The sequence below is a fragment of the Carettochelys insculpta genome, chromosome 11 (assembly GCF_033958435.1).
Source record: "Carettochelys insculpta isolate YL-2023 chromosome 11, ASM3395843v1, whole genome shotgun sequence".
NCBI lineage: Eukaryota > Metazoa > Chordata > Testudines > Carettochelyidae > Carettochelys > Carettochelys insculpta.
The window spans coordinates 4,936,822-5,006,700 of NC_134147.1; the positions used below are offsets into that span (position 1 = coordinate 4,936,822).

At 51.8% G+C, this 69,879-nt stretch overlaps 1 protein-coding gene and 1 long non-coding RNA gene across 3 annotated transcripts; both read left to right on the forward strand.

Annotated features, from left to right (window-relative positions):
* The first annotated feature begins 1,336 nt into the window (after positions 1-1,336).
* On the forward strand, positions 1,337-49,188 carry DUSP7 (dual specificity phosphatase 7). Of its 2 annotated transcripts, XR_012647004.1 has the most exons (6): positions 1,337-2,625; positions 5,596-6,024; positions 8,700-10,561; positions 22,418-22,587; positions 23,400-23,502; positions 49,002-49,188. XR_012647004.1 is itself a non-coding variant. In XM_075005675.1 (3 exons), the coding sequence occupies exons 1-3, from the start codon at positions 2,211-2,213 to the stop codon at positions 9,002-9,004; spliced, it is 1,149 nt and encodes a 382-aa protein (XP_074861776.1). In that variant the 5' UTR covers positions 1,337-2,210; the 3' UTR covers positions 9,005-11,016. The 2 variants fall into 2 exon arrangements, 1 of the variants encoding a protein (XP_074861776.1); XM_075005675.1 differs by lacking the exons at positions 22,418-22,587; positions 23,400-23,502; positions 49,002-49,188 and having other exon boundaries at positions 8,700-11,016.
* Positions 49,189-51,701: 2,513 nt separating this feature from the next.
* On the forward strand, positions 51,702-54,790 carry LOC142019186 (uncharacterized). Its single transcript, XR_012647012.1, has 3 exons — positions 51,702-51,890; positions 52,968-53,184; positions 54,452-54,790. It is a non-coding gene; the product is annotated as an uncharacterized LOC142019186 (long non-coding RNA).
* Positions 54,791-69,879: the final 15,089 nt, after the last annotated feature.

The following is a 69,879-nucleotide window of genomic DNA, read 5'->3' on the forward strand; positions in this document are numbered from 1 at the left end:
CTCATTGGCTCCGCGAACGAACGAACGCGCGGGGGGGGGGAAGAGACTAAGTCACATGGAGCAGCGCTCCCGTCAATCAGGGACGCTCAAAGTGTGGAGCGGTTTAAAGGGCCAGCGCCGGCTCGGCCGTGTCTGCCGAGCTCCACCGAGTCCGAGGTTGCCGCTACGCAGCCCGGGGGGCCCGGCAGTGCTTCCGCGGGAGCGGCCGCAGACGGGGCACTCGTGCAAGGTGTAACACAAGCGCGTGGGTGCTGGTGTCTCGGGGCCGGCCGGGCTCGCGCTTTACCCGGCCTCCCTCGCAGCGGCTGGGCCCGATTTTCTACCTGCTGTACTAAACCCGGTGCAAAGCTAAGGTGCAGCGGTGAATCAGCCCCGCTCGCTGCTGCCACGGCCTGGGGGCGCCTCTCTCCTCTCCCACCATGGCTGTGGGCCGCACGCTACCCCTGCTTGTGGCTCCTGAGCTCAGGGGCGGTTTGGAGCAGCACGCCCTGGGCGTTGGAGGGCCAGGGAGACTGGGCTCCAGCCCTAGCTGCGAGTAGCTTAGGGGCAGCGATAGGCAAGAATCGCGACAGAGGCTGGTTATTGCGATAGAAAGTGTCTGTCACAAGAGCTTGAACAACCGGCGCGGGGCACAAATCCCGGGTCTAACTGTTGCTTACTCCGCCTTGGAGAGATCCAGGCTGCTGTACACCCTGCAGTGCCACTCACCCCTCCTGTCCTTTGCACCAGAGGCCGCCGGGCCGGCCGGCTCACTCCCCCGGTACGCCTGGGGGGCGAACACCTCGTCCAACCCCAGCTGTCCCAGCGCACGCGGCAGACTGGCCGCGTTATCGCTTAGGTCGTGAGCTTTCCCGGGTGTGTGTGTGTCCTGTCCTGTCCTGTGTGTGTGCGTGTGTCCGTCCCGTGTGTGTGTGTCGTGTCCTGTCCTGTCCCGTGTGTGTACGTGTGTCCGTCCCGTGTGTGTACGTGTGTCCGTCCCGTGTGTGTGTGTCCTGTCCTGTCCTGTCCTGTGTGCGTGTGTCCGTCCCGTGTGTGTGTGTCGTGTCCTGTCCTGTGTGTATGCGTGTGTCCGTCCCGTGTGTGTGTGTCCTGTCCTGTCCTGTCCTGTGTGTGTGTGTCCGTCCCGTGTGTGTGTCGTGTCCTGTCCTGTGTGTGTGCGTGTGTCCGTCCCGTGTGTGTGTGTGTCCTGTCCTGTCCTGTCCGTGTGCGTGTGTCCGTCCCGTGTGCGTGTGTGTCCTGTCCTGTGTGTGCGTGTGTCCGTCCCGCGTGTGTGTCGTGTCCTGTCCTGTGTGTGCGTGTGTCCGTCCCGCGTGTGTGTCGTGTCCTGTCCTGTCCTGTGTGTGTGCGTGTGTCCGTCCCGCGTGTGTGTGCGTGTGTCGTGTCCTGTCCTGCCCTCTGTGTGTGTGTCGTCTCCTCTCCGTGTGTGTCCTGCCCTGCCCTTTGTGTGTGTCGTGTCCTGTCCTGCCCTCTGTGTGTGTGTGTGTGTGTCCGTCCCCTGTCCTGCCCTGTGTATGTGTCGTGTCCTGTCTTGCCTTCTGTGTGTGTGTCGTGTCCTCTCCGTGTGTGTGTGTCGTGTCGTGACTTCTCCGTGTCTGTCCTGCCCTGCCCTTTGTGTGTGTGTCCCCTGTCCTGCCGTGTGTGTGTGTGTGTCGTGTCCTCTTCGTGTGTGTCCTGCCCTGTCCCCGTGTGTGTCCCCTGTCCTGTCCTATCCTGAATAGCACCCGGGGAAGAGGGTGCCACGGCGCTGCCGGTGCTCAGAGTTCCCCCCGCCGCCACCTCCTCTTCGGACCCCGCCGCCCTCCTGCTCTGCTCTGCTCTGCTCTGCTCTGCCCGGGGGATCGCGGCCCGGCCCCGGGCTCCCCGGCCGGGGAGGAGCAGGCGGGGGTGTTTCCCGGGCGGGCGAGGCAGCCCCGCGGCCCCTTTAAGGCGAGCCTCTCGGCTGCTCGCTCCGGCCCGCCCCGGCCCCGCCTCCCGCGGCGTGACACGCCGCCCCGCTGGCGAAGCCCCTTTTTAATTGGGGCTGTCAGGCGGCGCCGCCAGCGGCGGCAGCGGAGCGGAGCCGAGCTGAGCCGAGCGGCCGGGGCCAGCAGGCGGGCGATCCCCGTCCGCCGCCGGGGGGCAGGAGAGGGCAGCCGGGGGACGCGGGGCCTTTCCCGTGCAGCCGCCGCCGGGCGCCCCTCCCCGGGCCCGGTGGGCGCACCCCCGTCCCCATGCGAGATCCCCCGTGGGGCGGCTCCCCCCGGGCTCCCATGGCGGCGGCGGTGCCGTGGAAGAGCGTGGAGTGGCTGCAGGAGGAGCTGGAGTCCGGCGGCGGCCGCTCGCTGCTGCTGCTCGACTGCCGCCCCCACGAGCTCTTCGAGTCGTCGCACATCGAGACGGCCATCAACCTGGCCATCCCGGGGCTCATGCTGCGCCGCCTGAAGAAGGGCAACCTGCCGCTGCGCTCCATCATCCCCAACCACGAGGACAAGGAGCGCTTCGCCCGCCGCTGCAAGGCCGACACCGTGCTGCTCTACGACGAGGCCACGGCCGACTGGCAGCAGGACAACGGCGGCCCCAGCTCCGTCCTGGGGCTGCTGCTGCAGAAGCTGCGGGACGACGGCTGCAAGGCCTATTACCTGAAAGGTAAAGGGCAGGGGGCGAGCTGCCTTCCCCCCCCCCCATCCCCGCCTCTCGGGGGGGGGGGCTCTGTGGCGCCCCAGCTCCGTCCGAAGGGGCTTTGCAGGGCCCCCCCGGCAGATTTCATCCCACCCCCCCCAGCTCTTGGTTGTCTCTGAGTCTCCTCGAGACTTGGGGCGGGGGGGACCTGCTCCCCCCACTCCGGGATCTCCCAGGCCATACGCTGCGCCTTTGGCTGGGAGCCCGCATCCTTCCCTCCGCCCGGATTGGCGGCCCCCGTGTTAATCTTCTTACCAAACGGTTCCATGTGCCGGGCTGGCTGGACCTGAGAGCGGCATCTGGCCCCTGGCAGCGGGGAGTCCGCCTCGGCTTCCCCTCCCGCTGCAGAAAAAAAGCTGCCTCCCGCCCCCTTCCGCAGCGGGATTGCTCCCTCCGCAGGGCAGGGTGGGATGGCAGCGTCCTTCCCCGTCACCTCCCTTCAGGATTCCCCCCCTCCTTTGGCACTTTCCAGCCAGCGGCTCCCCATTTGATCCCTGCTGGGAGGCGATAGCTACACCATCGGGCACAGATCTTGAGCAGGTCCTCTGTCCTCAGCTGACCTGGAAGAGTTAGAGCCCCCCGACCCCAGCTTGCCACACTATAGCAGGGCCTTACTGTAAGGCGGTGGAGAGGAGGCAGGGTATTCCTTGGCATGCAAACAGCCCCTTGCGTGGGCACCTTTCCTCTGCCCGCTGGGCCCCAGCGGATGTTTAAAGGCCTGTCTCCGGCTGGTATTCTGGAGTGGCAGAGCAGCTTGCATGATATTTACCCTCAAGCAGATCTGAGTCTCTTCTTCATAGACTAAAGCCTGATTTTGAAGCCTTTTAAAGCAAAGTTCGCCTGAGCAGAGCTTCATTTCCAATCAAAACAGCCCTCGGCTCCCCCTCTCCATCTTGAAATGCCTTGTTCCAGTAAGCGCTGGGGAAGAGGGGCTGTTTCTGGTACTGATACCTTCCCCCTCTGCCTCTGAGACACACGCTCCATTCAGTGCTCCATTATCTACGCTCCATTCATGCACATGCTGGGGGGATACCCGAGAAAATGAAGTTTGCACCCCTGGATTCGCTCTGCAGGCGTGGGAGGCGGGCTTGTGTTCGTTCTCGGAATGAAACGCTCTCGCCTCCTTAGAGTGTCAAGCTGGAGAGCCTGATTTTTATTCCATGTAGCTAATTATCTTCCAACCCTCTCTCAATGTCTCTGAAACCCTCCTTCCCCCTGGCCCTGGCCTGGTCAGCCACCCTCTTTTCCCGCTGTGGTCGCTGGGCGGCAGGGTTGAGGCAGAAATGGGCGAGGGAAGCACAAATGCCATTTTCAACCATTTAAAAACACTTTTTTTTTTTTTTTTTTCCCTGGAGGGAGCCCAGTGAGATGCGGAGGCGGGAGATGATCAGGCTCTTTGGGGTGCATGGCGGGGCGGGGGTGGAGATGCGGATTAGCTGGGGATGGAGCGTTTCCTCCTGTCTCGCATTTTAGGTCGATTAATAACCGAACCGAAGGGCCAGGCCTGCCTGCCAGGCAGGGATCTAGCGCAGCCCTGCCCCTTTCCCTCTTCTGTTTGTCTTAGGGATGAATCAGTCCCTGTTCCCCTCCCCCCATCTCTCTGTAGCGTTATCTGATTAATTCTGTCATTTACTTCCCTCCATAAGCGGGAAGGAACAGCTTTGAAGTTTACTTTTAAGCCATCTTTAATGGCAGGGGAGGAGTTAGGTCTTTCTTCCTCTTTTTTCCTGGGGCCTGGGTGGGAAATGTTTTCAATTAAAATTCCAAGATGGCTTCCCCATGTTGCCTTTCTGGGGGTGGGGTGGGGGGGAGGAGAAGGAGGGGAAGAAAGAGCCCTTTTTCATGAATGGATGTAGCAGGAGCTCTCTTTTTTACTCAATGACCCACCCACAAACCCCACTCACAAAGTTTCCGGGAGGCTTTTGCGGCTGACACCCTTTGTCGGCTTTGGATAATGATGGCTAAACCTCTGCTGATATATATTAAACAGAAAGTAGATTTCCTCTTCTGTTCCTCTCTCTGACAGCCTAAGCCTGGTCCCTGGCGAGGAACTGCTGCAAAACAAGCTGCTTCTCTTTGGTATTTTGTTTATAAAACTAGTCTCTTGTTTCAAACAATTCTGCAGCCAATCGTCCAAAGCAAAGTGTCTGTCTCACCCAGCTTTAGAGGTTGGAATCAGTTGACCCTGCAAAACACACATCATCTTAACTGCTTAAAGTGTCCAGAATCTGATGAAGTGGATCCTACCCATAAAAGCTCATGACCTAATATATAAACAAAATTGTTAGTCTTTAAGGTGCTACGGGGCTGCTTAGGGTTTTGTTTTTTTTTTTTCTAAATGAAGCTGCAGACTGACGTGGCTCCCCCTGAGTCTGATTTTTAAAGCGAAATCACTTATAGGTGGGGATCGAATGGTTTGGCAGCATTTCACTCTCTTTTTGTGGCTTCCTTACATATTAAATAGCACACTAGCTCTTGTCTGAGCCATCTTAAATGGGAAAAGACTTTATGTATACACATCCGAGAACCGAAAGAGATAAAATTATTAGGAAACCAAAATTTACTAGCTCTAATTCTGGTGCAAGCCAGCTCTCGTTCAATGAGTCTCTTACCGTGGATAGTTAAATAGGAAGTGGATTGGTTCCTTTTTCAGTAATTCTGCTACCTGCTCTTATGTTGGGCAGGACTGTACTATACCAGTAGTTCAATTTACTTCTGTGGGACTGTTTGCTGAGTGAATGAGAGTGAAGCTAGAAGCTGCCTCTCAGCATCTGCATGTTCACTGCCCTTTTGCTAGGGAAAAAGTGAGAGCAACCAAAGGAAATTGTATTTTCCCTGGTGTCATCCATTAACTGAAACAAGAATCTCTCCTTTATAAATAGTGAAATGTGTTTTTTTTTCTCTCTCTCCCCCACCCCCTACTCCCACCCTCCCCAGGTGGCTTCAACAAATTTCAGACTGAATACTCAGAGCATTGTGAGACCAACCTTGACAGCTCCTCGCCCAGCAACTCTCCTCCTGCATCTGTCCTGGGCCTTGGCGGACTAAGGATCAGCTCCGATTGCTCTGATGGGGAATCTGACCGGGAGCCGAGCAGCGCCACAGAGTCCGATGGGAGCCCGATCCCGAACAACCAGCCCGCCTTCCCTGTCCAGATCCTACCCTACTTGTATCTGGGTTGTGCCAAAGATTCTACCAACCTAGACGTCTTGGGCAAATACGGTATCAAGTACATCCTGAATGTGACTCCCAACCTGCCAAACATGTTCGAGCACAACGGGGAGTTTAAATACAAGCAGATTCCCATCTCGGATCACTGGAGCCAGAACCTGTCGCAGTTCTTTCCCGAGGCCATTGCTTTTATCGGTAAGTGTTGGACTTCTGCGCTTGGCAGAGCCTCCCGTTAGCAATCGCCACTCGAGAAGGCAGCGAGCCGCTTGTCTGTGCGGGGCTGTAGAAGGGGTGGGTGCGCTTCTCGGATCAGATGTTATACATGTGCCAAGATTGAGGAACCCAAATTGGTTGCTTTGCAGTGTCCAGTCTGAGGTGTACCTTTCGAAGGTACCTCATCTGCGCGGGAGCGATGCTGAGCAAACCAGTCTCTTCTAAGGCATCTGAAGTTGGGTTTCCCACAATGGATTACTTCTAACAATCTCCCCTTCACGGCCTGGTCCTCCATTGCCCCCTACCTTACACGGGTATTTACACCTGTGTAAAACGACTGCACGAGGTGGTGGAGAATCAGAAGCCGGGTATCTTCTGAGTTTGAGAAATGTGGGCTGGCAAGCGATGCTGTGGTTTGACTGGCGGTACCTTTATTGAGGGGAAAAATCAAAGGACCCATCGACGTGGGGAAATTTATGGGTGTAATTGCATGGCTGTAGTTCTGTTGGGGGTGGCAGCCCTTGGGGATGCTTGTGCGCCAGTATAACACAGGGTCTTATATGAGTACAATAATAGCCGTAGAATCATAGGATTGGAAGAGGCTTCAGGAGAGCTCGTACTGATCCTGTTGTTCTGGTAAATCTCCCAGTGTAGGAAAACCCAGAGGCGCTTTTACTAAAGGGTAGCTTTAAGATCCAGGGTAGTGGTTAGTTCTGCGGTAGGCATCTGTTGGGCAGAATGAAAACACACGCTCCTGTGCACATCAGCTATTCAGCGCTGGTCATCGTTGGCCTCGTGACTTCGGATTGACCAGCACACGAAGCTGTCATCCTTCCCACCATTAAAAGGGCAATCGCCTTCTAGCTGTTTGAAGTCACTTGGATATCTGTGGGAGGTGAAATGATCCCCTTGCCTTCATACCATAGCCTTCTTAAGGGACATGGGTGCTTCTGTGTTGACTGAGGCCTTAAATGGAACATACAGTGTTAGGACCAGAGCTGGTTTGTGGCTGTGCTGGAGGAATTAGTTGCCTTTGCAATTTTTTTCCCCTCCCACTTGCTAACTGTGAAAAGCCCTGTGGTTTTGCAAGGGGGTGGGGGGGGCATGCTGTTTCACCTTTCCAGTGGGTGTGTTGGGCTCCTGAAGAGCTGCGGCATTTCAGGTCGGTCTACTACGGTCAGCCTGGGGTTCTGTGAACACCATGCCTGGGTTTGGCCTGTAATGACAGGAAACAGAGGATTACCTCACTTCCTTTTTATAAAACCAGAACTTTAGAACCAGAGCTGCCCTTGGAAAGACACAGGCTGCTGCTCCAGAGACCTTCTGAAATTGCAGCAACACCCTTTTGAAGAGTTAATGCTCCTTCTCTTGGCGTTTTCGCACGCTGATGTGGGGCTCGGAAGTCAAACCTGGCGTTTGTTTTTCATCAGAAGTGTTAGCGTACTTTTTTTGGCTCAGGCTTTGAATAGAGCAGGGTGGGAGGTTTCCTTTCCTCTAGCACCTTATCTCTAACTGCCAAGCTCTAGAGGAAACGACCGGTTTGAAACACTGTTCTGCCCGGAAGTAAACTTTGCCATATATTTTTACGTAAGCAATGTTCTCAGTATTCGTCTCTCTCAATGCTATGATGTCCTGCTCTTCGGGTTCAGAGAGAGACCGTACGCATGTGTTGTTCAAGCAGTTGCAGTAGCTGTGAAGACAAATTACAAATTTTATTAGAAAGTTGCCTTTTCCTTCTGCCACCATGGGCCTTGCTGGATTCTCAGTAACAAAAGTCTTCCTGTAGGCCAGTGTTTCTTCAACTGTGTTCCGGGGAAAACAGGTGTTCCATGAACAACTTGCAGGTGACTTCTTCGTTTTGTTTTTGTTGTATATGTTGGGTTTTTTTGGCTTTTTTTGGCGTCGGACAACAATTTTTTTTGAAGAAATTTTTCAAAAGGTGTTCCAACTAAAAACTTGTATTATTTGGTGTTCCAGGATCTCAGTGTTTAAGAACCGCTGCCCTAGGGAAGTCTGTACCCCAGACTCCACACCTGAAGAATGTCGCTATTAGTAAAGTTCCTCTTTTTCAGAGTTCACTTCAATTAGCACGTGCGGAAAATGCATGTGCTTTTAAAAAAACTAAACAGCTTAGTTTTGCTGTGTGTTGCAGTCCTACAGATCACCATTTTTGCAGAAATGTTGCAGGTCGCATGACTGGTTAGACTTTACAACTCAGATTTAGCACTGGGTGATGAGTGTGAACTGTGAGATGGATGTGGAGTGGGTCGGGGAGCCAGGAATTCTAGCACTGGATGTCTGATTTTGCCACTGCCTCTCCCTGGCCTTGGGCAAGTGACTTAACCATTCAAGTGTCTCCCTTCATTTAGCAGGAAGTTGTAAAACTAATCTCACCGAGGTGGTATAAGCTTTAATTTTTGTTGAGCACGGGGAAGCTGACGTGCGAAGGATGACTGGGAGAGAGGGTTGGGGCGCCTGACTTGTTTTTTTGAGGAGGGAAAACATGGAGTTAAGTCACGTAGCTTCGCTCTGAACTCTTGGAGCATTGCTGATGATGATTTGGTTCTGCAAGTCGGCAGCTGCCATCTGGCCCTGTGCAGGGCGGTGTATTTTTGATACAGAAGTCTAACTGTATTTCTCCGCCTCCCTTGTTTCAGATGAAGCCCGTACCAAGAAATGTGGTATCCTGGTTCACTGCCTCGCCGGCATCAGCAGGTCTGTAACGGTCACTGTTGCCTACTTGATGCAGAAAATGAACTTGTCCCTGAACGACGCCTACGACTTTGTGAAAAGGAAAAAGTCAAATATCTCCCCGAACTTTAACTTCATGGGCCAGCTGCTGGACTTTGAGAGGACTCTGGGCCTCAACAGTCCATGTGACAACCGCTCCCCCAGTGAGCAGCTGTATTTCACCACCCCCACCAATCACCTGTTCCAGCTGAACACCTTGGAGTCCACATGAAGGGGATGGGAACTCAAGCCTTGAATAGCTTCTCTTGAGCATTTCAAATATTAAAAATATATGTATCTTGCCAGGCAGCCTTGAAAGAACTGGTTTCTCCAGAGAGAGAGGTGCCTGATTGCTGCTTTAAAAAGGCTAAGGCCATTTCTTAGTGTCCCGATGCTAATCAAAGCGGATCTAAGAGTAGAGTCTCTTTATGGGCGTTATTTAATAAGGGGGATCTCGTGGTGTTCCAAGTGCAGCTGTTACCAGCAATAACTGCTTTCTTGGCTGTGTTGAGACTGGTGAACCACAGGCACTTCCAGAAACGCGCGCGCAGCTACCTGTGTGGTAGGTTGTCGTGGAAAGTAGAGGAGACATACGCACTTGGCAACCTTGAACAAAAGGCATTGGCCCAAGACACTTTTTAAAACTCACCTTTACTTTTTTTGTTTTTTTTTTTTAAAGGTAATCTTACTCTGAGTCTTGGGCTGCAGCTGGTTTTAAATATGTAAGTTCTTGACTGTTTGTACAGATGAGGTTGCACAGCCAGTATTTTATTCTGTCCTTGTTTGTTCTTTTAAAAAAAAAATCAAATGTTTATATTGACCAAATGCATTTTGCACACTTTGTGAAGCCTTGAGACATCCTGGCATAGTACTGGGAACACCAGAGAGAGAGGGCCATGCTACCGCTGTTGCTAGCATCTGGTAGGAAGCTTTGTTGTTTGAGAAGGCCGGTTGGTCTTCACCTCTCTGCCACTTCCATGCTCACAATCACACACTCTCTGCACTGAATCAGCCAAGGTGACTAAACCGCAAGCTTTTTTTTTTTTTAAAATCCTTCCCCCTCCCTGAACCATCGCCAAAAAACACTGCTGTTGCCTCCAGCATTGGAAGAAGCATATTTGAGGCTTGCGCCATCGGTTGACCCATGATCAGCGCCACCCCTCTGCCTAAAATCATTCCAGCTTCCGAGGTAAAGAAAATTACTTGTGACGTTGGCACTTATCTCTCCCGCTGAATTCTCTGGTGTGTGGGAGGAGGAATCCAGTGCTTACTGCTATTCCAAAAGACTGGAGCAAAGCTTTTACAGCAGGCTGCTGTTGTGGGGTCCTGCACAGACCATGGAAGGAGAGTGGAAATGGGTGAAATAAGGATGGGAGCGTTGTAAAAACCGGCAAATTTTGAGCCTCTCGGCACATTCGACGAAAGTTCCGATGGGTTTCCTTCTTTTTCAAGTAACTTTTTTGCCGTGCCTTCTAGACCGAGAAGAGTTATGAACGTTTCTGGCTAAAGGTCTCGTACGCTGGAGAAGTGTGGTACTAACGTCTGGGAGGCGGGCAGAACGGATTTGGAGGTTTCTTTTATTGGCTACAATGTAGTCCTCCCTTTCTCCTCACCGCCTCGTCCACTAGAACTCTCGTGTAACTGAAACAAACAAGAAGAGAAAGCCACGGAATTTTTTCTAAACATCCAGGGTTTTGTACTTTTTTCCAAAAAAAAAAAAAAAAAAAAAAAGAGAGAGAGAGAAGAAAAAATCCTCCAGATGAGGAATGTTTGACGCTGTCCCACCATGGTGTGTGTTTGTTTCTTTTTTTGGTTAAAGATGTTACTGAAATGTTGGCATGACTTTTTTTTTTTTTTTTTTTCCTTTTGGTCAGTTGGTTGTGTGTTTTTTTTCATTTTTTAACAATGTTGGGCTCGTGGGTCATCCGGGAAGAGCGAATGGGGATGTGTAAGTGTGGCTGAAAGTGAGTGAGCAAACAGACTATCCTAATTGCATTTTACCTCATGGAGGAACTTTTTTTTTCTTCAGGGATTTTAGACAGGTGTATCTGAATTGCAGTACAGCTAAGCTGGCTTATAAAGGCTTCTTGTGCTGTAAGTGGTCTGTCTTCTTTAAAGGAAAAAAAGATGCATCCTCTCAGACAAACGGGAGCTTGTTAACGAGGGATGGTTTTTTGCTTTGAGTTATGAAGGTAAATTACTGACCCTATATATACTGAACCAATATTGGGACTTCTGTTTATATTGCAAATAAATATTATTTTTTCTTTAAAAATCATGCTTTTTCTGTCCAGTGCTTGGCCAGTCAGTGACACATGTCTTGTGTAAGGCTGGGCTGCTCTCTTATCCCTTTATCTGGCCTGTTTTTAGCCTCCTTTGCCTGAATAGTGCTTTTTCAGCTACGTACAAGTGTGGGATTCGGTTTCGTGCATAGTGTAATGTTTGAGATCTTGCAAGAATGGGGCGGTGGGGAGGCATGATTATATCAAGGAACAAGGACCATCAGGAGTTGGATACTGGTTTTGACACCCAGGCACGGCCACAGCAAACATCGCTATGTTCGCAAGGCGCATGAGGCTTGGAGAGACACCCGGCCTTCGCTGGGGACGTCCGCAGTGGATGTAAAGGGGCTGCTTTCAGTGAAAAGTAGAGGTAACTTAGGGGCTGAGGCTGAGCAACAGGTCAATTGGAACTGCAGGTGGGCTGCGTTTCAGAGGATGTGGTCCATAGTTTCTTGGCTACTTGGGATGTTGAGTGTGAGATGAAATCAGGAGCTGGGGGAGGGCAGCTTGAAACCACTGCGTGTATATGTCTAGTAACAGCCCTTTTGTAAGGGCAGAACCCTGCTTTGGCTCATAACCCCTTGTTACAAGTTCTATGACATGGAACGATTTCCAGGGTCTATGCTTTGATGCATGCTTCAGATTCGTGCCTTGGGCTGTGCCTTCGTTCTGTCCTGGACAGGTTGAACCTCTGTCATCCAGCAACATCCGTAATCCGGCATGATTTTAGTGAGTTGGATGACCGCTCCTGGGTGCGGCCAAGTTTCCTATGGTCCCATAAAGTTTTACAGCCAGCAGTCCTGGCTCTCAGTGTGCTGTGCTGTTATTAAGCTGTAAGTGAGCCCTAGATGTCTTCTAAGAGCCCGGTAGGCAGTGGAATTGTTGGTAATGCTGTTAGGCAGTATTGACCTCCTATAGTGCGGCAATTTCTCTTGTTCGGCACCAGTCAGGTCCCCAGGGTGTCAGATGACAGAGGTTCAACCTGTATTCCATAAAGAAAGTGGTAGATGGGGTCTTCACTCTGGCCTGATGTCTTTCTGTTCCTCTTGGCTACGGATGCTAACGCAGTCTTGGTTTGATCCGTAGCCCAAAGGAAGTCAAAATGCACAGCAAGGAGCCTATTTCGCTTCTCATTCTAGATACCTCTCCATTGAAGAGGTGCTTCTTTATTAGCAGAGATGTTTGGATTTTATTACAGGCCAGTCCCTCTTTTGAGCCCATCCAAAAAGTTTGGCTAGAAGGTACATAAGAACGGACATACTGGGTCAGACCAAAGGTCCATCTAGCCCAGTATCCTGTCTGCCGACAGTAGCCAATGCCAGGTGCCCCAGAGGAGGTGAACCGAAGACAATGATCAAGCGATTTGTCTCCAGCCATCCATCTCCCGCCTTTGACAAAAGGCTAGTCACCATACCTTACCCCTTGCTAATAGCCATCTATGGACCTAACCTCCAAATATTTATGGAGCTGTTTTTTAAACTCTGTTAGTGTCCTGGCCTTCACAGCGTCCTCTGGCAAGGAGTTCCACAGGTTGACTGTGCGCTGTGTGAAGAAAAGCTTTCTTTTATTAGTTTTGAACCTGCTACCCATTAATTTCCTTTGGTGTCCTCTAGTTCTTATATTATGGGAACAAGTAAATAACTTTTCTGTATTCACTTTATCCACACCATTCATGATTTTATATACCTCTATCATATCGCCCCTCAGTCTCCTCTTTTCTAGACTGAAAAGTCCCAGTCTCTCTAGCCTCTCTTCATATGGGACTCGTTCCAAACCCTTAATCATTTTAGTTGCCCTTTTCTGAACCTTTTCTAATGCCAATATGTCTTTTTTGAGGTGAGGAGACCACATCTGCACGCAGTACTCAAGATGTGGGCGTACCATAGTTTTATATGGGGGAAGTAAGATATTCTTTGTCTTATTTTCTATCCCTTTTTTAATTATTCCTAACGTCCTATTTGCTTTACTGACTGCCGCTGCACACTGCGTGGATGTTTTCGGAGAACTATGCACTATAACTCCAAGATCCCTTTCCTGATCTGTTGTAGCTAAATTTGCCCCCATCATATTGTATGTATAATTGGGGTTATTTTTTCCCAATGTGCATTTCCTTACGCTTACCCACATGAAATTTCATTTTCCATTTTGCTGCCCAATCACTCGGTTTGCTGAGATCTTTTTGAAGTTCTTCACAGTCCGCTTTGGTTTTGACTGTCCTGAACAGTTTGGTGTCAGCTGCAAACTTTGCCACCTTACTGCTTGCACCTTTCTCTAGATCACTGAGGAATAAGTTGAACCAGATTGGTCTCAGGACTGACCCTTGGGGAACGCCACTAGTTACCCCTTCCATTGTGAAAATTTACCATTTAATTCCAAAGGTAGCTTTGGTTGGAGGAGAAAAAGGAATCAAACTCTCTCAACATTGTGCAGTAAAAGGAATGTCTTTGTCTTAATACCAAACTCCAGTTCCCAAAGATGTGGCAAGAAATCTTAAGTGGCATTGCAAGGAGTAAGAGAAATAACTGAGAAGTAAGCACTGTCTAGTAGCATCTGGGAATGGTTAAATTTGGAAACTTTCAGACTACCGCTCCTTTTAGGCAAGCTGTAGATTGTTTTGTTGAATTGGGTTATCGCCGACAAAGTTTTCATGTGGTTCTTATTTGGGTGAAAAGTTGAACCTTTCTGCACAGAAGTACCCATCCAAGCAACACTAGTGTGAAAGGGGAAGTGAAACTCGCAGTTGAGTTCTTTTGTCCCAGCTGAGAAAAATGCAAAAAAGCAGCCAGTTTTTATTTCTTTAATATTCCTTCTGTTTCAGTTCCACTGGGTAGTAACTAATTTACTGGGTTTTAATCCTTTCTGTGGATAAGATTCCCAAGGACAGATTGTTTTGTTTGCTTTTTTTTTTTTTTTCCGCTCCCCTCCTCGTAACTGGGGAGCTCCCCTCCCGACCCGCCACCAATCTCTGATGCTGCGGTGTAGCGTGAGGTTACTACGCAGAAGAGCAACCCGGTCAGGATCGATCTTCCAGAATTTGATTTCATGCATCTGGTAAAGATGCATAAAATAGATGCGTCTGGGGCTGGCGATCAACCCCTGTACACCTCGCTGTCTCAAGGAGTAGGGGTATCAAGGGAAGTAATGTTCCCATTGACCTTCCTTGGTAAAGACAGGTGAGTCCGATTTCTGATATGTCGATTCTAACCACGCAATTGCCAGAGTTAGATTTGCCTATTCTAGAATCCCAGGGCTGGAAGGGACCTCAGGAGGCCATCGAATCCAGCCCCTAGCCTAAAGCAGGATCAACCCCAACTAAATCGTCCCAGCCAGGGCTTTGTCAAGCCAGGACTTAAAAACCTCTAGGGGTGGAGAATCCACCACCTCTCTAGGTAACGCCTTACAGTGCTTCACCACCCTCCTAGTGGGAGAGTTTTTCCTAAGAGCCAGCCTACACCTCCTGCTGTGTGACTTTCAGTCAGTCACTGTAGAGAACAGCCTCTCTCCATCCCCTTTTGATCCCCCGCTTCAGGAAGTTGAAGGCTGCTATCAAATCACCCCTCATTCTTCATTTCTGCAAACTAAATAAGCCCAGATCCCTCAGCCTCTCCCCATAGGTCATGTGCTCCAGCCCTGTAGTCATTTCATGGCCCTCCACTGAACCCGCTCCAATGCATCCACATCCTTTCTGTATTGTGGGACCCAGAAGTGGACACAGTACTCCAGATGTGGCCTCATCAGAGCTGAATAGAGGGGAACATAAGCTTCTCTAGATCTGCTGGAAATGTTCCTCCTAATGCACCCCAATGTGCCATTAGCCTTCTTGGCTACAAGGGCACACTGTTGACTCATATCCAGCCTCTCATCCACTGTAATCCCCAGGGCCTTTGCTGCTGTACTACTACTTAACAAGTCAGCCGCCAGCCTGTAACAATGCTTGGGATTCTTCCATCCCAAGTGCAGGACTCTGCATTGTCTTTGTTGAACCTCATCAGATATCTTTTGGCCCAATCCTCCAATTTATCTAGGTCACTCTGGACCCTACCATCCAATGTATCTACCTGTTCCCCTAGCTTAGTGTCATTCCCAAATTTGCTGAAGGTGCAATCCATCCCCTCATCCAGGTCATTAATAAAGGTGTTGAACAATACCGGCCCCAGAACTGATCCTTGGGGCATCCCACTTGAAACTGACTGCCAACCAGACATTGAGCCATTGATTGTTACCCACTGGGCCCAACCATCTAGCCAGCTTTCTATCCACCTTACAGTCCATGTATCCAATCCATACTTCCTTAACTTATGGGCAAGAACATTGTGGGAAACTGTATCAAAAGCTTTGCTAAAGTCAAGGGATATCACATCCGTTGACTTCCCCATGTCCACAGATCCAGTTACGTTCCCACAGAAGCCAATCAGATTGGTCAGGCACCACTTGCCCTTGGTGAATCCATGCTGACTACTCTTGATCACTTTCCCTTCTTCCAAGTGCTCCAAAATGGATTCCTTGAGGATCCCCGCCACGATTTTTCTGGGCACTGAGGTAAGGCTGCCCAGTCTATAGTTCCCTGGATTGTCTTTCTTTCCTAAAATCGTAGATCTGGCCGAAAGCTGAAGAAAAGTGAACCATTGCATTTTGTTTACCTTCCCTAATGTGTCCCGATAGCAGACAGCTTCCTGTGCAATGAAAATCCACCTATTGATTTAAAGGCTTGTTTGTGTTTCAACAACTGAAATCCATCTTGTACGTACGGGAAAACTTAAAGGTCCATCTTCCCTCATCCCTGTTTTAATTATAGGGCATAGCAGTTCTTGTGGAAGATAGGAAGCCGTATATAAGCATAAATGAGGCCCACAGGGGTGCAGAACAGGTACTAACGGGGTTATATTCTCTTGGATCTGGTTTTCTCTTTCCTACAGCACTGGTGGGTAGGATGCAGTTTAATAATAGCATTTAGTGCCAGCCACGTGAGCTGGCTTTCACAGTAGCTTGATTGCGGCTGTCTGGAACAGTGCAGATGCTATTTTAATCTCAAGAAATTGTATTCACTTAACGTCTGTGAAACAAGCTGCGTTGCTCCTGAAGGGCTGGAGCTCGCAACACCCCACCCTCTAGAAATTCACCATCACCTGCAGCCATGTTACCGGTACGGGGCGTGAAAAGGTCCTTTTGCCGAAGTTCTGAAATTGTTTGCATCCCTTTCTCCTGCTTGTCGTATCTCGCAGGGCTCTCAGAAGGACCTTTATCTAAATTTCTCTAGTCCTGAGAGGGAAGCCCAGACCTAGCCGGGCATGTTAAGGAATGGTGGGGGTTCTGCCCCTTGTAACAGGGGATTTGCACTGGATGTCTTAGAGATGATAATGCCGGCAGGAGAAAAGAACTGAAAGCAGCTAGTGAGCGAGACAGAGCCCTACGAGCTGCAGGGATGTGGGGCAGTCAGCCCAGGATTATAAGAGAAGTAGAAAAGCCTGATTAAATGATTTCCATTTCTCCTGCCTGCTCTTGGATGAGCCCCCAGGCCTGCTCGGTAGCAAAGCAGGGGGTTTAGGCCTGAGGGAGAGAAATGCCTTTGTCGTGTTTCACGCCCACCAGGGAGGGCTTCTGGATGAACAATTAGCCTCAAACAACTCCTAGTGTGTCCTTACACAAGGTGGGGGCTTGTGTGACGAAAGCTGGGTCAACCCCAATGAGGAAATGCCCCATCAGCTAGGTTCAGCTGTGATGTAGCAATCACTGGGGTATGGGAAGGGGAAATTCCACCCACAAGTTGCAGGCCACCTATCCCCATTTTTATGTGCTAGGAGGCTACCGGGCTGGCTTCATATGGGCATCCCTGCACCAGCAGGTTGCTTTCCATACCCCTGCCTCGAGGCTGCCTCAGAGATCCAGGGGGGCGTAGGCCACTTCTGGCTTTTGAGGCCCCTCGCCATAAAAAAAAAAAAAAAAAAGACCCATTATAACAATATAAAGCACTAAGAAAGTGAGATGTTTTGTATATTAACAATCCAGAGACTTTCCATGCAAATACACTAATTGTTGAGAGAGGGCCATGAAAACAAGTTGCAGAACTTATCGAACGCCAAGAACTTTAATAGTATCTAAACTTGAGCCTCTCCACCCTTTGAACTTGAGATGGAGGCAGAATGGCCCTCCTGCCTCTCCTCCACCCTTCACGTTGACCCTCTCAGTTTCCAGCCAAGAAACAGCAGGAAGCTCTGAAATTAGGCTGATAGGAGCCCCTGTCAGTCCATCAGCAGAGATAGTTAAAAACAGGTTGGATAAATGTCTAGCAGCAATGATCTAGATGAAGCTTAGTCCTGCCATGAGGATTGGGGGGTGGACTTGGTGACCTCTTGAGGTCTCTTTCGGTTCTAGGCTACGGTTACCCTACAGCGCTCTGTTGACAGAAGTCGCCATCGGAAGAGATTTCCGAGCAAAACTTCTGTTGCCAGACTGGTCCCACACACAAGTCAATGGGAAGAGGGCATCTGCTCTGTCAACAGAGTGGCTGGACTGCTCGGCTGGTCTCTTAACAAAACAGGCATTTGGAAGCATGTGGATGCCCTGTCTGTCAAGAGAAGGCCCCCTCAGAGCATCCACCTGGCTTTTTTGTCATGGCTGAGAGGCAGAACGTTGCTGGAGAAAGGGCTGAGCTTTGTCAACACCCTTTTGACAAAACGCATTTTGTATGTGGCCATTCCAGCGGATTTGTCGGCAAAACTCGCTCGTGTAACCATAGCCCTAGGGCTCTATGAGGCTGTGTTCCATCCCACGAGAAGAAAAGGGGCTCTGAGCTGTGGCATTTTTAAATGGCTTTCCGCAAATCTTATGTGACACCTCCTCGCGGGGCACCACCTCTCTTTCAAATCCCCCATGCCCCTTGTGGATTCTCAGACTTCAGTAAGTTCAACCAAATGGCTCCTCAAGAAAAATGTGAGAAATCTGGGGTGTTGGTTTAAAAACAATCCCTCCAAAACAAATTGCACTGCTTTGGTTAGTATGAAAATATGGGGGCCATCTAGCATTTGGGTGACCTCTGTTACTTGATGAGAACAGGGGCCTAGAGAAGTGGGTTGGTAGACAGATTAGGTGTCATCCCAGGTTGCTCTGCCAACTCTCCAGAATTATCCTCGAGTCTCCAGGAATGAAAGATCATTCTTTAAAGATTATGTCACATGATGCACCCTCTGGGCCTATGCCCAACCAAAACTGGCAACCCTAGTCCTGCAGGCGGGAAGTCCCAGAGAGTAGTTTGGCGTTGGGGTAAATGATTAAAATGGCAGGATGGGAACATGAAGAGCAACATATGGGCCGGGGTCATGTAGAAGGGAGACATAAGTTCTGTCAAACCTGTACCTCCCAGCTAGTCCACTGTTGGCCAGGCTCCCTCAAGCAGCTGTGTTAGCCGGGGTGGGGGATAGGTTGCAGGGTAGAGGCCCTTATCCTAGACCATGAGCGGATGCACTGAAAACACAGCTTTATGGTAGAAGTCCCAGCTTAATCTGAAGAGGCTGGCGTATCCTGGTCTATCCCCTACTCCCTCCATGCAAGCAAACTCCTGGCTATGGACTGAGCTCTTAGCTTATCTCCACTGGCCAGAGGTGTGGGGTACGCACTTCTTACCATTGACTTCAGTGGGGCCGAGATTTCACTCCGAAGTCCCTCGTTCCTCCTGAATACCACAGGCGTTTGAAGTGCTTTCTAATAGCAGCGTAGGCTCGGCATTTGCCTCCTGCCTTATGGCCCAGAGAGAGAGACATGCAAGCAAAGTGAACTCTTACAGCATTAAACCTCACTTGCCCGTGTAGATTTCCAGGACAATAGCATCGCTACAACTTCAGTTGAGCAAAAATAGGTCGGCTACGGTCTTGCAAATGCGAAAGCCCATAAATAATTCAGCTCATCAACACATGGCTGTATTAATAGCCCACTGGCGCACGCTTAGCGAGTGGTATGGTCGGCTGCTTGAAAAGGCCAGGTGGGGTGTAACAGAGGACTGACTGACTGACCGTTCTGACGGACAACGAGCCTGGACAGGTGCTTTGGCACTGTCTGATTTTGCAGTGTTTGGGACTCTCTCGGGGTCTGCCGTGCCGGCTGGCAGTGCAAGGCCAAGGCAGCAGGCCCAGGGCGCCTGTGCCCGCAGCCGAACGGCTCTCCCTGTTCCACCGAGCAAGGTGTCTGTGAGGACACCATGTTGGTGACGCCTGACAATGGAGGCGGTGCATTGATCAGGGATGGGGCACTTTGCCTCGGGGGGAGAGAAAAGTTGGGGCTATTTCCTGCAGGGGGCATGGAATGAGATGGTGACACTTGTAGGGGCTGCGGGGGTGCGGGGGTGGGACAGTGTCCGGAGGGTGGGATGGACTACGGCTAGAAAGGAGGAGGATGGTATTGCCAGGAGGTGGCAGTGATGCAGGTAGCAGGGTGCCGGTGACAGCAATAGACAGGAACTGGCACCAGTGAACATTTAGCACGTACTACATTGGATACTTCTTATTGTTTTACTGGGGGATCTCAAAGCTGGGGTAAGCCCTGCAGTAACACCAGGTGGGTGCCTCAGTTTCCCTGGGCACAGCATCAGTGCATAGTGGTGATGGTAATTTTGGCAACACGCAGGCAATAGCTCTCCCTGACCTTCATAAGCTCGGCAATCGGGTGACACGTTTGTTCCCTGGGAAACGGGACAGCCTGGCTGGTTGGAATTGGAACCGGGCTGGTGAGCGGGACAGTCTAGTTTGGCTGGAGAGGGAGGCAGGAGGATCAGGGCCCCGGCACTGGGACCCCCTCTGGGCCCCTCTCCCAAAGATGGATGGTGCTGACGGCTTCTGGTTTCCGGGCTGACAAGTCTGTTCCACGCTGTGTCCCTGTCGCCAATAACCCCTCTGTTCTCCCTGCTGAATGGGAGCCTGCTCTGACTGCGACTGGGGTGCAGGGCCCGGTGACCCCCCACCCATCGTGGCATCAACGCCCTAGCCCGGCTTCACCACTGCGTGCACTTTTAATGGCCCGGTTGGCGGTGCTGATGGGAGCCACCAGCATTCCCCAGGTGTTCCCCCCTAGAGCCCCCCCACCGACTGCAGGCCTGCCCGGAGCTCCGAACCCCTGTGCCCCTGCAGGGCTTGTGACCGGTGCGTCCCATGCACGAGCCTTCTTGGAGGTCTCATTCAGCGGCTGCCCTCCCTGGCAGGGGTTCGCCTGTACGAGGTCAGAGGCTGAGCTAAGGTGGCAGCAGGACAAGGCTCCACGTGCAACCAAGCCTTGAAAACGAGGCCAGGAGGGAAGAGTATAATTGGGAGCCCAAATGAAGGAGAATTCAGCCCAGTGAATTCTTGCCTCTCCCCAGCAGCTGCTCCGAGTCCCAGTGCTGATTAGTTGCCATGGTGCTTAGGAGGCAATAAAAGCTCTTCTGAATTTGCTGGAGTGAGGCTGTCTGGCTTTCCTCCACCTGCAGCTGGCTGGGCGCCTTCCCCGCAACTTGCAAACATACTTGTGTTGCTGTTCTCCCCTGGCCCCAGGTAATTCCTGCCCTTCTGTGCCAGCAGCCCGGCGCACAGCGGCCCGCCGGCTCTTAGCCTCTGGCGAGGGGTAAAGCTGGAGGAGACCATCGGAGGGGGACAACTGGTGCAGATGTGACCGCCCGCAGGCGGACGTAGGGTTGCCGAGTTTGAGAAGACGGGGATCTGTATCGGTACCTGCCAGCTCACCTTGCATAGTGTATATAACACCAAGGGAGTTAGTTGGTAGATGCTGACACAGATACGTGCTCGCTCAGGAGGGGCCTCTTTTTTTGGAAGTTCACACACGGTAACCCTGGGCAGACGGGAGTTTGGGACCTCTGGGGCTTAGTGCAGGCGCTGCTGTAGTTTGAGCTATAAGCCAGCTGGCTCCCAGCTCAGGCCATGGAGGGGACGCCTTCTTGCTCAGTGTGAGAGGTCTAGGTGCTGCTCCGTGGGACGGTGACCCACTTTCTTAGATGTGTGGGAGTTACATGTGTCCCCTTAGCTGAGGCAGAACCTCCCAAGCTTCAGAGACCCAGCTGCCATCCCAGACAAGCCCCACTTGTAACCACCCGCAGGCAGCCGCGCAGCTGGGACTGCCGGCGCTTAGGCCATAAGCCACTACAGCTTGGGTTAGGAGCCAGTTAGCGCTCGGCGGAGGAGACGCGCCCTTTCGCCGTGTCATGGTCTAAGTGGCGCTCCATGGGACAGCAACCCACACCCAGCAGGGGTGTGAGTTACACTGGGCCTTCGCTCTCCCGAACGGTCAGCCCCCACCCCGAGCACCGTGGCCGTTTGAGACCCGGTGGCTGCTCTGCCTGAGGCGACGTGTTCGAAATTTGGCATGAGGCGGGGCTGAGCGGAGGAGCGGGGAGCCCCAGGCAGCACGGCCGGGCAGACCTGGGGGTGGCGCTTTTCCCTCCATCGCTTGTGTTTGCTTGGGCTTGCTGCGCCTCCGGGGGGGCGCTGTGTGTGGCTGGGCCCCAGGGGGAACTCACCTCACCCCGTAGTGCGTTGGAGCCCCTTGGGTGCAGGGGAACCGGCCGTACTGACCCTGATAGGGTCGTATGACAGGGCCCTTAAGAACAGACGTCCTGCAGGTCCTGCCTGGCCAGAAAACCCATGGGGGCCTCTTGCTGGTGGCGGGCTCTTGGCCTCGCCTCAGCTCGGGTTGCGTCTGAAGAGTCCTTTGCCTGCATTCCCGGTGGGCGAAGCCCTTGCTGAGTGTCGAGGGCGGAAGCCTCCAAGGCAATGGCTGGGGAAGAAGGTGCCATTCGGGCCGCTTGAGCTTCACCGCGCTTGCTGCGCCCGGCTCCCCGTTGTACGTAAACTCTTGGATGGAGAGTTCAGCCTGGGAAGTGTGGCCAGCGGGTGGGGCCTCGCGATGCCTGAGTTTTACTCCTCGGTAGCTGGGGCAAATTGACTGACTGCACTGTGCCTCGGTTTACCTCCCAGGGAAGGCGCCGCTGCCAAGTCTGGGAGAGCTCCATGTCTGCCAGGCGACGCATGCTATGGAATGGGACTGTGAATGGATGTCCCGTTCCTTTCCAGACTGCAGCGAGGCCTTGTGGCCGTCACCCAACCCCAGAAACGGCGGAATCCTCCCAGTGGCTTGGTGGGCGGAGCCAGAGCACCCTGGTCCCACCCCCCAGGGATTGAAATGCAAGGCAGGATGCGCCAGAGGTGGGGCATGGAGCTCATTAAAGGGGCAGCCCCGGAGATCAGGCACTGAATAGCCCTGGCCAGACCAGCAGCCTGGCCAGACCGGTTGGCCGGCCTCCGTGACCCGACCCCTGCTCTTTGCTTACTGCTCAGAGGGCCCCAGTTTACTTGAGTCCCCCTGACCTGCTGTGGGATCTCTACTAGGAAGGCCCAGACCTGCCCAAGTCCTCGGACCAGCTGGCTGCCGGCTACCCAGAGGTCACGGACCTGCCCGAGTCTCCAGACCTGCCACCTACCCGGAGGATTTGGACCTGCCCGACTTCCCGGATGACCCTGAATGGGACCCCTCGGCAATGGAGGCAGTAAGCCCGGCGGTCAGTGAGTTACGTCCTGGATCCCCACTGACTGTCAGCTAGTAATGGCTCCTGTTAGGGCCCTGGCCTGGGGTGCAGTCAAGAGAGGGGACCTGTGTCCCCTCCCGCTCCCCACAGAGCAGCAGCCCTCTGCATTGCCAGGCACACACTGACTTGTTCGTTGGCCTGCTGCTCCGCCCCACCCCACCCCGGGGGAGGGTATGTACTTACAGCTCGCCTGCCCTGCCCAGGTAAAGGGGCGCTGACTAGGCTCCCCCTGGGCAGCTCCGAGACTGTAGCCAGGTGCTATGGCTTTTCCTCCGCCCAGAGGGGCGAAGCCCTAACACACAGACCCTGCCCTGTTCTCTCCCTCCTTGGCTTCCTTGGCCGGCTCCTCTCCAGGCATCAGAAGAAACTCACACGGCTGAGTCCCTGTGAGCCCTGCATTAAAATGAAGGAGCTGTAAAAGCGCGAGCCATAAATATTTTACTGATGTCCCACAAGTGAAGCTTTTTTGGCAGGACTGGCTTCAAATCAGCACTAAGCTATTAGCTGGGGAAGTGAGGGGGAAATGGTCTAAGGACTTCGTCCTGAATATTTATGGCTTTGAAAGGAAAGATTTCTTCTCTGCCATTTCTTCCGAGTATCAATTAAACATTGAGCTCAGGTATTGCTGGGGTGGGGAACAGGTTAATCCATCTAGGGAGCAGACTGGCTCAGCTGTTTATTTCTAAGGCACGCGGTCGGCTCGTGAATCCGAGGGGATGCTTGAGGTACAAAATAGCGGCACAGCTGAGAGTGGGAATAATAACCTATTGTTCTTCACCCCAAAGCTTTACAGACTCTGCAGTGTATAGACAAGCATCAATTCATCAGCGGCTGAAATCATATCTCCAGCTCGCAAGACAAGGGATGAAAAACCAGCCACACCTCGTGGTATGTTTGGGGAAGGTTTCCAGCCAGTCTGGATTACCACTTACACCTGGGTTCTTTGGGAGGATGAGTGCTCGTGCGGAGATGCAGTAATCTGGTGTTGGGCTAATCCCTCACTACTTTACAGGATGAGAGCTGGCTGGGTCAAAACTTCAGCAGGTGACTTACAGGGAAAACCCAGGTCTGCGGGTGGAGGATTAGTGAATGTTTGGGCAGCATGAGGCTGTTCGGTGGTAGGAAAAGGCACTTTGGAAAACTGGGGGTCTCCTCCTTTGCGGGGGACATAGGATACGTCCAGACTCGGCAGAAGATTGACCCAGGCAGGGTCGACCTTTTGGAGTTTGGTTTTGTGCACCTGGTAGTGACGCGTTCAGTCAAACCATCTGGGGTCAGCCGTCGACCCCTTCACTCCTCAATCTCGCGAGGAGTAAGGGAGGCCGATGGATGCGTTTTTCCTGTTGGCCTCTGAGGACAGCTGGGTAAGTCAATTGCAAGTAGGTCAGTTCTAGCTATGCAATTGCCAGAGCTAGAATTGCATATTTGCAATTGACTTACCTGCTTGGCATAGACCACGCCTAAGACCCTGGTCACTTCTGGGCCATTGGAGTTCCAACAACAAGCTTTGAAAGACTCTAAATTCCTGCTTGGACTGTCTGACTGACCTCTGCCCACCTGCCCTTGTAATTTCTAATGGGATCCTTCATCTGCTGCCCTACAGCTCTTGGGCAGAGTTGCTGTGCACTGCCAAACAGCAGCTGAATTCCACCCCAGAGGTGGTTGCATTTCATTAGCAGGCAACGTCATCCATTACGTGTCCCTCACTTACTTCTGAGGGCATCAATGAATGTTTATAGAACATTTGTTCTCCAAGGCATGCAGAAAAGCAAAGTATTGCAACTGAGAAGGGCCTTGTTTTTGTTGATTATTCGCAGATAAATTGATCTGCACTTAGCAAAGGGCGTTTGTATGGGACTAGGTCACCAGCAGGATTGATGATGCTTGTTAGAAGCTAGGGAGTGGACACCATCAGCTGTGAGCGGCTTCTGAGTTTCCAGTACAGCCAAAGGTCTTCCCTGACAACTGCACAGTTCCTCTTGGCTGTATTTAAAATGCGATGAAAGACGTATCTGCTTAACGTGGGGTTTATGCGATGGGGAACCTGTCGGTGGGGTGGCGGGCAGTCTGATTTGGTAACCTTACACATTCCTATGCAGAGCAGGATGGAAATGGATGAGGTTGCTGCAAATTGAGGACCAAGGTGCAGTCCACACGGGAGAAGCATGCAGAAGATAGCTGGTGAAGGAACAGAGCACCAGGAGAGGAGGAGGCAACAGGGCAGGTTCCCTTCCCCGTCCCACCCTCTTTACTCATGACAGAAGCATCTGTCTTTTGGAAAGCCACTTGCTGGACCTCTTGCAGCTGTAATATGGTAGCTCTGGGATTTGCTCAGCACTCAGGTTCTCTCTTCTTCCTGTTTCCAACTGTTGCCCCAAAGACGGACCCTTTGGGATTTTAGAAACGTGCATCTTGGCTTTTTTCTATGCCTGCGTGGAAGCTCCATTTTAGAGCACTGACCTTCTAAACCAGGAGCTGGGAGTTCAAGCACCTAGGGGCAGGCTAGATAAATATCTCTCAGGGATGATGTAGATGGTGCTAAGTCCTGCTGTGAGGGCACAGGATGGACGCTGACGACCTCTGGAGGTTCCTTCCAGTTCTAGTGTTCTGTATTTGTAGCTAAGCCATTCCAGGGAGACCACAGGTACACTATGTTTCCAAGTTTTACCATTGCTTCCGGTACCCCTGTCTCCAGGTTTGTTTTGTTTGGTGGGGTTTTATTTTTTTTGCACGTGGGAATTGCCATAATAAAACGCTCAACTGAGCTGAGGGAGTTAGCTGGGTCTGTGTCAGGGGTCAGCAGCCTGTTAGAGGCAGAGTGCTGGATCTGAGCCTTTTGACCTCTATGTATGGCCAGAGAGCCAGCGATACTTTTTTAAAGTCACTAGTAGTCCTCCTAACAACACTTTCATTCTTAACTACATGAAGATGCCGTGCTTGGCCATTTAGGAGGTGGTTGGTAGCGTTAACTGGTCTTTTGTTAATCCACAGGCTTTGCACAAGCTCCCAGCTGCCTGGGGGGAAGAAGGGAGGGGCCGAGCTCCCACCACGTGTGCCAATGAAAATCAGCTCACGCACCACTTTTGGTACCTGTGCCGGGGGTTGCTGAGCCCTGGGCTAGGCTTTGATGGCAATGCTGGAGAGAGGCTCGAAGGATTACAAGGTTTTGGGTTCCATCTGCGCTTCCTGAGAGTGGGGGTGGATTTGGGTTTAGGGGGTTGAACTGAACCTGAATAAAGATAACGGGCAATTGTGAATTTTGGGTCCAGATTCAGAACCACCTTGCCTCAGAGCCTGGGATTTGGGTTTGGGTCCCTTCCCTGCGCCCCACGAATGGTGCAGCCAAAAGACATGAATCCGGAGGGAGGTTTGTAGTGCAGCTCCGAGAACGAAGGTTTATCAGTTTTTGGTTGCGTCTGCCTGCTTTCCCTTTGGCTGGGAAAATCTGATCTTGTGATGTGATTTCCTTCCCTGAGGGTCTGATTGTGTCACACCTGGGCCACGGCTACACGGTAGGGACCGTGCCAGTGTAGCTGCATTGCTGTAACCTCAGATTGTAGACCCAGTTTGCAGCAACAGAAGGGTCAGTGGATAGGTTGCCAGGAGTATTCTTCCATTTGTGGCTACACTGAGAGCCAGGGTGGCAAAGTAACCTCCATTTTAAGTGTCACCCAAAGAGCCTGGCTCAAGGTCTACTGATGTCGTCTGGAAGTTTCCTACTGACTTCAGGAGGTTTTGGATCGGGACCGCAGAGAGCAAAGGGGAACTGCTTTGGGCCGTTGCAAATGAGACGTCACCGACCCTTTGTTTACGACTGTTGTCGCAATGACACCAGGGGCAAACAACCATAGACTTCAGTGGGAACTGGAGTGGCTCCCGTGGGTGCCAGTTGTCCTTCCCTGCACGTCCCCTTTTCCCACCCATGGTAGCTGGGGTTCCATTTTTGTTTCTTTTCATCCAACCCAAACAAGATGTAGGCCTCAGTCCTTGTCCAGTCTGCGGTCGGCCTTATAATCACCCCGTCTTGTAGGTTGGAGCTACCTACCCTGTATCCGAATATCCCACTCAGCTTGCTGCCAGCTGGAAATCCCCACATCTGGCTTGAGATCCATTCATTCATTCCCCGAATAGCTTTCTCTCTCATGGGATGGCTTCTGGCTGCTGAGACAGCTCCAGCCTGTTCTGACGGGCGTCCTGTCTGCCACGAAGCTGTTTGCCGCTTCCTCTGCCTCTTGTTTCGTGTGGGAGCTGTTTTGTCTTTCCTAACTTTGCTGACTGAAATGCGTGCCGAGACTGCTGCCCAAACAAGCACCGTGAGCGCAGCTCAGTGGAGAAATTCCCCAGCGATTATTTACATCTCTGTAACATGCTTCAGTTGCTAATGAACATCGCCCACAGTTTGGCTGGGAGATGGGGGTGGGGGGCCCGGGGGAGGGTTGTTACTGGAACCTGGAGAAGGCACAGTGCTTTGCTTACTTGGTAAGCATCCAGAAATGGATTCACACATCAGGGGTACTCGCTTTGGGGTAATTTCATTGATTTCAACTGCCCCACAATAATTCTTGGAGGAGACCTTTCAGAAACACATACAAATTTGATTTACAAATCATCAGTGATGGATGATCGGTAGTTTAAAACTAACAAAAGGAAGTTTTTCTTCACACGTTACAGGGTCGGCCTGTGGAACTCCTGGCCAGAGGAGGTCGTGAAGACCAGGGATTGAATAGGGTTCGGAAAAGACCTAGATCAACTCTTGGAGGTTAGGTCCATCAATGACTATTAGCCAGGATGGGTCAGAATGGTTTCTCTAGGCTCTGTCTGTCGGAGGTTGGGAATGGATGACAGGAGGGAGATCATCTGAGGATACCTGTTCTGTTCACTCCCCCTGGGGCATGTGGCATTGGCCACTGTTGGAAGACAGGATACTGGGCTAGATGGACCTTTGGTCTGACCCAGTGTGGCCGTTCTTATGAGAATCCACCATGACCCTTGGTACTATTTTCCAGTGGTTAATCACTTTCACTATGAAAAAAACCCACATACCTAATTTCCAGTCTGATTTTTGTCTACGTTCAACTTCTGGCAATTGTATTGTTAGATATTTCTCTGCTAGTCTGAAGAGCCCATGACTTAAAACTCCATGCAAGTTCTCATGGCATGTGATCAAGCCTCCTTTGATTCCTTCCTCTGTGTTAAGCTAAATAGATTGAGCTCCTAGACTGGATCACTGTAAGACAGGGTTTCTAACTCTTGAGTCATTCGTCTGGGTCTTCCTCGTACCTTCTCCAGCTTATCCAAATCCTTCTTGAGCTGTGGACACCAGCACTGTAATCTGTAACAAAAGAGGTGCTGGGCTCATCAATTGTTTTAATTTCATAATGGATGCAGTGAGCCCAGAGGTGCTGAGGCTATGAACTGCCAAGCCCGGAGATGCCAGGGGGCTTAGCCCTGGCACAAATTAAGCAGGGAGTCACATGCCTGCCAAATACAGAATAAAGTAACTTTTCCACTTCTATTTGAGGCTCCTCTGTTTATGCATCCAAAGATCAATTCTTTCGGCCACAGAGTTGCTCAGGGAGATTAACTGATTGTTCACCCCAGCTCCCTTCCTTCAGTGTCCACTGGTGTCTTCTGAAAGTCTCCTTTTGAGTTCAGTAGGCTTTGGATCAGGATCTAAGAGAGCGAAGGTGAAATGGTTTAGGCCCATATAAACTAGCAGTGCAGAAAGGCATGCTGGGGAGAAAAGTGTCTGGAAGAGGTCAATGGTGAGAATTAGGTCATGTCTACGTTACCCGGAAGATTGACCTACCCAGGGTCAATCTGCCAGGGTTTGATTTCACGCACCTGGTAGAGACGTGTGAAATCTTCTGATCCGGGGTTGGGAGTTGACCCCCGTACTCCTCATTCTCAAGAGGAGTAAGAGAGGTCGATGGGAGAAACTCTCCCTTCGACCTTCCTCAGCGAGGACGGCTGCGTAAGTCGATTGCAGGTAAGCCGCTTCTAGCTACGCAACTGCTGTAGGTAGAATTGCAGGTTAAAAACAAATAAAAGGAAATTCTTCTTTACACAGTGCATACTCAAAATGTGGACGTCCTTGCCGGGGAGGCCGGGGAGGCTAGGACTATAGCAGGGTTTAAAAAAGGGCTACATAAATTCATGGAGGTTAGGTCCATTAATGGCTATGAGCCAGGATGGGTAAGGAATGGTGTCCCTAGCTTCTGTTTGTCAGAAGCTGCAGATGGGTGACAGGAGAGAGATCGCTTGATCATTACCTGTTCAGTCCAGGCCCTCTGGGGCACCTGGTATTGGCCACTGTCAGCAGCCAGGATGCTGATCTGGATGGAGCTTTGGTCTGACCCAGTATGGCCGTTCTTATGACTTGCCTGCCTAGTGTCGAGCAAGTCTTAGTGGGGAAAATACTCCACTGCAAGAATAGGGCATATATTCTTTGTTCCTGAGCCTGACAGACCTTACATGCGTGCAAAGTTTTAAACACCATGATGGGTTTTGGTTTTTTTCCCCCTTTTTTCCTCAAACTGTCAGTGTGACAAGTCCGTTCCTTTCTTTGTTACTCAGCTGAGACCCTGGACAGTTTTATTTTTTAGACCTTAAAGAACTTCTTTTGGTGAAGGGGAAAGGAAAGAAGCAAGCAGATAGAACTCGATTCAATTTCAACATTTCTTTGCCTGCAGTACAAGAACAATCCACTCCTGTTGGAATCTGCCTTCCCCCAGCTCAGATGCAAAAGGATGTCACGTCCCTTGGAGCTCTGGCTTATGTCTGTCTGGATCCTCTAGGGACCCAGCTGGAACTTGTCTGCACTTCGCTGCCCTTTGACACCCAAACAGAGCAGCACAGCTCAGAATCTCGGAGGTTGCCTTTTGCAGTGAAATTAAGGAGATTGAGGCTTGGCCACTCTGCTGGAGCTAGTGACCAGGGAAAGCGAGAGGAGGATGGCGTCTTGTGTTCAGTGCAGGTTGAACCTTTCTAGTTCGGCACACTCTCATCCAGCAACGTCCACAATCTGATATGATTTCAGTTCGCCGGATGACCACTCATCATGGGTGTGCCCAAGTTTCCTGCGGTCCCATAAAGTTTGTTTCCAGCCACTAGTCCTGGCTCTCAGTGTTCTGGGCCGTTGTTCAGCTGTAATTTACCCCAAATGTCTTCTAAGCGCCCAGGAAGGAGTGGAAGTGTTGGTAATGCTGCTAGACAATATTGACCTCCCCTTCTCTCGCCCGGCACCAGTCAGGTCCTGAGGGTGCTGGATTAGAGAGGTTCAGGCTGTACCAGACTTCTGTTACTTTGGAGCTAAGCTGGTTTGGGCAGTCGCTTCCTTTTCGCTCGGCATGTTCCTATGGTTCTCTTTGGCTTCCAAAATGGCTTGTGGCTTGGGTTTCCCCTCAGTCCCCTTCATAGCCCTCAGTGGAAAAGAGAGCAGAGCGCCTGGGTGTGTGGACGCACTTGGAAGAAGCTGGTGGTTGGCCAAAGGGGCGTGGCTTACACCCCCACATCCCACAGAGAGAGGGAGCTGAGGCCTTGGCCGATCAAGAGCGGAGGCGCGTTCAGGTCGCAGCTGGCGCCTGGGCTGCCAGGTCTTGGCCGCAGAACCAATGTCATATCGTGGTGAGTGAACGACCCTCTCGTGGTTGCCGAGGAGCCGTTCCAGAGCCAGGTGGGACCACACAGGTGGAGCTCTTGTGCTATGGACCCTTTCCTCAGGACCAGGAAGGAGACGACGGAACAGGAGTGAAGGATGCTTTCCATGGGGAAGACGAAAAGATACAGCACAGTGACTGCCACCAGGTGACAGGGCCTTCCTTCGGCACGCTTCAAACGGCCGGCTCCAGAAAGCCGTGCTTGGGGAGACGAGTTTCTGGTAGAGGACAGTGGTGAGAATTTGTAGGGGGAATACCAGTCATTGGGTGAGTTGCTTGCTTGCCACAGAGGCAGTACCAGCCCCACTGCTGTCTGTACCCTTTGCCTGATTGGAGTTCTTCAGCGCCTCAGGCTGCCCCACCGCTCTGCATACGACCACGTTCTCGTGCCTGTTGCCGTCTGTTATTGAGGCCCATTGGCTGTTGCGAGACAAAGCACTTGAGACCTGGTTTCCTGCTCATTTTTGTTCCATCCGGGAGCAGAATAAATTTTATGGGCACCGAGAGGTGCGGATGTGCCCCACAAATAGAAACACACAGTGCTAATCCACTGGGCGGCACCTGACTCTCCCCTGGGCGGGCGCCCCAGAGCTCAGCTTCCAGGGAGCCCTGCCGCAGACCCTTCTGTAAGGAATGGCCCCGCTGCTATAAAATAATCCAATCTCTCGATTCTGTGGCCGGAATTCAGTTCTCACGCTGCATAAACTCAGAGTCTTTCCACTGGCTTATTCATATCCCTGTGGTTCAGAGTGGGATTTAGAACTGTGTCCTCGGTTTTTAAAGTGCCGGGTGGCTGCTTCTCGTCCCGCAGAGATGCGTTTGGCCTGGTGTACGCGGTTCATTACCTTTCCATCTCTGGAATCTAGGCTGCCTCCTGGAATCAGCGCCATGCCCCCGTGTTATATGGCAGCTCTCCGCTCCAGAGCGGCCCCGGGAGGTGGGTAGGTCGGGCCTCAGGCACCGGCTGCAGTGCAGTTGAGTTATTTAATCACGTTCCATCAGCAGCGAAAGCCCTGGCTGCCAGGGGTAAGGAGTGAATTAAGCCTGGTACGGTAAGGCTGCTGGCGTGTCACCTGATTTCAGTCACTGTCACTGGGATCGGGTCTCTCCCACCCGTCAGCTAACGAGCGGGATGACTGGGCGGTCCCAGTGAAGTAGAACGCAGGCACGTCGCTTTTTGGATCGGGACCGATTTGCTCCCTGCTGACACGCAGACTGCCAGTGTGGAGTGATAGGATAGCCAGCTGCATGGCAGGTTGTTGTGTTCTGGGACGGAAGTAGGCTGGGGCTCCCTGGTGCCCCACGAGTTGCACGTGGCCCATCAGGTTCCTGTTTGCGGCTCAGGAGGCATTTTGTGTACTGCTGCCGGGTTCTGCTGGTTCCTGTCTACGTAGTTTTTTTTTTTTTTTCTTCCCACTACTGCTGGTGGATTCTCCATCCCTGGGGGTTTTTAAGTCCCGGCTTGACAAGGTCCTGGCTGGGATGACTTAGATGGGGTTGATCCTGCTTGAAGCAGGGGCTGGACTTGATGACCTCCTGAGGTCCCTTCCCGCCCTTGGAGTCTAGGATTCTATGCAACTGGTACCTTGTATGCCAGGTCTCACATCCATACAAACGTCTTCAAATCGCAAGCTACAGACATTCATAAACAGATGCCTGAGGTACATCCTTCACCTCAAATGGCAAGACATTGTCACAAATGAAAAGCTTTGGAACAGAACAGGACAAGAGCCGCCTGACGTTCAAATCAAGAGAAGACAGTGGGGATGGCTCAGCCACGCTCTCAGAAAACCATCATCTGGCACAGTCCATCCAGCTCTCCCAGGGAACCTGCAAGGCAAACGCAAAAGAGGAGGACCTCGGCCAATGTGGAGAAGATCTACTGAGACTGAAGGATGACAGCTGGAGTAATCCTGGAGCCAGCTAGAAGTTTTGTCCCAAGGCACAGTGGCAGAGACTTGTACTCTGGGTGGCGCATAGGTCATCTACAAGGGTTTAAGTCAAGTAAGTCATTAAAGTGACATGCACGTAAAGCAAGGGCACGTGATGTGAGGGGTGTGCTCCCTCTGCAGCCGATCACAGCACCGCTGTGGTTCAGTCGGCACAGCCGGCAAATTGTAGGTGTTCAAGGGCTGTTGGCGAAACGACCTTACCCCAGGAGACCAGCTCGTGGCCCACTCACTAGCCTCGGGCCAGGTCTACACTAGACCTTAAAGTCAATTTGTAGATCTGCAATGCCAGCTCCAGCAAGTGCATAGCTCGAATCGACTTATCTATCGACTCACCTCGGCAACCCCCTTTACTCCTCGTAAGGTTCTGGGCCTCCCCCGAAGGGGTTTACAGCGGAGGTCTGTGACTCGCCTTCTGCAGCGATTCAGCGAGGGGAGACGGACCCACGATGATCACTCCAACAGCAGAGCACCAAAGCCGACCGTAAAGGTTCTCACACCTCTGCCGGCGATGGGTGCTGCGAGAAGTGGGAGCAGCAGCCTGGGAGCCGCACGGTTGCCTGACGGCACTGGGTCGTGCGTGTGGGGGCCACCGAGGGACCCAGGGGTCCGTTCGGCTAATGACAAATGTGAATGAAACGGCTTCCTTCTGTAATGGAGGCGGATCAAAGCCATGCTGGGGGCGCAGCTCCTGACCCCCTTCTGAGCTGGGGAGAGGTCAGCTGCGGGGCTCTGTGTTTGGCTGGGCGGGGAGGAGGAAGGCCACTCCAGCTGTGTGGGCAGTGAGGCTGAGTCACGGAGGTGCAGCGTCTGCTTGGTGGCACTGTCGGCGTGAGCTGACTCCCAGGCCAGGCTGTCACAATGGGCTCTGCGGGGTGAGGGCCAGGCTCCACCCATAGCCCCGCCCACTTTATCCTGCGTGACTCTCCCATGGACGTTGGGGGGCAGGAAGCGGCCGCTCCCAAGGGGACTCATCTGCCGGTGCAACCAGGTTTCTCCCGTCTCCCCCAACTAAAGTGGGGGCTGCCGTGTTCCTGGCCAATGAGGAATGACCAGGCCAAGGCCTCTAGTGTTTATCCAGGACAGCGCTTCCTAGGCTGGAGGGCTCCTTTTTAAGAGATGTGATGACTTCATTCTTCCAGCACCTGAGCAGGCTGCCCCAGGGCAAGCCCAGCCAGTGCCAGCCGAGAGCCTGGGAACCTGGATAGGATACCTGCTTCCAGACGATGTTCTTGTTAAGCCGGTGGCCCAGTAATTCCGTACTGACCTGCACAGCTAACACAGGGTAATAACGACTGTTAATCCTCTCCATCCTTGCCTGGCTCTTTCCTGTCCACTTGTACTGGCTATGCCTTGCAAGTGGGAGGGAAGTGGCACAAAATGAGATCCAATAGCCAGGAGCACAAGGGGGAAGGCAGAATTATTTTTATTGGCGGGTTGATGTGTGTACCAAACGAGAGGACGCTGCACAGGAGAATTCAGAGTGTATTTAGCCAATGGAAAAATTAATTTTTCCCTGCGTGGCTTTAACTAGGGTTTCAGACAGTGCTGTGGGTGAAGAAGCAGTTTGATCTTCGGCTTGTTGACCTTTTTTTGAAGTCAGTGCTGTGTGACTCTCCTGGAGAGATGTGTGTGCAGGGGTGTGTGTGTGTGTGTGTGTGTTAATGCAACTTGTAACAAAAATTGTGTGGCAGTTGCGTTGGGGCTGGGGGGAGAACTCTGATGTGTGTGGCTTGAGTAATGATTTAATTAACTGCGATTTTGTTCAATGGTCCCACATTGTATTTAAATCGCGGGCACCTTTCCCCCTACTCCAGAGCTCCACCTCCAGCTCTTAACATCCTTCCCACCCTACCCTCGTCCTTGGGGCTGACCTCCTGTATCTCACAGGCTGCCAGACCCCACCCAGCACCTGCCGCCACACCCAACAATCAGAGTGAGATCAAAGTATCACAGCCCTCCCGAGAATGCTCCGTGCCAAGAGGGACGGAAGTGGCCCAGTGCCCGTGGCAGGGGAACGGCTGATCCTGGAAAGTGGCCCATGTCTGATGCCACAGAGGAAGGTCCCCTTCCCCTCCCCTCAATCTAACCCAATCTGTCCTGGGAGAAAATTCCTTCCAGACCCTCAATAGGCCACCATGGGAAAGTGTGTTTGAGTGTGAGTGCGTGTGACCATGGCTCTGTGCCCGGAGAACCTCTCGCCTGCATGCTCACACACGCACATCCCAGCTGGTACTCGGCCATGGCCAAAGAACGTGCAGGTCAAGCACAACAGGGCGTGCATGCTTATTGCGTGGCCTTTGGATCAGCACGCCTCACCTTGGAGAGAGTGTGACAAGGGCCCAGGAAATCCCATCATGTCCTTGCAGGTTGGGGCACGTCGCTCCTGTGCCTTCCCTCGTGTTCAGAGCTTGGGATGGCAGATGACAAATGGCTGTTTTTGTTGGCATGACCCATTTGTTTATTACCCATATCGGCCCCCTCTTTCCCCCATTCAGAAGTTGAGCTAGATCAGCGCTACGTAGGTGGGGAAGTTAGACGAAATGTCTCGACGGTCAACTGGTCTCCTAAGCATTCAAAAAGTCGTCTGGAATCTTACCAGGCCTGACTCTGTCACGAGAATTCTGCATCGTGTTGGGCTCGAACAGGGATGAGTAAACTTTTTGACGTCGATCCCCACTTTTTGTCCCCTCAGTTAGCAGGGGGCCGCCCCAACCTGTCTCACATGAGCCGAACGGTTGGACATTTCAGTTACGTTGATATGGGAAAAACAAACAAACCAACCAGCCTTTCGGCGTGTGTAAGAAAAATTTGGAGAATGTAAAAACTTTATGAATCGGTGTGTAAGTGTGAATACACAGACGTAAAAATAGTGATATGTTTCCACATTTTTAATGAAATGGATGAGTCTGAGCCCTAGCGAATAATCATGGTGCACCCAACCCCCCCTTCGTAAATTTCATGACCTTCTTTGCGGGTCTGCCCCCCACTTTGTGCACCCCTCGGCTTTAACCCCACCAGGATAGCCCTACCTGAAGACTACGGGCAGAGCAGTAACTGCGCCCTCAGCCTGGGATTTAACACACCCCACTTCAACTCCTTGCTCTGCCATAGATTTCTCAGGGGACCTTGGGGAAGTCACTTAGCCTCTCTTTGCCTGAGTTGTCCATCTGTGAGCTCAGGACAGTAGCACTGCCCTGGACCAGGGGGCTGTTGAGGTTAAATATGGTGAGGTGCTCAAGCACTGCAGGGCTGAGGGCTAGGCCAGAATCTTAGAGACGCTTCTGGGCTTTGGAATTGACGAGGGCAGCCGAAGTGGAAAACAAAAATTGCCCATGTGTTTTTTTGAGAGTCTGAAATCAAATCAGAGTGAGTTTTGGATGGATATATTCTAGTCGTATGTTGCCCCAGTCCAGTGGCTCCCTTTCCGTTCTTTGCTGGTGGCCCGGCAGAAAAAAAAAATCTCATGTCTCAGTACAATAGAGCCAAGTTTTTCAGAGCTGGCAGGTGGTTTTTTGGTTGCCTGCTTGAGACACTTAAGAGATCTGCTGGGTGTCTCACGTTGGGCAACTCAAAACTGAAAGGTGCGAAACCAGTCACACTTTAGTAGAAGGTTACATTTGCCAAGAGCTGATAAATGATGCGCAGAGAGGTTTGCATCAATGATGAACGACAATTATAGCCTCAGCTCCGTAAGTAGCCAGACCTGGTGTGTGCAGGGCTGGCCACAGCATTTTGGGACGTGGGAAGCTGTTGAGAAGGGGAACCCTGTAATCAGATGGAGTGAGATTATATAAAAACATGAATGGAGATTTCACCAGGGCGCGGACTCAAAGCATTGCCACATCCCTGTTGATTTCCCAGGGCGTGACTTCAGAGAACCCTGGCAGAGCCTTTCAACATGCCCTTTGCTGCTGGGAGGGGTCGGTGTGTTCCCGGAAGGAGGGAGGGGCAGAGACTGCCCTTAAAACTCTCGCTTCTGTGAATGACTGATGCTGCGCTCAACCCGCCGCTCGCCTCCTTTCTCCTTGGAGGCATTATTCATTCATTCAAGTCGCTGCCTGAAGACTCGGTGCAGCTTTGATTGAAGGAACCAATTTCCTGAAAGCTAGGGCCTGTCCTCAGGGAGCTTCCAGTTCCCAGCAAGGAAAGGGATTTTTTTTTTTTGAACTACAACAGCGATGTCATCAAAAGATACTGTTGTGGGGGACGGTGGGAGGGTGTCTTACTGATGTGTTGTCATTGGCAACCGAAAGAGATGAAATGTTGAGTTAGTTGAGGTCAGATCCTCCCAGCGTAACCTCTCTTGGGGACAAAGCATCTCGTGATTGTACACGTGTACAGCACCTAACCCAGTGGGGCCCTGCTTGCAAACTGGGGCTTTTCTATGCGACCAAAATGTTCAGCAGAATAATCTGTGTCCCCTGTCTCCTTGCAGACATGTTACGTAGTATCAGCCAGCCCCCACTGCACATGGCTTTAAAATAGACCACAATGCGCACAAAAACAGGATCTAGAGAAACAGCCAGGGCTGCCCGATTCTACAGAGACAGCACAATGACTTTGGGCCGTGTTCCCTAGTCTACAGCTGCAGCCTGCAAACGGGGTACCGATGGTGGGCCGCACGCGCCCCCCCTGGGGTTTGCTCTGCGGTCTGCGAGCTCATAGCGGTCCCCGCCCCGACGCAAGCTTTTGTGCACCGGTGCCCTGGAGACCAGCGCTTGCTTGCTGCTCCCAGCACTTTTGGAGCATCCGATTCGTGCTTCGTCTCGGCTCCTTTCCCTCCCAGGGCTGCAACAGCATAAATCGGCCGGTTGTGGAGGCTTGAAGGAAGGATGGGGCTCTGAGGCCCCCATGCATGAGAGGGGAGGTGTCTGTGGCTAGGCAGAGGGGCAGCAGGTGGAACCCCCATGTGATGCCAGATGCTGCCGCTCCCAGAGGTGCAGGAGGCCCCATTCACCATTCGCAGTTGCCCACACTGCTCTATATTCGATTTTCTCTTTGGAATAACTAGTAAGACAATCAGTGCAGGTCGAACCTCTCTCATCCAGCACCCTCTCGTCTGGCAACATCCATAAGCTGGCAGGATTTTACTTAGCCAGATGGGCACTTATCATGGGTGTAGCCAAGTTTCCCGAGGTCCCATAAAGTTTGTTTCCAGCCACCAGTCCTGGCTCTCAGAGTTCTGGGCTGTTATTTAGCTGTAATTTACCCCTAAGTGTCTTCTCAGAGCCCAGTGAGCAGCGGAAATGTCGGTAACGGTGCTAGACAATATCGACCTCTTGTGGTTTGACAAATTCTCTTGTCCGGCGCTGTTAAGGTTCCAAGGTTGCCGGACGAGAGAGGTTCAACCTGAAATATAGATATCATACACATGGTTACATCTGTGCATGGGAAAAATAACTTTAGCTCTCTAATGGATTTATAATTTTATTCTTTCCACTCTTTAAAAATTCCCATTTCTCAAAAGCTCCAAAAAGCAGTTATTTACCTGTGTTCGTCCTTTAATTGTGAATTGAAACTGTTTCCTGCTTTAAAAGGAACCCAAGTAGTGAGGTAAAGGAAGGGTCAACAGGAAAATATGTGAATTATGTTGTGTTACTGCATTTCCAGGCTGCAGGGGAGGGCCTTAGTTGAGCCCCTTTGGAAACAGAGCAGGGCAGCTCAGAGGGGGAAGTGTTCACGCTCAAATATTACAGAGCAGAAACGGAAGTGACTTGTCATTCTTGTTTGTTTAGCAGAGGCTGGAGAGGGCTGCAAAATGCTCAGAAAGAATTCAAATAAAAACCACAGTTATGTTTGCAGAGGTATTCGCAGCCGCCTTTCCGAGCTTCCTGGGACTCTTTGTCTGAGTGAGATTTTTGTCTGTGGAATGTGGGTTTGTTTGCGTGACCGCCTTTCAAATCCCTGCTCTAGATTTTCAACAGTGACAGGTGGCTTGGCAAGCTTTAGTTTGTGGCTATTCAGCTGGAGGTGCCTTTAAAAGGTCGGGTTTTTCCAGAGCTGCTGAGCATGCGTCCTCTGAAACTCAGGCCTCTCTAAAATGCAAGTTGGGCATCCGTATTCAGGAGTCATTTCTGGAAAACCTTGCTCTCTGGATTGGTTTGGAAGTTGGCCAATGAGTGATCAGAAACAATACCGCATGCTCCACGTAGGCGGCTGCACAATGCAAATAGCAGCTAGCAAATCATCTAAGGGATAGGCCATGAATTATCCATAAGCTGAAATATACTCTCATGAATCTTTCCCGGAATAATTGAGTATAATGAACAAATTAATCATAAGCTGTTGGTTACGGATAGTTCCGCTAACTCTCATTTCTAGTGGCAAAAAGAGCGGGCTGTTTAATTGAGTTTCGTATCCAATATTAAGGAAAGCCCCTCTGGTTTATTATTGTTGTTATTTATTATTGATGTCTTTGGGATTTTTCTTTTTGCCTGTCTTCAAAAGATCACAAAAACAAGTAGTCCTTGTAGCAACAATTTTATTTATTAGGAGTGAGCTCTCGTGGGTGACTTTTAGCAGCAGTGGTGTGAAATCGCTTTTAATAATTAGGCACCGAAGTTTAACCTCCTGATCTTTATGTCCCCCCTCCCAGATGGGGGTGGGCACAGATCCTGGATTGGAGCCCTGGGATGTGGGGATGTCCAGCAGGTGGGACCCTGGCTAAACCAGGGGGCTGTAGCACCAACCCCTGTAGCGCCTCTGCCTGGCAGGAGGTCAAGAGACCAGATCAAGACCCTTGTTTGCTGGGTGAGTTACTGACAGCTATGTGCTGTGCATATACCTCCACTTTAGCTGTTAAAATGTCAAGAGATTTTTGCCATATGGGAGGCACGGTTCAGCACCTTGCTAATCTGTAACTTAAAGTTTAGGGCTAGCGTTTCAGGGGATTTACTCAGTATCTGTCGCATTTGGGAATGGGAAAGGATTTTTAGCTCTTTTTCCTCGGTTTTCCGTCAATCACCCGTAAGTATTTTTATCTTATTTACTTTTAATTACTTGCAGCAGCATCCAGCCGCCCCCGCTCATATTGCATCCCCATTGTGAAAGCTGTGGTCCAAAAATCCAGTGCGAGACCAACCCTGTCTCAAAGAGCTCGCAGTCTAAATATGCAAGTCAGACAAGGGCTTGGAACCTGGCAAAATTTCCCCAGACCCCTTGGAATACGTTGAAATATTTGAACCCTGTGCGGCCTGTATGTAGCTTGTGAAACACGATCCTTTCCATGTAGCCATGCAGTAGCTTTGGTTGTTTGCCTGACCTGGGTTGTGGGACAACCGAAGTAGAGACATTTTCCAAGGTGTCCCTCCAGGTTTTACTTGAGACCCAGAGCCCGCTGGGATTCTGGGACAGGCTATTTTGGGAGCATTCATTCACTCCTGGCAAAGCTGGATGTAGTCAATAAAACCTGCTATTGCTTTAGCATGTTGTAAGGGGGTGGGATTCCTGCTGGGCCAGTTGGAATTAGCTCGTCAGCCACGGCGCACCCCCTGTTGGCTGGTGCCTTGCCCTCCGTTACGTATCTTCTCTGTTACTGCAGGCTCCTTCCCTGACCTCACGGAGCTCTTCTCTCAGGCTACTGACTCAGGCATCTGATGAAGCGGGTCTTTGCCCATGAAAGCTTATGCTCCAAAATATCTGTTAGTCTATCAGGTGCCACAAGACTTTTTGTTCTTCTCGAAGCTACAGACTAACACGGCCACCTCTCTGATACTTGTGCTACTGCAGTGGCCCATACTCTGGGGTACTCCCTCTTAGGGAACCCCAAACCCCTCTACCTCCCTTACCTCAGTCACCTCCTGCCAGTCTTCTCCTGGCCCCTTACCTCAGGGGCAAAGTGCCATGTGAAATGGCCATGCATTGTTGACAAAGAGGATGTAGGCCTGCCACCTTCTCCTACCCCGGTTGCCCTCCTGCCGCCCTAGCACCCTTAGCCTTGTCTCAGGTCCTGCACCGGGTGGGGCGGGGGGAGGTCAGACCAGAGCCCCGCCCAGCTCTGCTTGCCTTTCCTCTGCCGCTTCCCTAACATCCAGGTCTCTCCTCCGCAGCTGGAGCAAGCGTCTTCTCTCTTCCCGTCCCATAGCCCCTATTTATACAGCCCCGGCTGGGCGCTCATTGGCAGCTGATTAATCTCAGCTGCCAGCTGCATGGTCTCAGGCCTCTCCCGGGGCTCGGGTATGCCCACGTGGAGGACTGTACTGGGTTTGGCGATTCTGTCTCTTTTGTCTTGGGTTTTATGAGAAGCCACCCCCCATCCCATGCACCAGTGCAGCTCAGACACCCCATCGCGCGTGTATTGGTTAAAGGTGCTGAGCAATAGCCATGAGGTTCCCGACCCGCTGCACCACCAGAATCCCTCCCTGCCTGCTGTGTCTGCTGCGCTGGCCAATAGCGTCATCGCAGAGGAGCACACGAACTCTGCCAGGGAGGCGGCTGCGCCCTTTTCCCACGGCGTTACCCCGGCAGGCCCTGCTGGGGGGCGCTCAGAGGTGCCCTTTGCGTAATCGAGGGGACATGGCTCTGAGTGGCAGCTGCAAGCCATTCAACTTCTCACCTGTCACTCAGCCCCATGCCCTGATAGCAGCCCCTGTGCATAGGGGTATCTCTTATCTGTTGCTGGACCATCCAAGCCAGGGTCTGATCTCATGCTGGGATGGGGTCCCTCTAGTATCCTGCACCAAGTCAAGGCCAAGTCTTGGACAGAGAGTGACATGCTAGGACCATGGCCTATCACGCTGTCCAATAGTCTCATTGTTTTTTTGTGCTGCCCTGTCCGTCCATATCCATCTCTTGTCTCGTACTTCAATCACAAGCTCTTTGGGACGGAGGCCGGCTTTTTTGTTGTGCGTTCGTGCAACACCAGGCACAGTGGGGTCCTGGTTCACAGCTGGGGCTCTTTGGTTCTTGGAGTATAAGCTTTCCCTTCGGGCTGCTCAGCGCAAACAAATGATATGGAAGAGTCAATGTCACTCTGAAGGGGGAATAACCCTCACGCTGAGCGACGTAATTAAGCCAGCCTAAGACCCTGTGTAGACAGCAATAGGTCAACGAAGACTTCTAGCTACTGCTTCTCAGGGAGTTGTATTTACTACCACAGCAGAAGTCTTCCCGTTGCTGTAGTGTCACCTCTGAATCACGACGGGTTGAACCTCTCTAGTCCGGCACTCATTCACCCGGCAACATCCGTAATCCGGCATGAGTTGAGTTAGCTGGGCAACTACTTATCATGGGTGTGGTCAAATTTCCTGTTGTCGCATAAAGTTTGTTTCCAGCCACCAGTCCTGGCTCACAGTGTTCTGGGCTGTTGTTTAGCTCTAATTTACCCCTAAATGTCTTCTAAGAGCCCAGGACGCAGTGGAAGTGTTGGCAACATGCTAGACAATATGGAGAACGACAAGAAGTCTTGTGACACCTGATAGACTAACAGACATTTTGGAGCATAAGTGTTCGTGGGCAGAGACCCGCTTCGTCAGATGCATCTGCTTATGCTCCAAAATATCTGTTAGTCTATCAGGTGCCACAAGACTTCTTGTTGCTCTCGAAGCTACAGACTAACACGGCCGCCTCTCTGATACTAGACAACATTGACCTCCCCATAGCTGGTAAATTCTCTCGTCCGGCGCTGTTCAGATCCCGAGGGTGCCAGACCAGAGAGGTTCAACCTGCAGCTCATTGATATGGGCAGGTGTCGGATGTGGAATTCTGCACAAGCTTTTTGTGTCCTGGGACAGGCACCTGCAGACCAGCTGTGCCTTAAGGCCTCACCCAGAGCCCAGGGCCGTCAATGGGAATCTTTCCTGTTCTGTTCATGGGGCTTTCCATCTGATTAAGTCCTCAGGCCACTGCTGCACATCCCTGCTGTAGAAAGGCCGGGATAATTACTATTTTGGTGCAACAGCCTAACGGTTACAAAGATGTTGGTCAGGCTTGTTACTGACGACTGTGTTTAATAGAACCGTTCTCTAAACCCTGCCAGATCACGGTGCTAATTGCTTGGCAGTCCAGTGTGCAGCAAGAGCACGGCTAATCGGATCACATAAATCCGGCTAATTAATCCTCTGCTAGGGCTCAGATGTACCGACGACTCTGCATGCCGAACACTGTTGCCTCTTGCTTAGTCAACACGTTTGTGCACTGTGTCGCCAGGGAAGGGCAGATATGGGTCAAACTCCAGCCACCTCTGCTTCTGGCTCACTGGTTTAAAGAGCATCTGTGGGAGCTGTGACCAGTGTGCCCCGCAAGCTGAATGTTTGGGCATCCACCCAGGAGAGATTCAGGTGCCACTCAGCTGATCAGCAGAGCACCCCCCACCCTGAAGCCTGTGTTTCTATGGGTGGTGCACATCCACGCATACCTCAGTGAGCAGAACAAAGGTTATTCCACACACACACACACACACACACACACACACACACACACACACGGAAAAAAACTAGAGGGCACATTGGCCTTGAGCAAAAGCCTTTGCGCCTGAGGGCTGTTTACATTCCTACCCACACACTGGTGGTCCCAGTTGAGATGCTAGTAGATGCAGCCGTAGCATGAGCGATCCCCCCGCATCCTGAAATGGGATAAAAAGTTGGTTTCTCAAAAAGGTTTGCAATCCAGAAATCCCCAGTTTGTAGCAGGCTGGTCAAGGAGGTTTTTGACTTTTGATCTCTTTTTAAAAAAAGCCTCTGCTTGCGTTCTCGCTCGCTGTCTCTCTTGCTCTCTCTCTCTCGCTCTCGCTCTCTCTCTAAATGAATTTAAATTTTGAAACGAAATGTCAGTGCAATTCCAAAGCAGCACATTTAAACCTATGATGGAGACTTTCCGCACGAAGCCCCGCGTCAGCCCTTTCCCAGCAGGTTTGCCTTCACTGCCATCACAGAGCCATGACTGGCCTGGGCCAGCTGATGGGCTTACGGAGCTCAGGCTGTGGGGCTATAAAATAGGCACGTTGCTCCAGACTGCAATTTTATAGCTCTACGAGCCAATGTCAGCCGATCTGGGGCCAGCTGCGGGTCTGTTATTGTGTCAGTAGGAGCATTGCCAGCAGATCTGGCTAAGTGACAATTCCCCTTTATTCGACATGGGTGAGGCCACATCTGGAATACCGTGTCCAGCTCTGGGGATCCCAGCGCAAAAAGGACATGGCCACACTGGGGAGAGTCCAGCAGAGAGCAACAAAAATGATGAGTAAGGGTTGGAGCAGAGCACTTATGAGGAGAGGCTGAGGGACTTGGGCTTATTTAGTCTACAGAAGAGAAGAGTGAGGGGTGATTTGATAGCAGCCTTCAACATCCTGAAGGGGAGAGGCTGTTCTCAGTGGTGAGCAGTGACAGAACCAGGAGCAATGGCTTCAAGTTACAGAGGGGGAGGTCTAGATTAGATATTAGGAAACACTCTTTCACCAGGAGGGTGGAGAAGCACTGGACTGCGTTGCCCACCGAGGTGGTGGAATCTCCAGCTGTAGAGTTTTTTAAGTTCCATCTTGACAAAGTCCTGGCGGGGATGATTTAGTTGGGGTTGGTCCTGCTTTGAGCAAGGGGGTTGGACTTGATAACCTCCTGAGGTCTCTTCCAGCCCTAGGATTCTAGGTAGACGTATGCCGGAGGCCGGCCTGCTGACATGTGGTTGGTGGGCCAGCCCTCATTAGAAACAAAACCTAATTTGCAGGGGAGCATGGCTGATTTCCACAAAAAGCTGAGTGAGCCCAGCTGGAAGGAGAAACTCCTACACAAGGGGAGGTGGGAGTCCCCTTCTCGCTGAGACGCAGCCTAAAGAAAGGGTGAGAAGGAGAATAGGGAGGAGCCCAGGCCGGCTTCCTCAGGGGAGCCTAGGTACAGCCTGCTTGAACTGCTGAGTAAGGGCAAGGAGTGGGCCAACCCCCGGCCTGAGGGGCGGATTGAGGCACAGACGGCTGGTGTAAAGCATGCCTATTACAAGGTGACTGCCAGCTGGCTGAAAGTTTGGCTGAACTTCGGTAAAAGACCCTGAGGTCCCAGAAGGGGCTGGACTCTATTAAGCAGCCTGGGTAGAAGGCCAGGGCGCCCCTACATCTGGAGTAGGCCAAAGCACTGTGGGGGAAACTGAGGCAAAAGACGCTGCTGCTCCCCATCTGGCCAGGGTGCATGTGTTGGAGCAACGCCTTTGTCACATGGCCATCTCAAGCCTCCTTTCCAAAACTGGGAAATGTTGAAACAGTTTCTGCCAACAGCTTCTTGCAAAAAACTGCCGTCTTTTGACCCCACATCCGTAGCCATCCCTAGAAGACAGGTCCAGGAGAGAATCTGACCAAGGAGGAAGATGCTTCCACAGCATCTCCACTGTTTTTAATGGCTCCCCTAAATATGCACTAGTCTATCCCAACTCACCAAGCAGCTACAGAAGGAGGACTTTACCAGAGCACTAAAATGAATCCGCCTCTGAAAGTGGGGATCTTCGCCTCTGTAGTTTAAAGACAGAAAATGGAGGTAACGCCCAATGGATGCAAGGGAGACCGTAGGAAGGTAGAAGGTAATTACCTTTGTGCAGCGAGAACATACACGCTCGCTTCGTCGGTTTTTCGGAAGGCATTTGACGGTATACATCAGAAAGTGACTTGGGCGGTGTTGGCGTCGTACGGAGTGGATAGCGGACTGATGTGGTTATTGAAGGATATCAACGGCAATGCGGAGGCAGCGGTGAGAATGTACGGAGAGTTGGGAAGTTGGTTTAGAATGAGTAGAGGTGCGAGACAAGGAGATCTGACATCGCCGAGTATCTTCATCATGCATCTAAGGAGAGCGATGGACAAGATCAAGGAAGAGGTAGAAGGGATATCTCTGCATGGGATAAGAATTAACAACTTGATGTTCATGGGTGATATAGTTGTCATTTAAGAAGATGAAGAGAAGCCAGCGAGAATGGTGCAGGTGGTAAACGAGGAAGGGAAGTGGTATGGACTGATTATGAATATCGATTAAAAAAACAATGGTATTTGGAGATAAGGAAATACAAAGGAAGATCAGTATAGATGGGATCAAACTAGAGAATGTAGAGAAGTCCACGTATCTGGGGAGGAACATGATGTATGAGCTAGACTGTAAGAAGGAAATTGTGACTAGAATAGTGAAAGCCAGAGCGAGTTTGAAGGCGATGGATAAGATCTGGAAAAGCAAAGCGATTAGCTTAGGAACAAAGCCGAGCATCTTGAAAACGTGTGTAGTCAGCGCTTGTTGTGTGGATACGAGACATGGGTGATAATGAAAGAGTCAAAGTGAAAGACGTTGGCATTTGAGAGGAGTTGGTATGGAAAATACTGAGAATAGGATGGATGCAGAAGGTCACAGATGAGGAATTACGTAGGGAGATACAGCCGAAAGAGAACCTGCTGCAGAAGGTTATACAATGGAAGTTACAGCGATCAGGGCATATCTGCGGAATGAATGACCAGAGATAGGTCAGGACCCTGGTATTGGGCATAACGGACGGCTCGAATAGGAGAGGCAGACCCCACAGAGAATGGATAGAGGATATAGTAGATGGGTGCGGAGCTAGTCTACAGACACTAAGCCACTCCGCACTGGACAGGGAAAGATGGAAGGACATAGTGAGAGGCATCAGACACCGACGGGCACTGAGCCCACGGTGGTTGATGATGATGGTGATGCGCAGAACCGACAGCCATTGTGGGCCCCGGGGCAAAGTGGGAAGGGGGCCTGGCTCCGGCCAAGGGCAGAAGGGGGCGAGCCAAGGGTGGAAGGGGTGGGACCAAGCACAATCACCCTAAGCACTGCCAGGCTCCCCGTTCTGGGCCCCCCACGGCCGCGCAGGGCAGCCGAACATTGCTACCGGCACTTCAGAGGGGCCGCTGTCCAAGCAGCAGCAGTTGTGGCAGCCACAGCTTCATGCCCCATTAAAAGACTGGGCCCCAGGGCAACTGCCCCTTTTGCGCTCCCCCTTCGCTCCCCCATTGGCTGGCCTGCCCACATGGTGAGAAGGGAACGGAAGAGGAACTCAGGAGAACTTTGATACCTACTTCCAGCTCCCAGTTCATTGCCGGGGGTCACCTTCGGAACTGCCCAGGCTGGTGGCCAGAGCAGGCCTGGCGGGAGAATGGGAAGTGAGAACTGCTGGGCATCAGGAAAGGCCAGTGCAGAGTAGCTGGGGTGGCTGGTTGGCGGCCAGCTCTGTTCACAGCTCCGCCTTTCGGAGGCTGGGGAAGTCGCCCAAACCGTGCGGCCGCCCCATCCTGCCTTTGCCGCTGCCACCGAGCGCTGATCTCAGAGGGCCCACGCCAGAGGAAGGGGATGCTCAGTGGGAACCACTGTGGTAGAAATTAGGGCCTCTGCGTGTCGGGTATGAAAGGGGGATAATAGTGAACAACTCGGGAGCGTGGGCGCAGGCCGGTGGCGAATTAACACAAGGGCAAAAGGGCCAGTTGCCCCAGGGCCCGCAAGGTGAGAGGCCCCGAGGCTCCATGATGCCATTTGGTTGAAATGTGTCGCTTTCCTGGAAGGAAAGAAACGGGCCACGTCATTCTGATTTGAAAGTTAATTTAAGCGTCATTTTATTAGGCAGCATGAGTCATAACAAGCACAAATAGATTTCAAAGCATAAGCAATGACAGGACAGTAATGTTTTAATATACTGGGGGCAGGATGTGTGACTGTGGGCCCCGCCTATTCTTAATCCATCCCAGCATGCTCTGGCAGGGGAATGTGCCCCGTATCTATCGCTATACGCTCTTATATAGCGCTAGCCTCTGTGAACTCTACTCACATAGGGGAGCGCTGATGCAGGGGAGTTATCCCATAGAAATGAATGGGGCGGGTGGGAGAAAAGGAGACCCCCCCCCAATGCACAGATAAACAGCTGCAGAGAGAGAGAGAGACCCCCGTGGGTTATTAGCCCCAAGAAGGATATCAGTAAACTACGGCGCAACCCAACCCGCTGGGTTTTGGGCCGTTACTACAGAACATCGCTGGAGGTGGTTGTGTGGCTTAATTCGTGCTTGTCCAGAAACCCAGGTACTGGGATAGGAGCTGCTAAATAAGCTCAGAGTGGTGCATCAAGCAGATAAATGAGGTCTTGGGGAGAGCACCGATGTTTATTTCATGTTGGCTACAGACTGCAGGCCAGTTTTTAATCTCCCAGGCACTTTTTTAAAAGCTGTTATTTTTTATCTCTGCCTGAAAGGTTGGACGGCCCTAGGAAACAGGAAGAAACCCAAACCCGGCAACCTGCTTCTTAATGATAAGGCAGGAAAGAGAAAAACCGGAGGGGTTTATACTGACTTCCTGGACATTAAAGATGCATTATCATCTCTCTGTGGCTGCTCCTGGCTGACTCAGGACATCAGAAACACCCATAAGGAGCCTGGCGGGTGAAAGCTGAAAGGAGAAGAAAGCCACGGCTTGGCGTGTGTTCAGTTTTTTTAAGTTAACTGTCTCAGGGCCCAGGTCTTCAAAGGTTTATTTTCTTTTGGCAGTTCAGACTAGGATGCTCAAAGCATGTTCCTGTCGGTCACATACATGCACCAAGCATTCTCGCCGTTCCCCATCTTGGTTTGGTTAGCTGGCCCAGGATGGCAACTAACAGTGTTCCTGGCCATCCGATCTCACCACTTGTGCAAGAGCAGAGGGAGTGCAAAGAGCTAAGACCTCTTCAACAGCCGTGGCTAGCCACGAGCTCTCTTTGGCTCACCTATGGATCAAACCTCTGCAGCTGCCGTTGAGGAAAAATTGGCTTTCTCTGGGCACGCAACTGCTGGGAGAGGAACTCCGGCAGCTGGGCTGAATTGGTTCTGGGGTCTGCCTACAAGCAGGCAGGAACCCAGAACTGTATGTGCTTGGGCCATCTGCCCTGCTTGGGGCTGATCTCCCCACTGCAGGGTCTGGAACTGTAATGCTCTTTCAGCCTTCATCCCAGAGAGGATGGGGAGGGAGTCATTCTGTTAGCAAGAGGGCCGGCCGGGCTCTGCGATTTCTTAGAATCATAGAACGCTAGAGCTGGACGGGAACCTCAAGGGGTCATCAGGTCCAGTCTCCTGACCTCCTCGCCAGACCAAGCACCATCTGGATCATCCCTGGTAGATATTTATCCAACCTGTTCTTCAATATCTCCATGGATGGAGAGTCAAATTTTAGAGGCGACTTTGCAAGATACAGCCATAATCAACAGACTTTTCATTGTCATGTGAAACAAGCACATCATGTTCAATATTTCTAGAAAAACTAACATTTGCCTTATTCTTTGCTTTCATTTCTTTGAATCTTGCTGGATAAATCTGGATAAATATCTGTGCTCATAAGATTTAGGCGGGTATGATATAAGAACTAGAGGACACCAAATGAAATGAATGGGTAGCAGGTTTAAAACTAATAAAAAGAAGTTCTTCTTTCACACAGTGTACAGTCAACCTGTGGAACTCCTTGCCAAAGGAGGCTGTGAAGGTTAGGACTAGATGAGAGTTCAAAGAAGAGCTAGATAAACTCATGGAGGTTAGGTCCATAAAAGGCTATTAGCCAGAGGATAGGTATGGTGTCCCTGGCCTCTGTTTGTCAGAGGCTGGAGATGGACAGCAGGAGACAAGACGCTTGAGCATTGTCTTTGGTTCACCCCCTCTGGGACACCTGGCACTGGCCACTGTCGTCAGACGGGATGCTGGGCTAGCTGGACCTTTGATCTGACCCAGTAATGGCCATTCTTATATTGATATGTGGGTCTAAGTCCTGTATTTATCAGCCTCCGGAGGGTGGGGAAGTTGGGGAAGAGAATCAGAATCACCAGCTTCCCACATCTCTGCTTACAGGACCTCAGAAGTGGTTGCTGGTTTTCCAAGTAGAAGAGAAAACTGTTTTGGTCCCTTAGAGACACCTGCTGACCTCGTAAGGTCGCCGCTGATGAATCCGCCACAGAGGAAATGATGGTGTTTGATGATGGTACTGGACCAGGGAACTGTAGGTTGGGTTTTTTTTTTTTAACCTGGTGCCACCATTTGCTTGGTAAGTGACCTTGAGCAATTTACTTGTATTTGCCAACGAGAAATGCTGCAAGAGGCTGGGAGGGGGTGGGGGTGGAGAGAAAGAGTCAGTGCTCTGTGTGGTGTTCTCCAGTTTGATGGCCACCAGTGCCAGCCCCAGCTTGTGCCCCACATCGTATCCCGAATTCCAGAGACGTGGCCTTCTCTCTCCACTTCCACAGCTTCACCTGGTCGGGCCAACCTCACAGCTGAGCTCAATGGGAGCTGTAGCCATCTGTTTCCCTGGGCAATATCCTGTCCTCCTACAAGCCGTTGGGAGATTTCCCACACCCCTTGGTGAGATTTATTAGGCACTGGAGAGGCCACATCCGATGTACTGCATCCATTCCGGGCCCCCCAGTATGGAAAGGATGTGAGCACGTTGGATAGGGTCCAGCAAAGGGCAATCAAAATGATTGGTGGGCTGGAGCACATGACCTATGAGAAGAGGCTGAGGGATTTGGGCTTATCTAGTTTGCAGAAGAGATGAGTGAGGGGCCCTTTGATAGCAGCCTTCGACTTCCTGAAGGGGGGCTCTAAACAGGCTGGAGAGAGGCTGTTCTCAGTCGTGATCGGTGGCAGAACAAGGAGCAACGGTGTCGAGCTGCAGTGAGGGCGGTCTAGGTTCGATATTAGGAAGAACTATTTCACCAGCAGGCTGGTGAAGCACTGGACTGCGTTGCCTAGAGAGGTGGTGGAGTCTCCATCCCTAGAGGTTTTTTAAGTCTGGGCTTGACAGAGTCCTGGCTGGGATGATTTAGTTGGGGTTGATCCTGTTTTGGGCAGGGGGCTGGACTAGATGACCTCCTGAGGTTTCTTCCAGCCCTCAGATCCTATGATTCAAAGAGTTTAGTGATCCTTCTTCCTCCCCGAGGGGTATTTGTTAGCTTTTGGAGGTGTAAGATGCTGTAGGATCCCTGGATGAAAGTGCAAAGTGTTATTTACCTGTCAGCCACCTCCCCCGGTTACAGATTTCAGGTGTACTCGGGGCAAATGTTGCCGCAACTCACCACAAATATTTACTATAAAAGCTAATAGAAGCCAGCCTGGGCAGGCAGCCACGAGCCTTGTCTGAGCTCGCCTCCTCTTTCCCCTGCTGCTCCCTGCTATTGTTCCCCTTTGCAAACGAAGAGTCTAAATCCTGGCACGTTTGTCGACCTCTCAGAGCAATTTGCAGAACAGAGCATGCTAGCAGAACGAGTCAAGCTGGGAAAAATTGGCCTCTTCGCTCTCTGTGCAGGAAATCCCCAACCTACGTGGCCCCCAAGGAATAAATTGCATTAGCAGAAAAATACTCTAGAGGTGCTGGGTGCTCCCCTTTTCAGATCAGCACAATCGAGGCCAAACGTGGAGAGGCAAGCTAATGTGTAAACCAAACCTCGGTGAATGATGCAACCGACCTTCCTTAAATACTTGTTTGATTTTCTTAAAGCGAATTCACTTGGGCCTCATTTCAGGTTCATTTTCTGCCGAGATTCCAGCAGCCAAGCTTAATCCCTAAAAATGTTGGAGGGGGTGGAAACGAAATCTCAACTTGTATTCGCAGGGTCAGATCGTCTGGCTGGGTGCATCACTCCGAAATTGCTGGGAATATTTCTCAGCCTGAGCAAAAAATCTGCTCGCCAGGCTTGTGTTATTGCAATGATGGGGGAAAAATATTGACTTGCCTTTCTTTTTGCAAGGCTGAACAAGTCATGTATGCAAAAAAAAAACAAAAAAAACCCCCAAACCCTCTGAGTAACACAAACAATTCTAGGTATGTGGTATCTGTTGTCAGCCACGCACCGCTGGTGCAATAACATGGCCAGGCACGTGATTATAATGGAAAGCTGCAATTACAAGGCAGCAGAAGTGGTTATACCTCAGAGCCATGCAAGGACAAACGTAGAGGGAACCGACCCACACATGGCTTGCCACAGCATGTAGCTAAGCGTATGGTGAGATCAGATACCAGTCAGCTTTGCGTGTGGTTGAAAGGCCAAGAAAAAAACCTGGAAAGGTTCCCTCCTGCATAGTGTTTGCTAGAAAAACGAAGGTCAGCGTTTGTCAAATCCTCATGGAATATATAGCTGGGCTGTTAGTTTGGGGAGGCATTTTGGCCAGTTCCTTCGGTGGTGTAACTCCACTGGAATCCCTTGATGCCAGCTGAGGATCTGGCTGCTTAAGTCTTGACTGTCCCTTCTAAATTCACTGGCTAAACCCTGGAGTTCATTTCTATCACTTTTCCTTGTAGACACAGAAACCAGAGCTCAGCACCGGAGGGGAGATTATTGGCAAATGATTATTATGATCTTTAAAAGCAGGTGGGAAACCCTCTTGCTTGTGAGCGCTCTCCCTCTGGAATCTGCTCCGGATACAGGGCAGTTTTTGCTCTTGAGCACTGGCTATATGCCAGAGTCAGAGTCACTTTTAGATAAAGTGTGAGGCCAGGGGAGGGAGGGGTGAACCAGAGAGGGGTAAGGCAGATGGAAGGAATGAATGGGCCGAGCGTTCAGGCAGCGAGGGTTAAAGTTTCCAAGAATGCAAGCAGCAGCCTTTCCAGCCGAAATACCAGCTGTGTGTTTCAGTCCTGGCTCTGCAGCATAATCACGGTTGTGTCCTCTGCCGGGGTCTAGACCAACGGTGTTTGGAGCGAGGGAGGAAATGAATATCCAACAGCGATTCCAGTCACCTTTGCAGGTTGGTCAGCCGGGAAGAACTCAGCAGTACGCCCACATGACGCAGAAGCTACTTGCTATTATAAATGGCTTCTGGTTTCACTTGCCCCTTTCCCTGTGCCTCAGCCGGTGGTCCCTGCTTTTCTGGCACAAGGGCTGACAGAAGTGAAACTACTTACAGGGGGTCTTGAACCTGGGACTTCAGGACAGGAGCAGCTTCAGTTGCAGGCTCTCAGCTAAGGCTGTAGAGGAGATGCCCTTGTTCTCTGTATCAGTGATCTAAGGGCCGCTTCATGGGACAGCGACCTACACCCAGGTGTGTGGGTTACAGAAGGACCCCTGAACACAGAAATCTATTCTGTGCGTCTCTGTCTCTCACACGTGCCCCTGATGTAGATGCCCTAATTTTGGGGGCCCCTCTCGTTTAGGCCAGTTTTATACTGTTTCACTATTGCGTTTGTCCCTTGGCAGGCTGTACGCAAAATGGGCCGGTCGCCTGCTGAGTAACTCTTGAGCTCTTGAAAGAAACGAATGTAAAAATCTGCAGGGTTGGCTGAGATTTCAGCGTTCCCTGTCAGCTGGGCAGAAGGAGAGATTCAGGTGCTGCCCAGCTGATTGGCAGAGCACCCACAGCCTGTTTCTACGGAAGCTGCGCATCCCAATGTGCCTTGGTGCACATAACAAAAGTTATTCCACCCCGACGGAAAAAATTATAGGGAGACACCACCCGCTGCTGCAACAGACCTGGCCCCATACGGCTGCCTGGCTGGTGCTGGCACTCAAGCCCTGGCCCCACGGGACTGCTGAGGGATGCTGCCTCCGGCCCTGCTGCCTCCTGTGGGGTTGCTGGAAGGCTGGCTCTGCTTGCCCTCCTGCCCCTGCTTTCTGGTCTGGAAGCATCCCCGGTGGTGCTGGACCGGAGAGCGTCGGTTACAGGAGGTGCAAGGTGCAGGAGCTGAAAACTGCTTATGAAATTCAAAACAGCGAAGTCTGATGTGTCCTGATGTTTTCATTTCTCGTGTAGAGCTGGAAACTCGCACACAACCGTGTTTGCTTCGGCTACCCGAAACTGAGGGAACCTATTTCTCTTACTCCTCAGCGGCGGCTACCCGCCCCAGGATCTCGAAGAGCTCAGCATCCACAGGACAGTCAATCAGCAGAAGGGGAAATAGAGGCACCGAGCAGGGGCCAATCTAGGACTAGGACTCGTGCGTCCTTGGGCAGTCTATCCGCTGGATGACACCACCTCCCTCTGTGTGGATGCTCTTCCATGAAGTGCGGCTGGTATTCAACCATCGCCTCTAGTCCAGCAATAGGTGAGCACATTGAAATGTGATTTTACCCTAGCGCTCCTCCCTGGTAAGGCTGCCTCACACTCCAGCTTCAATCCAGTATGTCCCACACAGCCTATGGCCATGCTGGTCTGATCTCTTTGGGGAGTTCAGTGGAGCTGTTATCTCCGTGGGCTTATAAAACTACCCTGCAACAGGGCAGACAGGTCATATTTTACTCTCTAATTTCTCCTGGCTGGTGTGAAATTACAGGTGGAAAGCAATAGCTCGGCACTCAGCTGGCCTCTCCATTTTTTTTACTGCCCTTTGGAGAGGATTGCTGATAAGCAGCATGGGGGAGATGGGGAAAATGCAACTGACAAGCTGAGTCCTTGGAAGATATGAACTTCTGACCCTGAGAGTAGCTCACTCCTTTGTGGATGGGGTTTGCCATGTCTTCTTTGCACTAAGTCCTGTGGCACCTTACAGACTAACAGGTATTTTGGAGCATAAACTTTTGTGGGCAACGATCTGCTTTGTCGGATGCATGAGGGTCTTTGTCCACGAAAGCTGATGCCCCAAAATATCTGTTAGTCTATAAGGGGCCTCAGGACTTCATGTTGTTTTTGAAGATACAGACTAACACAGCTACCTCTCTGATACTTCTTTACGCTGTCCTCTTTCCTTCTCTGGTTTTGGAAATGGCTCCAAATTCTGCTTTTCTTCTTCATCTTGGCTTTGCACACTTGGGTCTGTAATCATCAGATCCTTAGCATGGAGATACACATCTCACAGAGCTGGAAGGGACCTCAGGAGGTCATCAGGTCGAGTCTCCTGGCCTCTTGGCAGGGTCAAGCACCATCCCTTCTTTTTTCCTCTTATTTGCCTGGATCCCTAAATAGCCCTCTCAACGACTGAGCTCACCACCCTGGTTTGAGGAGGCCAATGCTCAAACGACTGACCTAGCCAGCCCTCCCCCGGGTCCTTCTCCTGCCCCAGTCTATAATGGCCCCTCTGAGCCATCCTCACTTATCAAGATTGGCTAAATATAGACCATTCCTAAGCACCCCCGAATCTTCCATGCATCATCAGCCATCGCTGCTCTGCCATCTCTGGCATGCCGATTGCTGGAACAACGGCTTTCATGTGTTTGTCGTGTAATAGGCTGTAGGCCTGTTGCTTAATCCCCTGCCGGGAGAGCCAGAATGCTGCTTTTTGACGGCTCCCTGCCCTTTACAGTCGTAGAGTTTCAGGCCAGAAGGGACCTGCTGTATATCACAAGTCATCTGGTCTGACCTCCTGGATATCACAGGTCACCAGTGCTCAGATGTTGAACTCTGTGGCCCAAAGGAGACAACAGTGTTACAACCCACAGGAGACCGGACTCTGTGCCCCAGGAAGAGAGCCCAAGTGCACCAATGGCAGGAAAATGATTACGTGAGATATTATCCTGGTAAGAGACCCACACTCACATTTTGCAGACCCCCAGGTCACGGCCATTCTGAGCCAGGGAGAATTCCTTCCTGACCGTCTCTGGGGTGATTAGTTTGACCCTGAGCATGTGAGCAACATCCACGCCCCATCGGCTTCTCTCTGCCTGGCCCAGCTCCCTCTTCAAACAACCAGGAGATATTTGGAATCCCCTTCACCAGGCTTGTGTTTCCTTTGGCTTCTAATTCCCCCTAAAAGCAGCTGATGCATCCAAGAGGGTGGGACCACTTTGGGTAGGTGTAGGGTGACCATCTGTCCCGTGTTGGGTGGGACGGTCCTGAATTTGGCACTCCCGGCTTATTTCGAAAAAGGGATGAATAGTCCCGTATTTGGGCTGGACCCCGCTGACCTTGTCCGGTGGGAGTCACTTCCCCGAGCCTCAGGGAAGCAGGGGGATTGTAGGCAGCTGTCATGTCCTTACTGTTTCCCCAGGGCTCAGGGAGCACCAGCGGCTGCCACCACCTTCCTGGCTCCCCGGGGCTTGGCAGAGCTGGGAGGAACCATCCCTCCCGTAGCTGGGACAGGGAGATGTGCTCGCCCTAGGTAGGTTGGTCACATCTACCTACTGGATTTGCAAAGCATCATCAGATGGATGTTGAGTTTTGCTTCAGGTCCCAGTTCTGTTCTGTCTGAACCCCTAGGGTGTGTGGAGGGGGGTAGAGGCTGCTAGGTTAGAGGCAATTTTGGTCCACCGCTATCGAAATGTGGTGACTGTTGGATGGCTGTTTGGTGATCGACTGGAAATGAGTTGGTGACCAGTGGATTCCATTATTTTTTTCCACCCATGTGTGGAATAAGTTTTATTGTGTGCACCGAGGCACGTGCAGATGTGCACCACCAGTAGAAATATGTGCTGCCAGCACAGCGGGCATTCTGCTAACCAGCTGGGAGGTAACTGAATTGCTCCTGGGTGGCTGCCCGAGCACTCAGCTTACAGGGGATGTTGTTGGTGATGTCCGCTCAGATTCCCAGGCTCAGGAATGAATGGCTGTAGAGACGCCCTCGTAGATCATTCATCTTCCAGACTGAGGCATCTTCTTTGGCAGATGCCGAGGAAGTCAGCACTGCCTTAGTTCTCACTGGAGCGTGTTACTAGGATTGGCAATGCAGCTCTTCTTTTCGTGGACTCTACAATCACCCCATTAAGAAAACAAACTTGGGAGAGGGCAAAAAGAGCTCCTGGCCTGAGCTTCATTTGATGTCTTTGCTCCAAGGCTGGGCTTTTCTGTCCAGTGGGAAGGAGCACACGCTGGCCAGGGGGTTTGGTCTTTGCTTAGTGTAGGGGTGGGGAAGCTATGACTTGCGCTGGGTACGCTTTGGGGCACCCTCCATGTGTTGCCTGCCTTTCTGGCCAATGGGAGCTGTGAGACTGTGCTGGGGGTGGGGACAGTGTGCAACATGCCCCAGCGCCCCCAGAGCACATGGCCACTGAAGCTGGCTGCTTTGAGTGGCGAGTTGGGGCAGGCCAGGCAGAGAGCCTTCCTGTGTGTCCTGCTGGGTTGTATCACAGAACCACAGAATCACAGGGCTGGAAGGGACCTCAGGAGGTCCTCTAGTCCAGCCCCCTGCTTCAAGCAGGATCAACCCCAACTATGTCATCCCAGCCAAGACCTTGTCCAGCCAGGACTTAAAAACCTCAAGGGATGGAGAATCCACCACCTCTCTAGGCAACGCATTCCAGTGCTTCACCGCCCGCCTGGTGAAGTCGTTTTTCTGAATATCTAACCTACACCTCTCCCTCTTCAACTTGTGACCATTACTCCTTGTTCTGCCATCTGTCACCACTGAGAACAGTTTCTCACCCTCCTTTTTAGAGCTCCCCTTCAGCAAGTTGAAGGCTGCTATTAAATCACCTCTAAGTCTTCTCTTCTGTAAACTAAACAAGCCCAAATCCCTCAGCCTCTCCTCATAAGTCTTGTGCTCCAGACCCTTAATCATTTTTGTTGCCCTTCACTGAACCTGATCCAGCAAATCCACATCCTTTTTATACTGGGGATCCCAAAAACTGGACGCGATATTCCAGATGTGGCCTCACCAGTGCCGAATAAAGAGGAATAACTACTTCTCTAGATCTGCTCCAAATGCTCCTCCTCATGCTAGTATGCCGTTAGCCTTCTTGGCTACAAGGGCACACTGTTTACTCATATCCAGCCTTTCATCCACCATAACCCCTAGGTCCCTTTCCATCATACTGCTGCTGAGCCAGTCGGTCCCCAGCCTGTAACAATGCTTGGGATTCTTCCGCCCCAGGTGCAGGACTCTACACTTCTCCTCATTGAACCGCATCAGATTTCTTTTGGCCCAGTCCTCCAATTTATCCAGGTCCCTCTGGATTCTCTCTCTACCCTCCAATGAATCTATCTCTCCCCCTAGTTTTGTGTCATCTGCAAACTTGCTGAGGGTGCAATCCAGTCCCTCATCCAGGTCATTAAAAAAGATGTTGAATAACGCCGGCCCCAGAACCGAGCCTTGTGGCACTCTGCTTGAAACAGACCGCCATCCAGATATTGAGCCACTGACCACTACCTGTTGGGCCTGACCATCAAGCCAGCTTTCTATCCATCTTATAGTCCAAGCATCCAATCCATATTTCCTTAACTTATGGACAAGAATGATGTGGGAGACCGTATCAAAAGCCTTGCTGAAGTCAAGATATATCACATCCACTGACTTCCCCATGTCCACAGAGCTTGTTACCTCGTCATAGAAGCTAATCAGATTAGTCAGGCAGGACTTGCCCCTGGTGAATCCATGTTGGCTACTTTTGATCACTTTCCCCTCTTCCAAGTGCTCCAAAATGGATTCCTTGAGGATTCCCTTCATTATTTCCCCAGGGACTGAGGTAAGGCTGACGGGTTTATAGTTCCCTGGATTGTCCTTCTTTCCTTTTTTAATGATGGGCACTACGTTTGCCTTCTTCCAGTCATCCGGTATCTCCCCTGATCTCCCAGAGTCTTCAAGGATAATGGCCAAAGGTTCAGCAAGGACCTCTGCCGATTCCCTCAGTACTGTGGGGTACATTAAATCCAGACCCACGGACTTGTGCACATCTAGTTTTTCTAGATAGCGCAGAACTTGTTCCTTCCCCACAGATGGCTGCCCTCCACCTTCCCATACTGCATCGTCTAGGATCCTCATGGGGAAGTTGACTTTGTCCGTGAAGGCTGAGGCAAAAAATGCATTGAGTACGTCAGCTTTTCCTGCATCATCTGTCACTAGGTTACCTCCCTCATCCAGTAATGGCCCCACACCTTCTCTGATAACCTGTTTATTGTTCACATGCCTGTAGAAACCCTTCCTGTTACTCTTCACATCCCTTGCCAGCTGCAGTTCCAATTGTGTTTTCACTTTCCTGATTACTGCCCGGCATTCTCCAGCCGTATGTTTATACTCCTCCTTAGTCAACTGTCCATGTTCCCATTTCTTGTATGCATCCTTTTTGCATTTAAGCTGACTAAGGATTTCCCTGTTAAGCCAAGCTGGTTGCCTACCATGTTTGCATTTCTTACTACGCAGCGGGATTGTTTGTTCCTGTGCCTTCAGTAAGACTTTTTTAAAGTACTTCCAGTTCTCTTCAACTCTTTTCCCCTTCATCTTCGTTGTAGGCTGGATCCAGTGGCGTGCTCCACTGAATCCGGCCCGCTGGCCATATTTTCCTGCCTCTGCGCTATTGCCTGTGTATTCTCCAGAAGCTCCTAGATGGGGGTTCATGAGCTTTCAAGATAGATCAATTCTTCTCTCCTGATACTACACGGTTAATCTTTTCAGGTGGTGCTCTTCCCAAGCAAACAGATACCACCCTACTGTCCTCACCCTCGCCCCAGGCCAGTCTTGGAATGGATCTAATTGGAATCCTAGCTTAAGAGAAAGTATGACCTTCTGACTGCAGGTTGCTTGGCGATCACCATTGTTGGTGACTACTCTAAACGGCCGAGCTAAATGCTTCGCGGCATTTCAGCCATATGCATGACCTGCAGATAAGTCAGCCTGAAAGAACGCCATGAAAACATCCAGGCAAAGGCATCCCTGCATAAGGCGGCTGCGAGACCTTGTCCTTGCCAAATGACACTCTGCCTACTGACGGTTAAGCAGTCCAGCCAGAACGTGGTCTGGAAGCAGTGATTTGTTCATGAAACACCTGGTCTACACGAGGCAGATAAGTCAATTGCAGATACGCAGTTCTGGCAAGGATCGACTTATCTGAAATTGACTTACCCGACTGTCTTCATAGAGGGAGGTTGAATCTCCGGTCAACCTCCCTTACTCCTTACGATATCGAGGAGTACAGGGGTTGACTGCCAACCCCAGAGAGTTCAATTTGGCACGAAATCAAACTCTGGAAGACGGACCATGACCAGGTCAGTTTTCTGCATAGTGTAGACATATCCCGAGTGTCTTCTCCTTGTGCTCAGCGTAATGTGGAGCCTGTGGTGGGAACGTGCACGTAAAAAAAGCCCCTTGCAGAGCAAGTGTGATGCTCTGAGTGTGTCAAAAGCGCCAACACCAAAGCCCACTGAAGCTACTGGATGTTGGGCTGGGCCCAGAATGCCTGGATGGTGTCTGAGACGTTGAATTCGGGCTTTGCCTGCCCATGCGCCACACTCCTCTCCCTCACACGAAGCCGTTTGCCACCGGGGTTTCCATGTGTGACAGGTGAAGCCAGCGAGCGAAGGAGGATCTGATGCAGGTTTGGCTCCGGATGTAAGAAATCCCACTTCAGCCTGAGGAAGCACACCTAATCTACTTCCCAGCTGTGTATCTGCGGCGGGTTCTGAGCCTCAGACTTAGTCTGACTTCTCCCTAGAACGAGGTTCTCTTTGGTTCAGTGGCCTTCAACAAGCTGAGTATATTGATTCCCAGAGACAGTCAATACAAAGGACGTGTTTACCTCTGACATACTGAGCTGCATGAAGCAAACAATCCGACTGCGGCAAGGGCATGAGCTGGGAATCTTCTAACAGGACCTCCTCACATCTAGCCACATCCTCCAGACCAGCTGGCTTTGACGGAGTGACACCAAGGACCAGTGACTGCAAGCGAAGCCACTTGCATGAGGGTGGCCTGGTCCTGAGTTGTGCTCAGCACAACCTCAGGGATGCTCAATCCATTGCAAGGCCAGGCCCCTTGAGGATGTGCTGAGTGATGAAATAACGGGTTTAAGAAAGGCGCAGGTTGAACCTCTTTTGTCCGGCACCCTCGGTGCTGGACGAGAGAATTTGCTGGATTACGGGAGGTCAGCATTGTCTACCTAGCACATTACCAACACTTCTGCTGCTTATTGGGCTCTTAGAAGAGATTCAGGGATAAATTACAGCTAAACAACAGCCCAGAACACTGACAGCCAGGACTGGTGACTGTGAACAAACTTTATGGGACCGTGGGAAGCTTGGCCCCACCCATGACAAGTGCACATCCAGCTCACTAAAATCATGCCAGATTACAGCTGTTGTGGGACGAGCGAGTTCCGGATCAGAGAGGTTCCCCCCTGTAGCATGGTTTGTGGAGAAGAGGGTTCCCCCTTTGCGCCCCCTCCCACGCTTAAATTCTTGAGCTGCACTTTTCATGAACCCCCCTTGGGATGGGTTTAGAGAGCAGCCCCACCTCCAGCTTGCGGTTAGGGTTTCCTCCGCTGCCTTCAAAGCCTTCCTTGCAGCTTCCGGTGTGTGTGTGTGTGTGCGCGAGAGAGATCTGTGGTTTTGTCTCTGAAAGCCAATGTCATATGACAGCCCAACCTCCGTTCTGATCTCTCACCGAGTCCCGCTTCCTTCCGGAGCCTGATAAACAGTCGAAGAAACTATTTGTGCATGTGGTTGGGCTCTTTTTTTGACACTTACCGTCTCCAGTTGCTGTAGTAACCATTTAATCTCCAGCGACCTGTTGCCCCTCTCTGTCCCCGGCGGTTCAGACAGTCGTCAGCGACTGTCGGGGCGGGGGTCAAGAGAAGAGAAGGGTCCAGCTGAATTTCTGAGATCCCCGACTCAGCTGTGCTGCGGTACCGGACCGTACTCGGTACCGCAGCGTGTATTGTAAGTCACACCAAGCATCTTCACGCCACGTGGCAGTGTCAGCTAACCCCTCTCTCTGAATGCGTTGAGTAGCCAGTGTGATCTGCTGGCTGTCTCCAATCCCTTGCGCAGAGGGAGAGTGCCTGGCTTTTTGGTCTGTTTTGTGCAGCACCTAGCGCAGCAAAGAGCTGCTCCAGGAAAGGGGATCCTGGACACAATCATGTTACAAATGACTCTTATTAACAAAGCCACCCCATCTCCCTTCGGTTTCTCTGTCTTTATGCTCACACTGTATGTGCCTCATTGCTCTTCCCTGGCAGCTCGCCAAAGCCCTCAGTTGCACCAGAGACGAAACAAGAGCTAATCACTAGAACTGGCATTGAAGAGACTCACGCTAAGAGCTGAACAAGAGGCTTCCTGAGCTCAAGTGGAGGGGGCTTGGGCTCCTGTAGCAAGGAGAATGAACTCATTCTTTCCGTTGATGTGGTGGCCCTGGCTGAAGGTGCAGCTACACTTACTGGGAGATCAACCCAGTCAGGGTCAATTTTCCAGGGTTCGATTTCGTGAGCCAAGTGGGGAATGTGCGAAATCGAATGCTCGGGGGTCGACAGGTCCTTCCATCAACCTCCCTCAGTGAGGCCGACCAGATAAGTCGATCACCGATACGTCAATTCCAGCTACACAATTGCCGTAGTTGGACTTGCGTATCTAGGCTCCAGTTTAAGGTCTAGGGTAGCCCTGCCCTGACCGAGGGAGGCATGGTCCACGAAAAACGAAGCGTCGGCAGATATGATCCAATCGCAATTGAGCGGGTGAAGTCCCACCCCTCTTGGTAGGCAAGAGACAGGGGTACAACTCCTAAAGGGGGCTTTCCAGAGCCCCTAAGGAAGTTAAGCACCCAGCTCCCCTTGACAGTCAGTGAGGCCTCTTGCCTTTTGAAAATTATTTTGTGCTAGAGCCCCATTGTGCTGTCTGCGGCATGACCAATACCTGAGGTCTGGGACCTGGGGATTGGCTCTGCCTTTCCTCCTGGGTTCTCTTCCATGGAAGAGCTGGTCAGAATGCCCCTTCCTCAAACGCTGCTGCTCTGTCGGAGCTGGTTGTGTCTGTATTTACTCGGGCTTTCTTCTCCTAGGAGAGAGAGGAAGATGTGGGGCGACAGGGAGAGATTTTACCATTCTCAGCTGAGGAGAATGGTTGCGATTTTCATTCTCACCTCTTTACTGGTTATTAAACCACTAAGTTCCTGTCTCCCTTCCCCCTCCCCTGATTCTTTGGCAAACTGCCTCACCCGTCTGACTGCATTTCAGTTCCTTTTGATATTTAATCTCTTCCCTGCAGAATGACGGGCTGGGGAGATGCCACTGCTGCCGGCCTGGGAGTACAGCTGAAGAGCTGGAGAGAATTACTTCATTCAGCCGGAGAAGGCCTCCGACTGCACAGAGGCCGTGTTGTGCTGAAGTGAAAGGCAGCTTTCAGAGATCACATTGCCTTCTCCCCTAACCCCCCCCACCCCGCCCCGCGCTTGGCCTCCCCTTATCGCTAGCTGTAGGACAGGACTCCAAATGCCATCTCCGACTGCGGCACAGCGAGGCTGAGCCACTTCAGCGAGCTCCATCCCCTCTCTTCCCTTCCCAGTACCTCAGCCATGCCCAGAGTTGTTCTCCTGTCCCGTCCCCCTATGAGGAAGTTGCGGAAAACCTGGTGTGCACTCAGGCGGGCTCTCTGTTCAGGGCAGAGCGCGTCCTCCACCACTTCACCGTGGTTCAGCATCAGTCGTGAGAGGAGGAGATAAAATCATAGAACTCTGGAACTGGCAGGGACCTCAAGAGGTCATCAAGTCCAGTTCCCTGCCCTCACAGCAGCACCAAACACCATCTCAATCATCCTTTTTACATATTTATCTAACCTGTTCTTAAATATCTCCATTGGTGGAGATTCTGCAACCAGCCTGGGCAATTTATTCCAGTACTTAACCAGCCTGACAGGAATTTTTTCTTAATGTCCAAGCTAAACCTCTCTTGCTGCAATTTAAGCCCATTGCTTCTTGTTCTATTTTCAGCAGCTAAGGAGAATAATTCTTCTCCCTCCTCCTTGTGACACCCTTTAATGTACTTGAAAGCTGCTATTACGTGCCCTCTCAGCCATCTCTTTTCCAAACTAAACAAACCAAATTCTTTTAGTCTTCTCTCATAGGTCATATTTTCTAGACCTTTATTCATTCTAGTTGCTCTTCGCTGGACCTTTTCCAAGTTCTCCACATCTTTCCTAAAATGTGGGGCCCAGAACTGGACACAATACTCCAGTCAGCGTAGAGCTGAGCAGAAGAATGAGTTCTCACGTCTCGCTCACAACACTCCTGCTAATGTATCCCAGCATCACGTTTGCTCTTTTGAAACAACATCTCACCGTTGACTCATCCTCCACTTGTGGTCCACTTTGACCCCGGCTCCCTTTCTGCGGTGCTCCTTGCAAGACAGTCCCTTCCCATTTTGTATGTGTGAGGCTGATTGTCCTGCCCAAAGTGCAGCACTTTGCATTTGTCCGCACTGAACTGCATCCTATTTGCCTCAAACCATTTCTCCAGTTTGTCCGGATCATTTTGAATTCTAACCCTGTCTTCCGAAGCACTTCCCACCCCACCCAGCTTGGGATCAGCTGCAACCTTGATGAGTGCAATCTCTGTGCCATTGTCTAAATCATTGATGAAGATGATTCGGAAGGAGTAACAATGGATGTCTGGCCTTTTACAAGCCGGGCTTGGTGGGGATGCCTGAGGGAATGTGCTCCTGCGTCATCTGAACAGATACTGAATAAGGGCTTGTCTACACCGTGGGTTATAACTTACGTCACTCAGGGCTGTGAATAAGCCACATAAGCGTCTCCTGGTGACATAGCTGCCACCTTTCATGGAGGTAGCTTCGTTACTCCACCAGGCGTGCCCTCGCCTGTCAGCACAGACTGCCTTCACCAGACGCGCCGCTGTAGCAATTCTAGTGTAGGCTTGGCTGAGGGGCCTGCCTGTCACTGTGGTGATGGGTGGGCTCATAGCCCCATCTTGCCTGCTGTAGGGGTTGGAATAAGGGTTGGGGGGGCAGCAGTCCTGAGGCTGGTAGGATCCTGGGAGCCAGGCTCTGGTCCCCACTGGGAGTGGGCCAGGAAGAGGTTTTGGGGTAAGAGGTTTAGAACCTGGCCTATGCCTTTAGCACAGCAGAGAGAGCTGTGCCATCTTGCCTTCTCCTTCTTCTGACCCTGGTCCCCTCGGAGGCCTTGCAGTGGGCTGGCAGCCTGTAGCTCATGGCTGGCTGGCTGCAGCTCACCTGGTTCCTTGCAAAGGGCTGTATGCAATTCCTGCATCCCGATGGATTTGGTCCTGCTTAGGGCAGGGGGCTGGACTTGGTGGCTTTCTTAGGTCTCTTCCAGCTCCATTGTTGTATGATTCTATGATACCCTGAGCCTGGAGGGCTGGGGTAGGGTTGCAGCCAGCCTGGCCAGGGAAGGGTTTTGCAACCTAAAGAGCAGTGCAAGTCCAACAGCGAGATCCGGAATGGGCCCACCTGTAAACCTGACTGGAGCTCCTGCAGCTTGGGCAGCCTTGCTGGAGACAGCAGTCCACGGCTGTTAGCTGGCCTGCGTGGCTGGGTGTGGGACAGCGTAACTGTGAAGCTCTCGTCTAGCAGAACAGAAGCTGGAGGAATCAGTCTGCAGAGCCAGATTTTAATCCCGAGGCAGCGTCTCCACTGATGTGTTTTGCCATTTTGCTGTCGTGTCTCTGTCTAGTTCTCTGCAGCTGCCTGCCAGGCAGACTTTGCACGCTGGATACAGAAGCATTTCAGGGCCAGGAAAAGTAAAGATTTGCTTTCTAAGTCATTCGCTATGGAAGAGCTGCTCTCTGGCATCCCAACGGGCCACCGGCTGCTCTGGTGAGAACCCAGCCGAAGTCTGCCACAGTGGCAATGAATTTGCCGTTCGTATCACTGCTCAGTCAGGGCGGCTCAGGTGGGAAGTTTCCCCCATCAGTGGCTCATGGGGAGCTTAGACACCCTGTGATGGGGCGTACCAACGCCTCACTGGCCAGCCGGGGGGAAGCCAGGCTTACTGGGTGGAGAAGGCCCCACCCCCTGGCCCTACTGGGCATGCTCCGTCTGCAGCCCTGCTATAAAGGCCAGTGAAGCCAGTCATTTGGGGGCTAGCCAGCTACTTGGGGAGCAGCACTGTGAGAGATTAAGCCCCGGGGGAGTAATTAGGCCACGTGGGACTTCTGACAGGGGTGGGCTGCTGCAGGACGTGAACCCTCAGAAGTGGCGCGTGGAAGCAGGCCCTGCCACGCACCCTGGTTCTTCATTTCTCTGGAAATGACATGAACGGGGGCCACTGGATTCTGCCAGGTTCCAGCTGCCTTCCAAGAACGAATCAACTCAGCAAAGCACCAATCCTGGAAGGAGAAAAGCTGCAGCTTTATTTATGTGGCAGGCATGTGACTGTAAAACACACAGTAAATGGGCTTGCTACTCCAACACGCCACAAAGAGCTCTCTCAGCCTGGACTGTCCGTCCAAGGTACAAGTGCCATCTGGCAAGCAGCTGTCCAATGTCTGCCTGAGCTCCTGTGCTCGCATCTGACAAGCCAAGCGGGTGGGTCTGGTCGCTACTGGCAGGGAAAAGCCAAGAGGCAACTGGAGGGAGCAGCGCTGACCTAGGTGGCGTTTATCTCCATGAATGCGCAAGCCTGACTGTTGCAAGTAAGGCTGCTGAAGAGTTTCTGTTGCAAGAACCCTCAGACCTCGCTAAGCACGCACACTCTGCAGTGATGTTTCTTGGCTTTGGTCCCTGGCCAAAGCAGTCCGCTCGGCTTTTTGGAAAGACCGAGCAAAGACTCTTGCTTGTGAAAGAATAGAATTACAGGACATGCCTGTTCCAACACATGTAGTTACCGTTTAAGCTGTCGATTAAAGATGTTTTGTGCATGCACATCTAGTTTGTTGTGTCTAGTTACCTGGATGGTGAAATCCTTATTGGCCCAGGCACTCTAACTGTTTCAAGGCGCCCGGCCTCCAAGACTTCTCTGTCAAAAGCTGCCCACCCTCTGCCAATCCTTCGAAGGGTGGAGCTAAGCTACTACCGCTTTCCCCCAAATTAGCCTTTAATCTTGTCCTGCCCCTAACCCATGTTGCGACCTGCCCCGGCCAGGTGGATGGCGAGTGTTGTTCTTCCCCTTGTGCCGACAGGAAGTGTCTCCCAAAAGATGGCAGCCAGTTATTGGAATGCTGATTTCCCCTCTGCTCAGGTCATGATGGGAGTGCCTCCTACACAAATCGTTGACTCACTCGCGGCCTGCTGCTGAGCCTGATGCCGTGCAGGGACCGAGGGGTGGGCAGTTCTGCCCGACAGCTGGGGGTTGGGTGCCGGAAACTGGATCGAGAGCCACGATCGGAGTTGAGGGCATAGGAGCGATGTTGGAAAGCAGGACCTGAGAGCAGCCGAGGGTCTAAAATGAGGCGGGCGGGGCAGGTAGGGCTCAGGAGTCGGCTGAGCAAGCGGGAACTGTTGTAGCAGCCAAACAGCTGTTCATTTAGCTGTTCAGACAGCTTCTGATGATGCTTCCTGTTTGAAGTGGCGCCTTCCACCCACTCGGTGGGGCCGGGCGTGTCCCCCAGCCAGGAACTTCACAAACGGGGCCCTTTGTGAGCTACAGCTTCCCTCGTGACAGCTTTGAGTGAGCTGCCGAGGCGTGGCTGCAGTCTGAGCCTTGCCCGCTGGCTCGGGGACTGTGATTCTGTCACACACAGGAAACCAAGGGGCCAGAGCTTGTCCCCTTTGGCTACGTCTACACGTGAAGCCTACATCGAAGTAGCCTATTTCGATGTGGCGACATCGAAATAGGCTATTTCGATGAATAACGTCTACATGTCCTCCAGGGCTGGCAACGTCGATGTTCAACATCGACGTTGTGCAGCACAACATCGAAATAGGCGCTGTGAGGGAACGTCTACACGCCAAAGTAGCACACATCGAAATAAGGGTGCCAGGCACAGCTGCAGACAAGGTCACAGGGCAGACTCAACAGCAAGCCGCTCCCTTAAAGGGCCCCTCCCAGACACAGTTGCACTAAACAACACAAGATCCACAGAGCCGACAACTGGTTGCAGACCCTGTGCATGCAGCCTGGATCCCCAGCTGCAGCAGCAGCAGCCAGAAGCCCTGGGCTAAGGGCTGCTGCACACGGTGACCATAGAGCCCCGCAGGGGCTGGAGAGAGAGCGTCTCTCAACCCCTCAGCTGATGGTCACCGTGGCGGACCCCGCAATTTCGATGTTGTGGGACGCGCAACGACTACACGGTCCCTACTTCGACGTTCAACTTCAAAGTAGGGCGCTATTCCCATCCCCTCATGGGGTTAGCGGCTTCGACGTCTCGCCGCCTAACGTCGATGTTAACATCAAAATAGCGCCCAACACGTGTAGCCATGACGGGAGCTATTTCGAAGTTAGTGCCACTACTTCGAAGTAGCGTGCACGTGTAGACACGGCTTTTCTGTGCTGTGACCACGTGGGGCTGGCGAGTGTCTGGTGAGGCAGAAGAGGCCAGACTTGTGCTGTGGTCTCTAGCCTGTCTGGGCCTTCTATCAGCCTTCTTCCATCTCCACCTAGCCTCCTATCACCCTTCCCAGAGCATCTCTCGTCTGGAGGGGCCGGGGAATTCTGCTGTGTTGGTGATAAACTCTCTTATGCACACACATTGCACAACTGTTTTGAACTCCTTTATATTTAAAAAAAAATTGCAGTCCACCATTACCCCAAAAGCACCTTCCTGCGCACAGACATCCCTGCATATGGGCCTTTTGGGGGGCAACCCCTGGCGAGGGGCCTGCAGTATTCCTACACAGAAGCTGGGAGGTGTAATTCCCCACTCGGGGGATGGCCACCTTCTAGCGCAGCCTGAGCTAGCAGCTTAACAATAGCAGCTTGTCTGTGATGGCACGGGCCAGCTTCCTGAGCAGGAGCCCATATAGGGTCCTGTAGTTGACCCAAGCGAACAGGTGTGTTCACATGGGCTGGGAATCACGCCTGCTGCTGCTGGGTAACGTGCCAGCGAGATATCACAAGGAGGGTAACTAGCTTGACCATTCACTAATCCTTAAGCTACGGATGCCGTCTGGTAGCATCCGCCTTAGCCCCAGGACGTGGCGTCTAGGCTGACTTTTGCTAGTGCCAAGTGGCGAAATGGTGGTTTGCTAGATGTTGGCGACCGGTGTTTTTGCATGTAACGTGTTAAACAAGGTGTGTATTTCCTTGCTGAAAAGTGAGCAATAGCTGAGGGAAGAAGGGGTGTGGAGAGCTTTTGGGGGTTGAGCCCCTTTGAAAATCTGGCCCAAATTGTGGGTGGCAAAGACTTGGAAAAATGAAGCTTGGGAGCTCTTCTGAAAATCTGCCCCGTGAGGCACAGGATAAGGCACAGGTGTCAGAGGCCACTTGACCTTGGTCTTATGACTGGAGTGTAAGCCAAGATGGCCATCCATGCCTTCAGGAGGAGAAAACTTGATGGAGTGGGTGAAGGTGCTTTGTGACCGTGACACCTATTTCTGACCCTTCGTACAGTTACGCCTCTGGGCAGAGGTCCTCTGGGCAGTGTCCACTGACTTGGAGGAGTGGTGGCTGCTGTCCTTGGTTCTCTGCTTAGTGTCCTCCTCCAGCTTCCTCATTTTTCACCTTTGGCCTCACTTTGGTTCTTGTTGCCTCCTTTTTTGTCCCAAAACTCAGCTGTGGCTGGGCTTAGTGGGCTCTCTTCCTTAACTGGAGGAGCAGGCCTTTAAAAAATGGTAGCGTACGAATTTCTTTAAACCCAGACCCACGTCATGCGACTGGCGCCTCAGAGTAAAACCAGTCTCTTCTCAGGGTGCTGCTGGGGCGCGGGAGGGGTGAAAGGTAACCCAGGTCCTTTGCGTTTGGTATTGAATACTGTACTTGTGTCTGAACCCACCCCAGGGTCTGGAAAAGCCAGTCTTCCACACAAACGCTGGCATTTGGAGGAGCCACCTCTCTCCTCAGAGCCCCCCTTGGATTTCAGCTCAGCCCTCCCTGTCTGGCTTCCTCAGCACAGTAGGGAAGTGAGACGGGCAGGGAGCTGGGTCCTGACAGCCAAGACCAAATGACTGCTGTATTGACAGCAGCACGCGGGAGAGGAAGGGTTCTTCAGCTGCTAATTGGGGCAGTCCCCCCCTTGCTGAGTGTACAGTCACTTGAGATCCTCCATTAGCCAATGACAGAGACTGGCTTTGGACAAAGAACCCATGTCCAGCGCCTCGCTAGGCTGAGTCCTGCCTATGAACGGCTCTGCTTCACACGCTCAAGTCTCACTTTACACTAGTGTGAGCAAGGGAGCACCACTCCTGTGTAGTTGCAAGCACTGGTAGTCACCCTGGTGTGACCAGGCACCGCTTGTTCCAGCAGCCCTGTCCCATTTTCTCTTTGCACCCTGTGCTCTGGTTTTCTCACTTCTGCACTTTGCCTGGTGCCATCTCAGGCCCCTAAGAGGACGTTTGTGGTGGGCGCTGGTGCGTGATGCGTGCTTTTTGTGGAAATGTGGGTCGCAACTTCGTTAAATATCAAGGAGTTCAAATAGCCGTTCAATGAGTATGCGCAGAGAAATTAATGAACTATTGGAGCGGAAACAGTGACTGGTCAAATGATTGTTACAACGTACTCGAATTCATACAATAACGAAGGTTACATAGAAATTACCGCCTGCGACCTTGCTGTGGCGTTGTATGTGAAAACCAATATTCTGAAATAGTGAACTCTCCCTTTCCTGTTGCTAGTGGTGCAGGGCATGCTGGGAAACGTAGTCCTTTCTTTGCTCGGGGGGGTCAGCTCTCTGGATAGAGAGCTGGCCAAGGAACTAGAACTCCCATGGTGCTTTGGGTTCCCCCATCATGCCCTGCAGGCTCCCCCTGCAAAGAGCAGCAGGGAAAGAGGGAGAGAAACTAGACATGGGGTGGGCAGCGCATTTGCACCCTACACTGCCCCCCCGCTTGCACCCTTGACTCCCCGCTCCCCGCGTGTATGGGCCTGCCTCTCACCTTTATACTCGCTGGGCCCTTTCCTGCATTGCATCAGACTAACCTCCACTGTTGCCTAGAGCTGCGCCTGTGCGCGAAGCTGGGGAGAAGTTCTCCAGGTTCAACTGCACAGGTCGATGGCTGGTGGCTGGGGGAGGGGAGAGGGACAGGGAAGCGTGCAAGCTGGG

Bases quoted from the DNA above. Each gene is read 5' to 3' on its own strand.
- DUSP7 (XM_075005675.1), top strand. From the start codon at position 2,211: ATGCGAGATCCCCCGTGGGGCGGCTCCCCCCGGGCTCCCATGGCGGCG. The intron at 2,626-5,595 runs GTAAAGGGCAGG...CACCCTCCCCAG, and splicing joins CAAGGCCTATTACCTGAAAG to GTGGCTTCAACAAATTTCAG. The intron at 6,025-8,699 runs GTAAGTGTTGGA...CCCTTGTTTCAG, and splicing joins CGAGGCCATTGCTTTTATCG to ATGAAGCCCGTACCAAGAAA.